Source organism: Euprymna scolopes, chromosome 21, assembly GCF_053919585.1.
Source record: "Euprymna scolopes isolate OS-2025 chromosome 21, ASM5391958v1, whole genome shotgun sequence".
Taxonomy (NCBI): domain Eukaryota; kingdom Metazoa; phylum Mollusca; class Cephalopoda; order Sepiida; family Sepiolidae; genus Euprymna; species Euprymna scolopes.
In genome coordinates, this window is record NC_136502.1 from 52,186,397 (window position 1) to 52,258,485 (window position 72,089).

At 34.3% G+C, this 72,089-nt stretch overlaps 2 protein-coding genes and 1 pseudogene across 2 annotated transcripts; all 3 read right to left on the reverse strand.

The window, feature by feature from the left end:
• Positions 1-12,384: 12,384 nt before the first annotated feature.
• Positions 12,385-24,491, reverse strand: LOC145242311 (uncharacterized). Its single transcript, XM_080105317.1, has 2 exons — positions 24,313-24,491; positions 12,385-14,008 (listed from the first exon to the last, which is right to left on the reverse strand). Exon 2 carries the CDS (start codon positions 13,868-13,870, stop codon positions 12,560-12,562), a length of 1,311 nt encoding a protein of 436 aa, XP_079961443.1. The 5' UTR covers positions 13,871-14,008; positions 24,313-24,491; the 3' UTR covers positions 12,385-12,559.
• A 20,754-nt stretch (positions 24,492-45,245) lies between these two features.
• Positions 45,246-49,750, reverse strand: LOC145242316 (uncharacterized). The gene has a single exon (XM_080105323.1). The coding sequence runs from the start codon at positions 49,407-49,409 to the stop codon at positions 48,276-48,278; it is 1,134 nt and encodes a 377-aa protein (XP_079961449.1). The 5' UTR covers positions 49,410-49,750; the 3' UTR covers positions 45,246-48,275.
• Positions 49,751-64,593: 14,843 nt separating this feature from the next.
• LOC145243215 (U2 spliceosomal RNA) lies at positions 64,594-64,739 on the reverse strand (annotated as a pseudogene).
• Positions 64,740-72,089: the final 7,350 nt, after the last annotated feature.

The window sequence follows — 72,089 nt, forward strand, 5'->3', positions numbered from 1 at the left end:
AAAAAAGAAACACTCAAGGAATTTTTTATTCCTTTTCATGAGTTTTTGATTTAATATATTTTATATCTTTTTTATGAAGTGATTTTTTTTAAATATCTAAAAAAAAAAACATTCAATGAAATAGAAAAAATTATCGTAATTCTACGAAATTTTCTGGACAATATAACAAGATTATAAGGTTTCACTTAAAAAAAACAAAAAAAAATCAATGTGTGTTATATATGTATCTCTCCCTCTCTCTCTCTCTATATATATATATATATATATCTTGTCTTTATATATATATATATATACGAAAGACATTTACTGCGGGTTGAGAGTTGAGGACACTTCGGGTAGCTGGGGCTTCCGGCAAGATGGCGTTCTGGAAATAAAAGGTGTTTTAAACTCGTCGGAGTCAATCTCTTTCCTCATATCTCTTCCACAGTATATCCTGATCTCTACTCACTCATAATGATAGTAAATAAGTATCTGCAGGTTAAGACAAACTTATTTTATTGTCACACTCATAAATAGATAAACTTTGCTTATATAAATCACATACGTAATGATGTATGTATGCAATATGGTGGCAGCAGTTTGAACCCATTTGCTTTGTGGACGAAAAAAAAAAAAATAAATAAAAATAAATAAATAAAATAGATTCTCATTTTATTCCACCTCCTCCACCTGATTTTTCCTTAGAAAATCTTTCTGAAGACTGGAAGGCTTTTAAACAAGACCTTAAAATATATATAATGGCAATGGAAAAACTCGAGAAAAGTGACGAAGTTAAAACAAGCATTCTTTTGCAATGTCTAGGCAAACAAGACCGCAGAATTTATAGAAACTTTGATTTTCAAACTATGGAAGACAGCCTTAAACTTGCAACAATTTTAGACAAATTTGAAGAATTTTGTAACCCTCGAAGAAATGCAACACTCTCTCGTTTTTAGTTTCTCACTGCTCGTCAGGAAGACGCGGAATCATTTGATGAGTTCACTACTAGGATAAAAACACTCAGCCAAGAATGTGAATTTGGTGAACTCTGTGAAACTTTAATAAGAGATGTAATAATAATAGATACTAATGACTCACGTTTACAAGAAAAACTATTGGCCGAATCTGATTTAACTTTGGAAAGAGCTATAAAAGCGGGTCAAACGGCTGAATGAACTAGAAAAGACTGGGGGTTAAACCAGAGGACTTTGCGGGATCTGTTATTCCTATTTGTATACTTGGACCCTAATAAACCCAACAATACAAATAGGAATAACAGATTCCGCAAAGTCCTCTGGTTTAACCCTCCCTATAATAATATGATAAAAACTAAATTAGGTAAAAAATTCTTCATGCTTCTTAATCATCACTTCCTCCCTAGTAATATTCTACATAAAATTTTTAATAAGAACACTATTAAGCTTAGCTACAGTTGCACAACTAATCTAGAAAATAAAATAAAAAAACACAACAATAAAATACTAAGTAACCACAACTATAATAACAATAGTCAAAATAACTGTAACTGCCTTAACTAACCCCAATGCCCGCTCCAACAAAATTGTCTCTCAACAAATGTGGTTTACAAAGCAACTATTGCCCCTGCTGAGGACCCACAAAACAAAAATTTTTACATTGGCCTCTCAAGCACCACGTTCAAAGACAGATTTAGAGTGCATAAATGCTCCCTAAATAACCTCAATCACCCCAATAGTACTTCACTAACTAACCACTATCTACTACTTACCCGAAACAACCTCATCCCAATTATTAGCTGGGAAATTCTGAATAGAGCTAGTACCTGTAAATCACTAAACTCCCCATGTTATTTATGCTTAACTGAAAAATTAATGATTACTAATTTTAGAGATAGAGATAAACTTCTAAAAACAAAAAACTGAAAGCTCACTTAATTGTAAACATTATAAATCCCACCTCTTAAGCAACTTCTCACCCTTCTAGTAATAACTATAACCTACCCCTAAAATATAACACTAACGTACAACTCACTTGATCCTTAATTACACACACCCTATTTACAACCGGAACTACATAGTCCCCCATTCATTCTAAAAGAACCCCTCCACAGAACCCCCACCTATTTATCCCCACCATTTTTTAGCTGTATCTCTCTTTGCCTAACTCATTCTTGTACCCCCCTTTGCCTTACTCACTCCTTATGTCATTATTTAAAACATAAATCCCAATCCTTATCATTCTTATCACAATAACTGCCAAACCCCTTCTAACTTTACCTCTAAGCCCCTTAAGTAACAGCCCCTTAGCATGAATACTATACACCCATATACGACGCCGCAGTCATATCTACCACCCATTTACAACCCATAACGTCTGGTAATATGTCTATCCTTATTATCTGCCAATTACTTAGAGTTCTCGCCTCATACTTTCTTATTGGCTATTTCCATGGTTAGGTCTTGATTTCTAATGTTTTAATTACGTATTTATCACAATTGGTATCCTCTGACTGGCTTCTCGGTCTATTATCTACTTGTTAACAACTAATCATTTATTTACCTTCTACTTTAATTAATTATTTAATTTACCATCTACATATAATATATATTATATATATATTTTTTAATATTTACCTCTCACTAATTCTCTCTATAATAATTATTATATTTTTTAACCTGAAGCTTATTTACATATATTTACGTATTTGTGTATGTACATATACTCAAGCACATGCTCCTCCCCCATTGATTTGTGTACATATTTTGTACATGTGTATGTATTTGTGTGTTTTTGTTATTAACTTATTATTAACATTTTCTTAATAATTATATTAATTTTTATTTATTATTTAATTAACTTACTGATATTCTTACTTATTTTTATTTTATCAAAATAAACCTATAACGTATAATTCACCTATTTGCCCTCCTATTTTCCCCTTCTTTCTTTCAACTTAACGCCCGACAATTCAAAAAATTATAAATAATAAATAAAAAACAAAAAATATTTTTTTTCAATCTCTCCCTGCCGGGCTAATATATATATATATATATATATATATATATATATATATATATATATATATATATATATATGTATGTATTTGTGTGCGTATCTTCTACATGTGTTTCTGTGTGTGTGTGTGTGTATTTTTGTGTGTATGTGTTTTATTCACTTATCATAAACATCTCCCTAATAATTTTATTGATTTATTATTTGATTAACTTACTGATATTCTTACCTATTTCTATATTATTAAAATAAACCTGTAACTTATAATCCATTAATTTATCCTCCTATTTTCCTTCTCTCTTTCTTTCAACTAAAACGCCCGAAAATTAAAAAATTACTAAATAATAAATAATTATAAAATACTAACTGTACCCTGCCACGCGTTGCAGTGGCTCAATTTGGTGTAATGTAAAAATTTAATAAAAAGAGAAAAATGCATGTTTCTTATATTTTAGTACAGCAATCCACTCCAAAAAGTGAAAAAGAAGGCGAAACTGAAAAAAAATGGTACTCTCGCAAAATTTGATCTGGGTCCTCGGGAGTTTCTGTCAATCATTCATGGTTTGGACTCGACCAACAATCACTGGATGAAGCCGAACTTAGCAAAAATTTTGACACGCTAAATGTTTTTTGGTGTTGTTGTTTTCTGTATACAAAAATGTGAGTTAGTAATTAATATTTGGTTGATGGGGGGGGGGGGTTACTATATACAGATTCGAAAAAGTTGTCCAAAAACAAATAAATGAAAGCAAAGCTAAGTTAAGTTACGTTTCTACCTAACTGGATAATTGTTTAGTGTTTTTATGTAATGAAAATGTTTAATCGTGTCGAAAAACAGAAATGGTCGAAGACTCTGTTGAATACGTTAAGTCTGGGAAAGTAAGTTGAAAACTAAAAACTATACAAAACAGTATCTGAAACCCCACAAATATATGTTACCATGACATAGGCTGGCATAATCGGTGGGTTTCGGACAGTATTTTGTATAGCTTTTTAGTTTTAACTCACTTTCTCTAACTTAAAGTAATCAACAGTGTCCATCACCATTTGTAGCTTTCAAATACACCGATAAACACTGTTTTTTAAGCCGACTAAACGTTACATTAAATGAAAAGGGTTCATATTACTAAACACAGATACAAAAAAGTTGTCAAAAAATAAATATATAACAAATAAATGATATCAAAGGCAAGAAAAGTAAATGTTCTACCTAACTGGATAAGATTTTAGTGTTTTTATGTAATGTATAATCGGTTCAAAAACATTCAATGTTTATCGGTATATCTGAAAAATACAAATGGCAGCAGACTGTATCGAACACGTTAAGTTTGGGGAAATTTTGGCAAAATGAGTTTAAACTAAAAAACTATACAAAATACTGTTAGGAACTCACTCAATATATGTTACCATGACGTAGGCTGGCATATAATCGGTGGTTTTAAACTTTTGCTCGATACAGGTGACGACTTTTAAAAGTCCCTTTTAGTGATTACCTGGTTTGAGGATATTTGTACAACTAAACGGCAAATCTGCTCCAAAAAATCCGGTATTATTTTACTTTAAAGCCCGTATCACGTTCGTATATAACGAAATATTTTATTGTAGATTTTGGTGTGCTAAAAACGAATCTGCAAACCATTTCTGTAGCAAAACGAAAGTTTTCATGATATTCATGAAATTACTTTTTCGAAAAGTGGTGATCACTTTTAAATGAAAATTTAACTTAGAATGAGCACCCACTTTCTGGCCACCTGAGAGGGGGGCATTTTTCTGTGTGTTTCTTGGCTAAAAAGTTTTTTGTTTGATTTCTTTTGTTTGTTAATAACCCCTGAACTATGGGAATATTTTCCATTTCACAGACGTAGCCTTTGTTTATGCTATGCGTGAGCATAAACAAAAACTGTTAAATATGCACTCGCGTACCAAACTGCCTTGTCAAAAAACCTTTAAGCCAATAAGCACGAAAAAAAATGCCCCTTCCCCGGGTGGCCAGAAAGCGGGTGCTCATTTTAAGTTAAATTTACATGGAAAAGTGATCACCCACATTTCGAAAAAAAATTTCTTCATATCATGAAAACTATTTTGGTACTCATTGGGCGTTGATTTCCATGGCGACCCGCAGAATTATTTAATGGTCATTCCCTTAGTCCCCCCCTAGTCAAGGCTAACGCATGTGCACGTAACATTTTTTATTTATTTACTTACGTGGTGGAGTTATACAACCATTACCCCCATGCGAATTTCTATACTGATAGGTTTTTTGAAATTTTTTCACTGGATTATTATTGATTGAACACTAACCAGATTATGAAAAAAAATTGAAAAAAAAAAAATTATTTCAACATTTGAAAGGGGTACTCACTTTTTAGTTACCACGTTCTGGTAAATCGGTCACCCATTTTTTTTTTTTTTTTTTGCTAAATACAGAAGTGTCTTCGGGAGATACAAAATGGTCGCATGTTGATGAAGCAATGTATCGGGAGGCGTACGGGATGGAAAATTATTGGTAAATTTTTAGATTAGGTCCATCTCCTCAATTTTCTTTTAAATGACGACTTGTAATGGTTTTCGACTATGCTGAATACGAAAATCGCATTGAGATTTTGCAGAAATAAGTAGTTATCAAGATATAAAAAGTTGTATTATGCATTGTAATCTTTGGCGGCCATCTTTTTTACGTGCGTGCATTTGTTTATGGCGCGTGCGCACATAAAAAGATGGCCGCCAAAGAATACAATGCATAACATAACTTTTTATATCTTGATAACTACTGATTTCCGCAAAATCTAAATGCGATTTCCGTATTCAGCATACTCGAAATCCTATGAATGTCGTCATTTAAAGGAAAATTTGGAGGTGGACCTAATCTAAAAAAATACCAAATTATTAAACATTTCGGTACTCATGGAGAGAGTGATCCGTGCTGAAATAATAATGATATTATTTTAAAAGCCATTCTTAACATGGGGAGGGGAGTGTGTTTTGTACCTATTCTGTACTTTACTCACTGTAATAAATTTCCTATATACTGCTCTGGCTACACATTGAGCACTCTAGTCCGGTTTTTTCACCACTGGTAATATATATATATATATATATATATATATATATATATATATATATATATATATATATATATATATATATATATATATATATATATATATAACAAAATAGTATTTTTAAAAGTATATGGAAATGGATAACCAACAATAAAGTAAAGGGAAGACGGTATTTTTCTGTCAAGAAATGACGATCACTATATATATATATATATATATATATATATATATATATATATATATATATATATATATATATATATATAATACTTGTTTATTGTTATATAAACATGCCCACATCCCGCTGCTACAAATAGCCACTTGTAGCAGCGGGATGTGAGCATGTTTATATAACAATAAACAAGTATTACTAGCTCTTTTTATTGAGCACTATCTAACAACCTCGTTGAATTCATTAGTCCATTACTTTTGAATATAAAAAACCCGAGTATTTATATATATATATATATATATATACATATATATATATATATATATACATATATACACTGGCGTAGCTAGGGGGGGGGCGGCCCGCCCCGGGCGGCACACCTGAGGGGACGGCATTTTGAGAGGGTAAAAATAGAAAGTAGAAAAAATAAATAAAAATAAACAAAAGTTAACAAAAAATATGAAATTTTATACCAAAAAGATTGTAAAAAATCGGAATTTTGGGGGGTATCGGAATCAGAAAAAATGTGTCCCTATTTTCTGAGCGTCAGGGGGGGGCATGGGGGCGGCATTTTGAGATGGTAAAAGGGGAAAATCGAAAAAAATGCTAACAAAAAATCTGAAATTTTATATCGAAAAGGTTGTAAAAAATGGGAACTTTTGTAGTTATTGGAATCGCAAAAAGGTGTCCCTATTTTGCGAGCGGCATATGTCAGGGGGCGGCATTTTGAGAGAGTAAAAATAGAAAGTAGGAAAAAGTAAATAAAAATAAACAAAATCTAACAAAAAATCTGACATTTTATACTGAAAAAGTTGTAAAAAATCGGAAATTTTTGAGGTATCAGAATCAGAAAAATGTGTCTCTTATGTACGAGCAGCAGCAGCACATGTCAGGGGCGGCATTTTGAGAGGATGAAAATAGAAAAAATATATAAAAGCTAACAAAAAATCTGAAATTTTATACCGAAAGTTTGTAAAAATCCGAAGTATTGGAGGTATCGGAATCGGAAAAATGTGTCCCTATTTTACGATTCCAAAACCGATTCTTTTAAATTTTTAATTTAATTATTGGTACTAATTATAAATATTTATTATTTTTAAATTATCACTAAAACTAAAATGAGAATAACCTCAAAATACGATGTAAATTTATTTTATTTCTGAAACAATTTTTTTAAATTGCATAAATTCTCTATGTGACCTTCTGAAAAATTATGTAACGTTCTGAAAAATGTTGAAAAATTAAACAGCAACAGTCTTTGCAGCCCGCGGCGATCGTAAGATTTGCCCCCCCCCCCCGCATTTGATAATCTGTTAACCTTCAAAATTCTAAAAGCCCTCAAAATATTTTTTTATATGTGCATATATACATATATGTGCATATACACATATATTTATACATACATATACATATATACATACATACATACGTGCATATATACATATATACACATATATAAATACACATATATACATACATATATATGTGTATATATATATACACATATATGTATCTATACATATATGTATATATATATACATATATAATATAAATATATACATACATATATACATACATACATACATACATACATGTAGATACATACATATACATATATAAACAAATATATATATAATATATCCTTCAAGATTGAGGCAATTTTTTTGTTTTAATCTAGGTTGAACTTTCTCTACATTAAAAACCGATCTTGAAATGAATTAAAGCAATTTATTCTCAATTAATTGAAATTTTGAAAACTCCAAACGCAATTGTAAATTATTACTTGATAAATAGTTTAACAGTTTGGAGTTTTCAAAATTTCCATTAATTGAGAATAAATTGCTTTAATTCATTTCAATCACTAAATTTAAAAAATGCAAGCATTAATTATTTTTGGAGATATACTCAGTGACCGGCTGACCTAACAGTATAGGGCCAAGCCCAGGCTTCGGCCAAGCACCAAAAAAACAAAATGACCTCAGAAAGATTTCATACTTAAAGGGGAACTTTCATATAAATTTTTATCGAATAGGTGCGAAAAGAAAGTTGGATATTTGGGTGTATATACACCGACATCAAAGAGGAAATAACATTAGATGCGAAAGTTTGAATTCATTAATTTTATTACTGTCCAATTCATGAGGCTAAGACTTTGAAAGTATCAAACGTTTGTTTTTGTAGCATACTTTTTATAACTCTTGTAAACTTTACAATTGCTAGCGGGGGGGTTTGGACAAAATCAACCCGAGCAACCCCTACCATCTACTTAAAACAAAAGGAAAACAGATAAAATCTCAAATGAATAAAAAATATTAAAAATCAGTTTTCATATTTTAATTTTAATTCAATTGAATTTAGAAAAAATTAGATGCCGTAGAACTAATTTTCGCAGGGTATGAAAATTAAGCAACTACAGAATAAATGTTAACTTAATAATAATGGACCAGTTTTCCTACCTAGCAAAAATGGATGAATTTTCCATGGACGCATTATCCATGGACGAATTTTCCGGACACTCAAATTCGGGGGGGAGGGCAAATTTTACTACCGCGCCGGGCGGCAAAAGGTCTAGCTACGCCACTGCATATAGATACATATATAGATGCATATATATGGTTATATATATATGCATATATGTGGTTATATATATATGCATATATGTGGTTATATATATATATACACACATATTTATATATATATATATATATACATATATATACACATATATGGTTATATATATATGCATATATGTGGTTATATATATATGCCTATATATGGTTATATATATATGCCTATATATGGTTATATATATGCATATATATGGTTATATATATGCATATATATGGTTATATATATATGCATATATATGGTTATATATATATGCATATATATAGTTATATATATGCATATATATAATTATATATATATGCATATATGGTTATATATATATGCATATATATGATTATATATATGTGCATATATATGATTATATATCCATATATATGGTTATATATATATGGTTATATATATGCATATATATGGTTATATATGCATATATATGGTTATATATATGCATGTATGTGATTATATATATATGGTTATATATATATATGCATATATATGGTTATATATATATATGCATATATATGGTTATATATATGCATATATATGGTTATATATATGCATATATATGGTTATATATATATGGTTATATATATATATGGTTGTATATATATATATATATATATATATATATATATATATATATATATATATATATGGTTGTATATATATCTATATGGTTATATACATATATCTATATGGTTATATATATATATATGGTTATGTATATCTATATGGTTATATATATATATCTATATGGTTATATATATATCTATATGGTTATATATATATATATCTATATGGTTATATATATATATCTATATGGTTATATATATATATATATATATATGATTATATATATATGGTTATATATATTTATATCTATATGGTTATATATATATGGTTATATATATATGGTTATATATATCTATATCTATATGGTTATATATATATGGTTATATATATATGGTTATATATATATCTATATCTATATGGTTATATATATATATGGTTATATATATCTATATGGTTATATATATATATGGTTATATATATATATATGGTTATATATATATGGTTATATATATGGTTATATATATATGGTTTTATATATATGTGGTTATATATATATGTGGTTATATATATATATATGGTTATATATATATATATGTGGTTATATATATATATATGTGGTTATATATATATATGATTATATATATATGGTTATATATATATATGGTTATATATATATGGTTATATATGTATATATATGGTTATATATATATATGGTTATATATATATATATATATATGGTTATATATATATGGTTATATATATGGTTATATATATATGGTTATATATATATATTGTTATATATATATGGTTATATATATATATTGTTATATATGTATATTGTTATATATATATATATTGTTATATATATTGTTATATATATATATTGTTATATACATATATTGTTATATATATATTGTTATATATATATATATTGTTATATATATATATATATATTTTTATATATATATATTGTTATATATATATATTGTTATATATATATTGTTATATATATATTGTTATATATATATATTGTTATATATATATTGTTATATATATATATATATATATATATATATATATATATGTGTGTGTATTGCGCTATTGCCAAACACAACCAAAATATTAAAATTAATCATTTCTAAATTCTGTTTTTGGACTTCAGACACAAAACTAAGGAAAGAATCGTAACATTGAAAAATGTATCAAATATACAATCAATTAAAATAGATCCTTATGAGCACAAGAAAAAAAAAATAAGAACAAACGTATTACTGAGGAAAACGATAACGTTAAAATAAATCAAATTTCTGGAAATGGAGCCAATACAATGATGTTACGATGTTTGCATTAAAAAGGATAACAGTTTTATCTTCTTAAAATCTCTCTGAATGAAAAGTCAGCCAAAATATATCTTTTAAGGGGAATGGGTGCAAATTATTGAGAAATTAATATTTTTAATCAGAGAAAAAGTGAAATATTCAATTACATAGTGGTTATACATGTTAAAGTTTAACCGTGTTTTAGGCATCTTTTTCATTATAAGAAGCACTATTAAAGATAACACATCTGTTCAATTTGTTTTTTCGATTTCCAGTATAATAATCAGAAATGTTCAGATATGGCCCTTATGTATTCTGAACGTTTTTGTCCTATTCCAACACCACTAAATGTAGTTTTTAGACATCATTTTTTTTTCATTTAAAGAAGTACTATTAAAGATAACAGATCTTCTGTTCAATTATACCTTTTTATTTTTTTTTTTTCGATTTGCAGTATGAAAATCAAAAATTTTAGTATGTATTATGAACGTTTTTTTTATCTATTCCAAGAGCACCTTCAGGTGAGAGTGAAATGATGTGCTGAGAAAGATTGGCAAAGAAAAAATTAGTATTAACGATTGTAAGTATTAATAGCCTGTTAGCGCCTAGGTGTTTTTGATAACACTGGCGAACCTAAATTCTAGGTTGTACAGAAGGAGATGGATTACGACAGGCATTTTAGAACTTGTTTAAAATCCAACATGGTTTATGGCAGGGTTTTTGTCTTTCATGTAGCTGGCTTCAAGTAATTTGAGCTTTTTAAAATTTGTTTCATGATACATTATTTTCATATCAGAGACTAAGATTTATTTATGTCGGAGGGGGTACAGTTATGATTTTTGCAGATGCTACAAAATTGCACTGGACATTATGCATCCTACCAGCTTACTATGCATAATTGAAAAGAATATATTTTCTCATATTTTTTCTATATTTGTGTTTTAACTATTTCTGTGTAAAGAAAAGATGCATATTTCATAAAAATATTTTTTCTCATATAAGTGATGCACTTAAGGTAAAACAACTAGACACTTCACAGTATTATGATTACTCTACAGTATAATTTTGCATATGTGGCTTCAATAATGTTACAAATTAGAGTCTGATACTGAGTTAACTAGGTAGGTAAGAATTTAAGCAAATAAACAATATATAAAATGCCAACATGGCATGATCCAGTGTAATGATTCAATGTCTGAGAAATAGAATAAATATTGGGTTCCCTGAGAATTACCTTGTAGTTTGTGGTTTAACCTGATATTATGTGTTGAATGCAGGAAATAAATATACAATTACTGTATCAAGAAATTGTTTTATGTGTTGATGTAAGAAAAATATTTATTACAGCATTTCCAAGTTCAGTGTTAACAGGATCAAATGAAGTGCCAAATAGTACAAATGGCACATACCAATAGCAACAGCACACTGCAAGTTATAACAAGGGATACACAGCCACAAAGAAGCAGTGTAGCAAAAAGGATTCCTGTCAATATATATGCCAATATATAAAAGTTTATATTACAAAGTCTCAAGTGCTCACACTTCAGACTTTGTAATATGAACTTTTATAAACACACACTAAACTAAGATAACCATACACTGCAAAATAATGAAACAATAATACAAAATAATATAGTTATATCTGTAAAACGTACGAATGATATAGTTTTAGAGAATATGATTTTATTAATAGTATATTCGCATAAAAATATTGCATTGCTTTGAAAATTATGAGACAAATACTTACACATGAGATGAATATGTTGAAACACACTATGTTACTCATAAAGACATCTCCAAGTTCAACATATGGTCCTTGTAAGAAAAGAATAACATACTCAATCAGATTGTAGATTGTCTCCAGTATGTTTATGCATATGTCGCAACATACTGTCCTTCCTTGTAAAAGAAGAGCCACATATTTCACAAGAATAGGGTTTCTCCCCAGTGTGTGTTTTAAGATGTCGCAGCATATGTGGTTTCTGTATAAAACAAAAACCACATACTTCACAAGAATATGGTTTTTCTCCACTATGCTTTCGCATATGCTGCAACTTACTTTCCTTCCTTGTAAAACAAGAGTCACATTCTTCACAAAAATATAGTTTCTCTCCAGTATGTGTCCGTATGTGTTTTAAAATATTTTGTTTCAGTGCAAAAGAAGAGCCACATAATTCACAAGAATATGATTTTTTTTCAGTGTGCTTTCGCCTATGTTGCAACATATTTTTTTTCTGTGTAAAAGAAGAACCACATATTTCACAAGAATATGGTTTCTCTCCAGTATGCGTTTTCATATGTTGCAACATGTTCTGTTTCTGTGTAAATGAAGAACCACATTCTTTACAAGAATATGGTTTCTCTCCAGTATGAGTTCGAATATGTTGCAGCATATCTTGTTTCCTTGTAAAGGACGAACCACATATCTCACAAATATGTAGTTTGTCTCCGGTATGAGTTCTCATATGTAGAACCAGATTATATTTTACGGTAAAAGAAGAGCCACATACTTCACAAGAATATGGTTTCTCGCCAGTATGGGTTCGAATATGTTTAATCATATTGTATTTCGTTCTAAAAGAAGAGCCACATACTTCACAAGAATATGGTTTCTCTCCATTATGTGTTCGCATATGTTGCAACATATGTTGATCTGTTGTAAAAGAAGAGCCACATACTTCACAAGAATATGGTTTCTCTCCAGTATGTGTTTGCAAATGTCGTAACATGTGTTGCTTTGTAGAAAAACATGAACCACATACTTCACAAGAATATGGTTTCTCTCCAGTATGTGTTTGCATATGTTGCAACATATTATGCTTCAGTGTAAAAGAAGATCCACATATTTCACAAGAATATGGCTTTTTTCCAGGATGCATTTGCATATGTCGTAACATACATTGCTTTGTTGAAAAACATGAACCACATTCTTCACAAGAATATGGTTTCTCTCCAGTATGCGTTCGCATATGTTGCAACATATTCTGTTTCTGTGTAAAAGAAGATCCGCATATTTCACAAGAATATGGTTTCTCTCCAGTATGTGTTCGCATATGTTGCAATACACTGTGCTTTTGGGTAAAACTAGAACCACATACTTCACAAGAATATGGTCTTTCACCCATATGCCTTTGCATAGATTGAGACATATCTTCTTTCCTTGTAAAAAAAAAACCACAATCTTCAGAATTTGTATTTATAAGACATTTCCATATCTGAAGTCACCAAGAAAATGTAAATCCGTTCGAATCAAATGATACTTTGTATTTTCATGAATGATAGATATTCTGCAAAATTAAAAATAAATATACCATCAATTTCAAGAAAACATTAATTTTACAAACATTGTGTTTAAAGAAAATAATATCATTTTTATTATGTTCCTAAAATAATAATCACAAAAGCAAATTAATCACAAGGTCGTTTTTAATATGGGGAAAACCCAGCCCCCCCAAATGGGGGCACTCTGGTAGTATTCAAATAAATAGTAATTGTCTCGGTATGAAAGGTTTTCCCCTACATTGTTTAGTTTATAAAGTAAAGTTTATGGTTTTATCCGTCTTTTGTTGAATTCTATTGTTATTCTTTCTTTATTTTTATTTTAATTACAGTATATTTTTATAATTTGTATTGTAATATTTGTGTTTCATTTTTTAGCGAAAAAAATAGATAAAAATTATATTTAAAATAATCATAGAATATACGATGTTAAATCTCATGTTTGGTTAGTAAAATATTTTTTATTCACAGAATTCTGTAATTAGATGTTGCAATGATGCATGAAGAATATGTATATCATTTCAAAATGAAAGACGTGCTATTTGAAGTACAAATATATTGGATCACAATTTTTATATAATTTAAAAAAGAATGTGGTTTAAACATGAATCACTGCATGAAAATCTCTAAACATTTTCTATCCCACTTTTAATTTTCGTATTTTGTTAATACTTATTTCGAAAACATGTGAACGAGATTTTCTTTTATTTTATTCATAAACAAATATAACAGAAAATTTAATAATTTGAAGTGTTGATCAATGCAGAACAAATAATTGAATTTCGTTTCATATCATTTACCAATATTACTTCAATTATCATAATCGTATTTATCATGCATATACTGGATACATCATTAAGCATCCAGATTACAATCAATTAACTTTTGGTCACTACAAGTCGCTCCATCACTGCAGTCACTGAATTCTCACATATGCATTTCTTCGACTATAAGATCTTAATTTTCATGTAAGCATGTATTTCTTTTAGTACTGGGTCGAATGATTTGGTATGGTATGATTTTTCAGTCCACTATTTAGTAGCAAAATCACAAAATGCACAAAGATGTAGTGTCAGTATCCCCATTTGAACATGTGTCTCAGTAAATTGTTCCTGATAGTAACGTTTTCCTTTATCTTTCTGCAGTGTTCATGAAAGGATAGGGTTTAGTCAAGTCTGATACACAGGTAGACAAAAAGCTGACATTTCATAGTTCATTGCCACGCCAAGTTATCTTGAGCCACCAGATTGCCTTATAGTTGTTGAGATGAAATGTGCAGACCAATGTCTTTTCTTGCTTAGCATTGAGTGCATTTTAAAATAGTATATATAGACAAATAGGAACGGCTTTCCAGAGGAAATCTCTGAGAACATGCAGAGAATCACGGGGATCCATTCTATGGAAGTGGACGATCTCTTGGTCCACGCCAGAGTCCTAGTGAAAAATGTTAAAAGCCCAATCGTGGCTGCAGCTGTGAGTGGAAATATGTGCATGAGGCCTAACTTGAATGAGAGGCAGCCGGCGAGGCGACAGGAGGGGAGACCTGCCATCAAGTGTTTCTGGTGCCACGGTCCTCATCTGATCAAGGACTGCAAAGAGCCGAGACCGGGGATCACGTGCTACCGATGTGGACAAGTGGGGCATATTAGTCGCTATTGTGTTGCTGCACGGGACCAGGGAACCGAGTGAAGGGGAGCTATTGCGCCAGTGGTTACTCCTTCTGTGTGGAAATGGCGCATGATGGAACATTGCCTCGGTTACCGGTGGTAGTCAATGGGAAGAGAGCCATAGCCCTTGTCGACACAGGCTGCACTACAACGTTGTTAGCAAGGAATGTCGCGAGGTCATGGAGTGGAACCAGGATTATTAGGACCGTGGATGGCAGGGATGTGAAATGCCTAGGAGAGACGACAGCGCAAGTAATGGTGCAAGGGGTTGGACTGCAAGCCCTAGTGTTGAATCATCTGGTCGGTGGTGTCGACGTGATTATAGGTATGAGTGCAATTAACCGACTGGGGGGTGCTACGTTAAGAGGGGGGCCAAGTGACGTTTGGACGTCTCGGCGCAGTGGGGATGGCAGGAGTGGAAGGTGATAGAACCGTCAGAACCCCAAAACCGGAGGTTTGCTGCATTGAGGACAAAGATTTCCTGGCGAAGTTTGATGGCGTGAGGTGGACGATGGAATGGAAATGGATCTCCGGGCCCCCAGAACTACAGAATAAGGTGGGCTGCTACGAAAACACCCTGCGAGGAGAAATAAGAAAAGGATTCAAGGAAGAAGTGGAGAGGTGGATAAAAGAAGGAATTCTGAAACCGTGGACAGGGGAAGAAAAAGGAGTGTTGCCACTACTGGCGGTTGTTCAGCCTACCAAAAACAAGATTAGGCCCATGCTGGATTTTAGGGAATTGAACAGACACGTAGCCTGCCACACTGGAACGGGGATCGACGTATGTGAGGAGGTCATGAGGAAGTGGAGAAGAATGGGGCGGGCCACTAAGATTGTCGATCTGAAATCGGCATATCTGCAGATCCATGTAGATGAAAAACTCTGGCAGTACCAACTGGTCCGGTACAAGGGGCGGGTGTATTGTCTGACGAGGTTAGGCTTTAGGCTGAGTTCAGCCCCCAAAATTATGACTGCCGTGCTGAAGACAGTGCTGAGCAAAGACTGTACAGTGGAGGAGGCCACTAGTTCGTACATTGACGACATCCTGGTGGAGGAGGCAGAGGTGACAGCAGAGAAAGTAAGAAGCCATGTCAAGAAGTATGGGTTAACTGCAAAACCGGCGGAGGCCCTAGATGGAGGAGCGGTGCTGGGGTTGAAACTAAGGCAAGATGGGAAAGAAAGCCTTGTCTTCGAACGAGGGAATGCAATACCCGAAGTCGGATCTGAGCTGACGAGGCGAGAACTCTTCTCAGTCTGCGGGAGGCTGGTCGGGTACTATCCTATCGCTGGCTGGCTCAGGATAGCATGCAGCTTTATTAAACGACAAACAGGCACTGATGGCTGGGAGGGCCGTGTGATGAAGGAGGTCATGAACATGCTGCAAGAAGTCATTGCGAGAGTGAGGAACGAGGACCCGATGAAAGGGAAATGGTATGTCAGCGGCAAAGACGCGGGTATGGTTTGGTGCGATGCCAGTAACCTGGCATTGGGCGTCGTACTAGAGATAGGAGGTGTAACTGTGGAGGATGCGGCGTGGCTAAGAAAAAACAACGACTTCTCCCATATCAACGTAGCAGAACTAGATGCTGCTATAAAAGGAATCAATCTGGCCCTGAAATGGGGATTGAAAATAATTGAAGTCAAAACCGATTCGGCAACGGTAGCATCGTGGATTCGGTCGGCAGTAACTGGCGATAAGAGAGTTAAGACCAGGGGTGCTGCGGAAATGCTGATCAAGCGCAGACTCGGAGTGCTCACCGACCTGATAGCGGAATTCCAGTTGAGAGTATCTGTTGTGTTGGTCCCGTCAGAAAAAAACAAGGCGGATTCGATGACACGCGTGAAGAAGGCCTGGCTGCAGGAGGGAAAGGAGGTCTCCTCGGTATGCTGTGCAGGGGAAGAAGTCAAAGAGTCACACAAAATGCCCCACTTTGGTCGAGAACGAACGTTATTCCTAGCCAGAGAGGTTTACCCGGAGACCACCGAGGAGGAGGTTAGGGAGGTGGTGGAGAACTGTCGAGCGTGCCAATCAATTGACCTTGGACCGTCCAGACACGAAGCAGGAGAGCTACACGTTGCGGAGGACTGGAAGCGATTGGCCATTGATGTGACACACTATCGCCACAAATTGTATCTGTCGATGGTCGACTGTGGACCGGGAAGGTTTGCCATCTGGAGAGAGATCAGGGCAAAAGCTGCATGGGCGATTGGAGGGGTCATCGAGGAGATATTTTTGGAGAGAGGGCCGGTTGAGGAACTCTTAATGGACAATGGCCCCGCTTTCCGATCAGAAGCCTTTAAAGGGGTGTGCGATAAGTGGGGAGTAAGGCAATTTTTCAGAGCAGCGTATTGGCCGAGTGGCAACGGAATAGTGGAGAGGAATCATCGCACCATTAAAGCCGCTGCGGAAAAAAGCAACGTATCACCCATAGAGGCGGTGTTTTGGTATAACATCTCGCCGAAGACCAAACAAGATGAGACAACTGTGCCTCATAGGGCCGTTTTCACATATAAGTGGCGGCATCCGTGCAACAAAACAGTAGGAATTGAGAGTGAAGAAGCCACTATCAAAGTAGGTGAAGAGGTGTGGGTGAAACTCCCCAATGCACAGTGTACCACTCGTTGGAAAAGAGGGGTCGTAACAGGATTGCAGTTGAAGAACAATGTGATGGTGAATGGCGTTCCCCGGCATATCTTAGACCTGCGTCGTGTGACATTGCCGGTATGCAGTGAGGGCAGTGAAGAAGAGGAAATCGAGGGCCACCGAGAAGCAAATGATGCTGCTTGACCTGACTTAGGCCCGCGTTGTAGTGAACCTGAAAACGTTAACCCCCGAGAAGTTGTCCCCCAGAGGCCTCGACGTGAGAGGAGGCGGCCTGCTTGGATGGAGGATTATGAAGTATCCTATTGATCTCGAAGATCAGGGGGGCGTGTGGTGTAAATGAAGAAAAAAGGAACAAGAACGACCGACCGCGTTTTTGTGTGGCTTACCTCGTGTTCATAATGAAGAAGAAAGAAACAAAAATAGCTGCCCTGTTTCTTTATATGCCTACAGGGTGACCACGAGGTATGCAAATGAGATGCTCCTGATTGGAGATAAAAGAGGAGTGATTTGGGGAAGGAAGCGTTTCTGAAGTTAGATTGCGAGCAGAGAAGTTGTATTTGTAGAAGAGAAAAGTCGGATTCTGGGGAGAGAAAAACTAAAGTTGCAGAAGTTCGTTTTGGAGTGGAGAGAAGACGCGTCAAGTGTTAACCAGAAAGTGAATTTTGGACAGCAGTGTCACGCAAACGACACTCTACTTGACAGCTAATTAATCAAACTTACAGATTAACATCCACGGGAATCATAAATTAGAAAAAAATTCATTAGTGATATTGGGCTGATGCATCTACCACTAATCTCTTACTTTTAGACAGGGTTCAAAATAGTCTCAAAAGTAATAGGTCTCATACTGCCAACCAAGCTCCAACCTATGCCTCATCACCGGCATTTCACATCAATGTCTGTTTTATAATCACTTTAATAGAATGTGCTCTGATTAACTCATAGCATTTGTGGCCCCTTGACATAAATACTCCCGACTAACTTGACTAGCAGTAAAATTCGACCCTTTCACTGTATGCTGGAGTGTCTTCTACTCTTAATAGTTCCTTCTTTTGGACTGTTAGACTTTGGAATTTTCTTTATTTACTGTTTCTCTGAGTCTACCAATATGTAGAAGTTTAAATGTAACATGAACATCCATCTTGCTGCTCAACTCCTCATAATCCACTATTAGACATGAAACCAAATAGTAGACCATTACGTTCCAAGTGATAATATGCCTTCTTTGGAGTGAAAATCAGTAAAAAAAAAAATAAAATACATTTTTAAAAAAGTGCACAATAAAAATTACTGTGTTCTGAGTCATTTGGACTATCTTATTGTCTTGTATTGACCACATCATATGTAGATGATTAAATGCTGATAAGATGATAACTGTTCCTCTGTAAGCACATCAAATGTTTTTTGCTACTAATATCAATTCCTCAAAACACTCAACATTCACTCATTTGTTCTACATCCTTGGTTTATGATGTTGAAATATTACATACATTTTTCATGTCTGCAGATGTCCAAGGCTTTAAAACGTAAATAATGTACCGAATTAGATGATTTAATTTTTTTGTAAAAATTGAAAGAATAAATAGAGAAAGTGCTAGGGTGTTTTCTTCCTGGAAAAAATTATTTGTATTTATTACTAATGCCTGTACACAAGGTACAAGTTAAATACAATGTTGGTTTTAAATGGGATAAAAATGGGTTTCTAAGTAATAATATTATTATTTCAGCATAGTCTATATTCTGCATTAGTGCCAAAATAAAATTCACGGCAAATTGAAAGGCAGAATAAAATTACAAAGAAAAAGTGCAGAAATATATAATATTAACCAGTTTTCATTCCTTTCTTTTCTTACAAAAAGTAAACAAAAAAAAAAGGTAAATTCTATCGTAGAATAAAAAGGAAAAAAATAGATTTAGGTTTAATAATGCAATTTTTATTCTTATTTTTTAGTGAAAATTTCCTAAAATTTGTGTAATATGTTTATTTTTATTGATATTTAAAGGGTAGGGTTGTCTGAATCACTCACATCTGAAAACTGTTTTGTATGTATTTGGAGTCATTAGATTTAAAATTAAAGAATATTATAACCAAACTATTTATTTGCATGTTTTTCAATGTCAAAATCGTCCACACAGCACTCATATTATATATATATATATATATATATATATATATATATATATGTTGTTGGTTCATCCAATGCCAGGAGGTGCAGGTGGAATGTGAACAAATTCCACAGAATCTTTCATGTTTTTTTCTAATGGCTAGAAATACTTGATGCTTCGCCAAGACTATCAAGGGTATTTTTTCATCCTGACGTCATCACTAGATGGGTTGCCTATCACAGCTTTAGAGAGGCCCATATACCCTCAAGAGAAGGATAGACTGGACCAGTTTCCCTACCTGGTATTTTTTACCTCGCAATACATACCACGCCTCGTCTTCATAAATGGTCACCCACAATGTATATATTTGTAGGTTATCGTCAAATTTGTTTACAAAGACTTTCTGTGATCCTGGCGTAAGACAAATTTTCATCTACGGTAGACCAACAGTGTACATGAATGTGATTATTATTTTTTTTTTTTACAATAGTAGCATGATACTGGGAGTTTTTCATTGTGTAAATAAAATAATTATTTATTCGAACTTTTACAGCATAAAAATATAAGCTTTATAATTAAATATATTTATTCAGGAACGGTTTTTTTTAAACATATGACGATCATGTGCAAAAGCGCACAAGAAGTATGAGTTGTGCGTGCCTGCGTCGGGGAGCGAACCTGTGACTGTTAGATTACAAAGAAAAACGTTTGTGAGCGATACTCGCATTACCGCAACAATTGGGTTCACCCGAAACAAAGATTGCAAGTCATTTCTTTTTTTTTTTTTTTTCATCGGTCGATGGATGAAAAGAACTTGTGAAGAGTGCAACGTTTGCGAGAAGACAGATGTCAAAAGAACTGAGTCGTTTATCTTTGAAAATAATTAACACAAATTACTCAGCTTTCTCCTCCCTCGTGCTGCGACATTTTACTACAAGTTTTTTCAAACTGTTAAATAAAGTGAGATTTTTTCATATTATTTGAAAAGTAAAAAAAAAACAAAGACGTTAATTGAAAAAAGAAATGTTTTGATTAAAAAACAGTTCATGAATATATTTCGTTACAAAAGTTGTATTTTACTATAAATTTTACTATTGAAAAAAAAAGAAGTATGATTTTATTTAAATTCATAATTATATTTTTATTAGAGAAGCTGTATTTTGGGGTGAATTATACACTATTGATTATCCATAGATTAAAATTTGCCTTGTGTCAGAACAGCAGAAAGTCTTTGTAAGAAAGAGAATGTGAATCTTGACAGTAACCTGTATATATGGTGATTTGGAACTATAGAGTAGCCAGACTAAAAATTGAAAATCGCTTACTCATGTACAATTGTTCTGCTTACAAAACCAGACTTCTGAATTTCCTGTTTTAGTTTAAATTAGTTGGCAGCCAGGTTTAAGTGCTTTTTTTCATTTACTCCGTTTGCTTAAAAAATATTTCAATAAATTTGGTGTTCACACACAAAAAATATTCCAATAAAAAATGTTTACACACACACACACACACACACAATAAAAAAATTATCGAATAACAGTTTTGCCGCCAATTCTCAATCTGAAAAAATATATAAATTCTACATTACTAAAGTGATTGTCGATATTTCCTACCGACGAGTGGGGAGGGGGGAAAGAAAAGACGTTTAGCTTGCAACGAAAAATTACCTCGTTACTTACAAGCAAACGTATTCTTGTAAATACAACGCGCTGTTAACAGTTGTCGTACCAGTCTGATAGATCTCCAACAACGACAAGAACAAACTACAACAACAACAAGCCTACAAAGGTGACTCTTTCTATAGTCTCAATCTCTCGTTCAGCGAGATTGAAACGAGACTGGAATGTCTATTTAAGCTATAAGGAATAGACACCCTATTTTCTTCATTAACAAACACCAGGCCGGGCCGTTCACAGCCATGAGTGTCTTTCCCTTCCCACCGAGCCACCCTCGGTAAGTCAATCAACCCAATCATCACATGATTGCATAGAAATAGCGCGACAGATTTGGTAGAATTTTAGAGTGGAGAATTTTTTCGAATTAAAATCTGATGTAAAATGATCCCCCATTTGCGAATCATTTTAGCATTTTAGGGCAGTTAACCTAAGTTTTCGGCACTAGTTCTTCGCATTGCTCAAGATCAACAAATATGTAATAATACTAAAACAGATTCAAACATTCAAAAGACATTGTAATCTATTTTTTGTAAGTATTTCTTATTTTTGTACAGTGTATGTAAAAAAAATGAAAATTGTGTACAAAAGTTTCACATATACTTTCATGCCAATTTGTTTATTTGTTTTACAATAAAAGCGCAAGTCCGGTTTGGAAACCAGGCCATTTTTCTTCAAATCAAGGTTTTCACCTAACACAGGTATGGCCGAATTTAGGGTCGCCCATGCTTGTTAATCGTCACACTTAAAAAATCAATTGGTGATGATTGTATAAAATTACAAACATTAGGCATCGCCAAAAATTGGCCGAAAAATCAAGTTGTTGTTGTTTTTTAAAACGAAATTACATTTATTAAAATCCATTATTTCTGAGCAACTTTTTTTTTTTGCAGAAACATAAAACCCTTAATTTTATCATATAAAAAGCAGAATAATGTAAAACTTGTTCTACTATTTTTAATTAAATTTTGAAGGTTAAATTTTCCCCAAAAGTTAACAATTGGCGTTTTTTGTTTTGCACAAAAAAACGTATATAAATAGTTTAAAAAACGTTTTTGAAAGAATTAATTTGTTTATTTCTTGTCTAACTAAGATTTAGGGTGATTTTCTATGAGAATATGCAAAAATATTATAATATAAGTACCTGGATTTCAAATAAATCCACTTATTCATATAGGCAACCAGTTACTTCGAGTCGATTTGATTACTGTTTACATTTGTACTTGATAAAAAGCAAATACGGAAGACCAAAAAGCCAAAAAAAACTTATTTTTCAGTGACGAAAATTTCAATGTATTATTAACGCTAAGGCTGGCCAGTACCAAATGGGTGACCATTTGTATGAGTTTGGTTTTTAATGTGTATGTGTGTGGGGGCCAGGCTCTCCAAAATGGGGGGGGGCAATTTAAAGCAGAATAAAAAAAATTATTTCAGCGCGTTTGGTCCACCATAGTCGAAAGGTGGCAAACGTTTCCAAACTTGATCGAAAAAATAATGATAGTTTAACACAAAGGGCACAATATTTATCGATTTTTTTTTGTATCGATTCTTCAAAGCATGCCCTGTTTAATAATGGTCATGCACATGCATTATTCGGCTCGCTAAAAAGAAATTGTTAATTTATCAAAGATTTTAAAATGGCTTTTTTCGTACAAATATTAAAAAAAATTTTGTTTTTGTTTTGCTTAACTTAAATTAATTATTTTACTGAACATATTCCCCGAATTTCACACTTCAAAACTCAAAAGCGGGATAATTAAACACAATCGAAGTTCTGATATTCAGACATCAAAATAAGGTATGCAAACAAATTTTTTTTTTTTTTTTTTTTTTACCTATAATCCCGTCCCTTACAACAACATAATATGTTTTGTTCAGTTTCAGATGATTATTTTAAGCATATTTGGAACCCCCTCAAAATAAGGGGGGGGAGTTGTAAGCAAAAAAATTATATATATATAAATATTGTTTATGAAAAATAAGTACAGTTATAAAGTTCATTCTCCTCTTAATAATCGCTGAAATTTTTGTATTGATTGGATAATTACCTGATTTTTGGTAAATTTTTAAAAAGACGGTCCGTCAAAAAGTACTTACCTGCCCCCCCCCCCCGCAGTTTTGGCTGTGCCTACTGCCTAACAAACATGCAAACGGTTTGATGTCGACTATATCAAAAACAAAGGAAATCATAATGGTGTGGACGCGTCCTTGAAGGAAAAAAGAATCCATAAAAACAATTAAATTCAAGTTCTAATATTTACCTATAGTTTGACAAATTGCTTTCAAGAAAGAAACGCTTAAAAGGTTTGTTAATTAAAACAAGCCAAGTTTGCAGGGTGGAAGTCTAAATTTAAGATGGCGACCGGAAAATGAGGTTCGCAGAAAATTAAAGCACAGCTAATCTAAATTCACCATTGCGAAACGGTCGATCCTTTCGGTGAATATTACAATAACACTATTAGTTAATTCGTTGCATTTTTTAAAAATAGTTTAATAGAGACAAAGCAAAATATCGCAGGGTCGAGGAAAGTTCATTCAACCGATTATTGACCGAGGCTGTAATGATATCGCCTTTCGTTTCAGCTATTTTTATATGGACCCTTTCATCTCGGTTTCCTGATCCAACTTTTGTATGCACTCACGCATGCGCATGGCAATCGATAAATAAAGCAGGCGGCATTATTCAGTTCCTTTCTTACAACCAAACACACGTGTTCCTGTCTTATTATTACACATACATGATTAACACGGCATGACATGGTGGCAAGCCAAGCGAGCGGTGGTATTATCAAACAACACACAATCTTATAACGTCACAGACAGTAAGAACCCCCCCTCCCCCCAAAAAAAACGATTATTTTTAATTTCGCGCACGCTGAACGAATTTTTTTTCTTTTTTTTTTTTAATTTCTAACCTCCCACGCTACACAAATTGTCTGTACCTTTTTTTCATCACACTGTCTTATCATCATGGCCACAATTTCATTACAAGTCCCTAGTTTTGATTGGGGCTCGACATGTATCGCCGAATCATTCAAACTATTCCGACAACGAATGGAACTGTACTTCACTGTCAAAGTGACAAAACACGAGGATAAAGTCCCTCTAATACTTCTCGCGACAGGCGAAGAAGGTTTACGCCGGTATAATAGTTGGTCGATGTCGGATGATGATCGCAAGGATCCACAAATAATATTTGTTGCATTTTTGGAGCAGCTAGAACCAGCAACAAATCGCCACGTTTGTAGACTGGAACTCGGAAAATACCAGCAGAGACCAAATGAAACAACAGACATCTTCATCAACAGATGTCGACTGTTGGCAAAGAAATGTGATTTCAGTGCCAACGAATTAAACGAACGCCTCGTCGAGTTACTAATTGCCAGCACACCTATACCCGAACTGCAAAAGGAACTGTTAAACAAACCGAAGGGTTACAGAATCGAGGAAGCCGTTAGATTAGCCCGTTCACACGAGGCTTCAGCAGTTTATGTCAACCAGCTCCACCAGTTACAGGAATCACCACAGATAGCCGCAATAAGCCATGGTACACACCAGTGGCAAGGGATTGACCGAAAACGCGGCCAAACCTGCAAAAATTGTCACCGTTTTGGCAAAGAACACTGCCCTGCCAAAAATGATATATGCCACACATGTGGCAAAACAGGTCACTGGGCTACAGTTTGCATCTCAGGGAAGCACAAACCAAGAGACAACAAGGAAGGCCCTGGCATAACAGTCATAACCAACAACGGGAGTTTGGCAAAAAAATAAACAGCATTGCCAAACACGACGACCAAGCCATGACTGACACAGGCATGGCGATGGAGAACCTCACGCTCCATCACAACCAACAGCGGAAAGTCAGCAAACATGGAAAATCCGCGAAATGAGGCATTTGTTGATCTAAGCATCAAGCTAAAGGACCACCCAGGCACTCATACCTTCAAGCTTAAAGTAGATACAGGGGCACAAGCAAATACATTGCCTATCCGCATATTCCACAACATGTACCCTAGCAGTATAGACGAAGCTGGAAACCCAATGCCCGGATCACTCACCTCAACACAATGTATGTTAACAGCCTACAACAATACTAGGATAAACTCTTATGGCACCACAACTTTTAGGTGCAAGTATAAAAACTCCCCATGGCTGGATACCCTATTCTATGTGGTTGATGTACCAGGAGCAGCCATATTGGGCATGCCAACATCTGTGGCTCTTAGGGTAGTGACAATGAACTGTGCCATCTCAGCCCAACACCAACCCATCAATAGTGTAGCTGACTTAATGCACATATACCCTAAGAGATTTGACCGTATTGGTGAATTTCAGAACACCCACAAGCTTATTGTCAACCCCAATGTACCATGCCACATAGATCCACCGAGAAGGACACCTATAGCCATGCGCGAAAAAATCAAATTGGAACTCGACAAGATGGAATCGCAAGGAGTCATTCGCCGCATCAACGAACCTACAAACTGGGTAAGCTCTCTCACGTGTCACCAAACGTGACAACACAATTAGGGTTTGCTTAGACCCACGAGCACTAAACCAAGCTCTCATATGGCCATACCACCAAATTCCAACAGTCGAGGAGCTCAACCACCGATTTGCAGGAGCAAAATTCTTCTCAAAGTTAGATGCTAAGTCTGGGTACTGGTCTATAAAGCTCGACCCTGAAAGTCAGCCACTAACAACTTTCCAAACACCATTTGGAAGATATTGTTTTGAACAACTGCCATTCGGTTTGTGTGTCAGTCAGGACATCTACCAACTCGAGATGGACAGAATACTCGAGAAGTGCACTGGTGCTTGTGGTATAGCTGACGATATCACCATATATGGCTCGACAGAGCAGGAACATGACGAAAACCTAAGACGTTTCATGGAGGTCGCTACCGAAGAAGGCCTTACCTTGAACTCGGAGAAGTGAAAGATCAAATGCCGTGAAATATCTTTTTTTGGAAAGCTGTACACACACACTGGACTAAAACCAGACCCGGCGAAGGTACGTGACCTACAGAAAATGCCTGAACCACATAACAAGACGGAACTACAACAATTCTTGGGTATGATGACATACCTGTCTCGTTTTGTCAAGGACTTCAGTTCCAAGACAGCAGTGTTGCGTGGCCTATTACGCAAGGACTCTGTTTTCCAGTGGGAACCACACCATCAGGAAGCTTTCAAAAAGATAAAAAGTGAAGTATCTGAAACGTCCCTGCTCCACTATTTTGACCCTAGAAAACCGATATACATCCACTGTGATGCGAGTTTACATGGAATTGGTACAGCTCTGCTACAACCAGATGAGGATGGCAATATATCGCCGGTCACCTATGCAAGCAAGAGCCTCACACAGACAGAACAGCGATACGCATGTATCGAACGTGAGCTACTGGTCATCGTATTTGGTACACAGCGGTTCCACACATACCTCTATGGCCACCATTTCCAAGTCGTCACTGACCACAAACCCCTCACTATGATTATCGACAAACCGCTCACCTCAGCCCCGGCACATCTGCAAAGAATGCTAATAAAACTCCAAGGATACAACTTCAGGCTCACATATAACAAGGGATCTGACAACCTCTTGGCTGATGGATTATCGCGCCTACCACCACCTTGTAATGCGGACCCTATCGAACTTGATGTCCGGGTTGATGCAGTTCGTTTTTCCACTAATTACATCGAACAGCTAAGACAGTGTACGACAGCGGATCCTCTGCTTAACCAGCTGAGAGAGACCATCATCACGGGATGGCCAGAGACAATCAAGCAGCTGCCCACTGACATTAGAGTGTTCTGGGGCCCCAAGAGATCAGCTCTCGATTGATGATAGTCTTATCCTCAAAGGACAACAAATCGTCATCTCCCAGACACTACAAAAAGACATATTAGAACAACTACATGTTGCTCATTTAGGACAAGAGAAAACAAAACTCCTTGCCAAGGACACTGTTCATTGGGTAAATATAAACAAAGACATTGAACAGTTCACAAAGTCATGCAGTATCTGGCAACAGCATCAGCCCTCCCAAATGCAAGAGCCGCTAATGCAACATGACATCCCAACAAAGTCATGGGACGTAGTTGGCACAGACCTGTTTGATCTCCATGGAATTCAATGGTTGATCATAACTGACTATTACTCAAAGTATCCTATAGTGAAACGCCTACCTGATCATTCACCAAGCAGTGTCATAGTGAACATCACACGCCAAATCTTCTCAGAGTTTGGCATACCATCAAAGATAGTCAGTGATAACGGACCACACTTTTCAAGTAATCTCTACCACGAATTCGCCAAAAAATGGGGCTTCCATCATGAGACCACGTCACCTCGGAGACCACAAGGGAATGGCTTCATAGAACATCAAATAAGGACTATCAAGAATATTCTCAAGAAAGCCAAACAGTTGGGAACAACTCCTGAGATCGCACTGCTGCACTGGTGCTGCACCCCAATTTCAAGTGTCATACCAAGCCCTGCACAACTACTCATGGGTAGACGAATCCAATCTCCACTGATCACCAAAATCAGAAACGACAACCATGATCAGGATCAGATATACAGCGGATTCCAACAATGCCAGCAGAAACAAAAGAGGTATTTTGACCGACATGCACTTAAGGAAGATTTACCACCCCTATACCATGGTCAACGGGTAAGGGTACAGAATCTTGTGTCTGGAAGCTGGGATCCAGCGACTGTAGTATCCCAGGTAGATGGTCACCGCTCCTATCTCCTGGAGAATGTCAATGGGCATGTGATGTGAAGAAACCGACAACACATAAGAAGTATTCCAGTGACGCCTACCCCACACATGTTGCAAGACCTCACCAACACAGCTCCACAAAAATGTGCGACATCTGTGGATCCACTTGTGTGTGCATCCCCAAACATACCAAATGACACTTAAAAATGTACCCGTAGTGGTAGGGTGGTAGGACCATCATCAAAAATGAACTTGTGATGAGCAAACACTCATAACCTTCCAGCAAGCATCTCATGGGGCAGAATAATCCCCTGCTTCGCTGTAACTGTTCAGGCAGTCTACCCTGAACCAGTCTCTCCATTTTCTTTGTTTTGTTTTACATGCGTAAGTCATCTTTGTTTTCAGAGAAAGGGAGATGTAATGATATCGCCTTTCGTTTCAGCTATTTTGATATGGACCCTTTCATCTCGGTTTCCTGATCCAACTTTTGTATGCACTCACGCATGCGCATGGCAATCGATCAATAAAGCAGGCGCCATTATTCAGTTCCTTTCTTACAACCAAACACACGTGTTCCTGTCTTATTATTACGCATACATGATTAACACGGCATGACAGAGGCAAGCCACTTCCTTCTAGGATAGTGGTTCGAACTGGCCTGTTTTGTGTTTTAAACATGCGAAAATATAAATCAACAAAAAAGAAAAGTATCATTTTTCATTGAAATATGTTTATTTAAAGAAATAACATCACAAAACGAAGGTCACATTATCCAAAAGTCACGGAAATTGATCAAGTAGTTTTATTTTTAACTAAGAAAATCAAATTTATTGTGTAAGCAAAAAGGAACAGCCTCGCGTCGCCACTTTAAAAAGCAAGGACAGATCAGTTAATAATTCAAATTTACGAGATTAACCTTGTAAGTCTACCGAGTTCACATTAATCGCTTTAAATCGTTTACACATTTTCTTTATAAAAATAAGACTGCTTGATGAATTTATGTGATTTTCGGCATACGAAATTTCAGTGCCATGACGGGTACTTACATCATAACGATTTTCCTGTAGTTTTGTTTTTAATTAAGTTGAATTCATAGGATCAATTAAATTAATGATTATTTTATTTAAAAAATATTATACAGATATATTGCTTATACACAGCTTAAGAGACAAAAGCTACGATGAACCTTCGCTCTCATTAAAAGAGCCCTGCAACCCAACACCATCCGTAATTGTTGAGCGATTCAATTTTTACATGTGCCACCAACAACCAGGTCAGCCCATTTCGGATTTTATTGCTCATTTTAAAAAAATTACGAAATTTTGTGAGTTTAGAAATACGAAAGAAGAGATCTTGAGAGATTTGCTTGTTGTTGGATTAGTAGATGACCGAATTTGTCAGTGACTGCTTTCTGAGAGGAAACTAACATTTCCTTACGCCGACAGATAGCTCTCTTGCCATAGAAAGTGCAGACAGGAATGTTAGTGACATGGCAGACTGTTCAATGTCCAGTTTTACACCACGACGAAAGTCAACCAGATTGAATAGCCTACTCCACTACGGAAACAAAAACAAATACCATGTTTCCGATGTAACAGAAAACATTACCCCGATTCATGTCGTTTCAAAGAGGCAAAATGTAATTTTTGACACAAAACCGGTCATATTTCACCAAGCCTGTTTGTCCCGGAAGTACAACGACAGAGCTGGAAATCGGAAAATCCACAAGGACACCAGTGAAGAACCATTAGATGAAGATACCGGCAGCGACTATGCCTCGGCGCATGGGCTGTTTAACCTGGTAGCAAGTAGCAAAACCGATCCCCTGATAGTGTTGGGCGGCAGAAATGGTCACAATGTCGAGATGGAGATTGACACCAGAGCTTCTGTTTCACTGATCAGCCGCAACACATTTGAAAACCTATGGTGCGAACCTGATAAGCTCGTACTTAAACCTATGTCACAGAAACTAGCAACCTACATGGGAAAAAGTATCATGCCGTGTGGTGCATGTCAAGTCTCGGTAGACAGTTTCGTCTGCCATTAATGATTGTTCCTGGTTCTGGCACTACACTTCTTGGTAGAAACTGGCTACGAGTAGTGCAACTCAGCTGGAAACGCATCCATCAGCTGAAAGCAGTAAACGCTACCTACACCTGCAATTGAAGACATTATTGCAAAATACCTCAATCTTTTCAAGGATGAGTTGGGCACACTGAAGGGTTTTTAGTGTTGACCTAAAAACAAAGCCAATATTCTGCAAGGCTCGACACGTGCCCTTTGCATTGCATGAAAAAGTTGACAAGGAGCTGGATCGACTGGAGTCTCTGGGTATTATCGAACCAGTACAATACTCAGAATGGGTTGTCAAAACTGACCAAACAATACGGTTGTGTGGAGATGATAAAACTACAATAAACAAATGTTCAAATCTCGACTAGTACCCCATCTCCAGGATTGATTTGTATGCAAAATTGGTGCAGGGAAAGAAATTCACCAAGTTTGACTTGAGATCAGCGTTCCTGCAGATTCCGTTAGAGGAAAACTCAACGCAGTACCTTATAATCAATACATCACAGGGTCTTTACATGTTCAACCACCTCAGTAAAGTCAGCTCCTGGTATCTATCAACGCTGCATGGACAATCTGTTGGCAAATGAATCACATGTTGTATGCTATCAGGATGACATACTAATTCCAGGATCATCAGACACAGAATACTTAATCACCCTGACCGAGTGTTAAGGAAACTCAGAATCTGGTCTCCGCATTCGTCTGGACAAGTGCAAGTTTATGGCATCTTCCGTAACCTACTTAGGTCATTGGATTGACTCTAAAGGCCTTCACCCTGCAGAAGAAAAGATATATGTGCTATCCGTGATGCACCAGCCCCTCGCAATGAGACCGAACTTAATTCTTTCTTGGGCTTATTCCAGTTCTATGCTAGGTATGATAAGTTGGGCCCCCTCTATTATCTACTAAGGAAAGGTGTCTCTTGGACGTGGGGCACCACACAATCAACAGCCTTTCAGCAAGCCAAAGATGCATTACAGACCACAAATGTTCTGGTTCACTATGACATGGAGAAGGAACTGGTCCTGACCTGTGACGCCTGTCAATATGGTGTTGGGGCTGTTTTGTCACACATCTTTGTTGACAGTTCAGAGAAACCTGTTGCTTTGACAACAATGTCATCAACTGCGAAAAGTTACAGTTAGTTGGACAAGGAAGGACTGAGTAGCAACTGTGGGGTTAAAAAGTTTCATCACTACTTATTTGGACGTGCATTCCATATCATTACAGATCATAAGCCACTCATCAGCCTCTTTAGCCCAACAAAGCCAACACTGGACACCCTGCCAGCTAGAATAATACATTGGCCACTGTTGATGAGTGCTTACAACTACACAATAGAATATAGGCCTGGTTCACACATCGTCACTGCTGATGCAATGAGTCGTCTCCCTTCACAGGAAGCGTCGATGTTCCAACACCAGGCTGTATTATCTATCTCATGATTCACCTGGACAATTCCACCATTGACTCAACTGACATTTGTGCTCATACACGCAAAGACCTCATCCTCTCTAAGGTTGTTCAAGCCACACAACATGAAGCATGCAATCTCCCACATGATGCTCCGTATTTACCATTTCACGCTCGTAAAAAACGAACTAAGTGTTGAAAGGGGGTGGCTGCTGTGGGGTTCAGGAGTGATAATTCCCCACCATCTCAGGCAGAGTGTTGGACGAGCTTCACCAATGTCACCCTGGCATAGTTAGATGAAGGCCCCCGTCCGGACCTATGTACAGTGACCTGGGATAAATGCAGACATCGAAGAACAGGTGAACAACTGTTACCCTTGTCAGTGCTCCAGAGGCTTACCTGCTAAGGCACCACCACCACACTCCTGCGAATGGCCAGCTGAACCTTGGCAGCGGGTCACGTTGATTATGCCAATTACAATGGCGAATACTTGCTTGTCATTACAGATGCATCACTCAAAATGGGTCGGTATCTACACAATGAGTGCAGCTACTTCAGCCACTACAATTGAAAGGTTGAGGCGCTGTTTTGCTACTTATGGTCTCCCGCACATTATTGTCAGTGATAATGGCTCATGCTTCACCAGTTCAGAATTCGCAGAGTTCATGAAACGGAATGGTATCAGATACAAATTCGTCAGTCCACATCATCAGGCATCAAATGGTCTAGCAGAACGCTCAGTTGGGCTGGTTAAAAACGGTATAAAAAAGATGTTGGGGGAACCCTAGAAACAAAAATATTCTGTTTTCTGCTGACATACCAAACTACGCCTCACACAACAACGGGATCTACCCCGGCTGAGTTGTTGATGAGGCGAAGATTGCACACCAATCTGGATCGTATGAAGCCCGCTACCTCAAGTGTTGTATATAACAACCAAGAGAGTCAAAAGTTTCACCATGCAAATCTGCCCAGATGCATTCATTTGGTGAAGACCAATCAGTATTTGCACAAAACTTTAGTTCCGGACACATGTGGTTGGTTGGCTGGTCACATTCTGGAAAGAGTCTCCCTTATCCTTTCTAATCAGATTGCAAGATGGCCGGTTGGTTCGTCGTTCACCAGGATCACATCAGTCCCGTCGTTGCACCATCAAGCCAGCACCGCAATCCCTAAGTGAAAACAATTCAGAATGGATTTTCACAGAACTAAACATGCCTCCAGATACGACAACTGAAAATAACACACACCCATAGACGCCATTGACTAATGGGAATTCGCATTGATTATGAGCAGCCAGATATAGAAGTAAGTGAACATACCTCACCAGCCCAGCCACGACGATCGGGCCGTACAATAAGACCACTGAATTGTTTTAGTCCGGATTGACTAAAGATTGAACAATTACGTTTTACTTTTTCTTAACCTTCAAAAAGAGCAGAAATGGTCACATACTGAAGCAGAATAATCCTCAACCACAAAAGTGTCACAAGCGCAGTTTACTGACCTTTTTTTCCATAATAAATGGACCTTTCTTTTTTGTGGGGGGATGTATCTATGTACACAACGGACTATAATAGCCAGACACCGGGGACTTCCAGCTCAGGCTAAAACAGAATGTAAATGTTTACGACAGAATCTCGGCTGAATAAAGTCTCAAACAAACCCAGCGTTTGCATTCTCGGGTAGAAACAATACATAGACTTCTACTGGATCTATACTCTAACAACATGGGAAAAAAAGGAAGACATACTGATGATGAAGTGTATCTTCGAAATATATTTATAAATTTCAGTATAAATTTCAAACAAAATAAATATCTGTTTATTTTGTAATAATGCATTGTTTTGCCTTCAAAGGTATCTAGTACATATTTTATTGTATTCAAACTCAACCAGCGCCTCTATCAAGGAACACAAGCTCTAACATAAATATAGGTACTCTCGCTCGCTCAACATCCAAAAAGAATAGTAAAGATATAGCCAACATGGCTGTGTTCTCATCGGATTCTGACTTGTGTCTTTAACTACCGCCAAACGATAACATTACAGTCAGTAGAAATAATACCATTTTTATATTAATTTTTTTAGTGACTCGGTTTCTCATTTTTTCCAATTTATTTTTATTTTCAAAATTATTTTAAAAATCTCACGTTGAGGTTTATATGTTCATCCATATAAGGTAAATATTAAAAAATTACAGTTAAAACTTTCATCGGAAATTGTTATCATTTTACCATGCAAATGAAATATTTTTTGCAATTGTATTATTTTTGGGTGAAAATCTTGAATAAACAATGTTTAATTCAATGATAATATCGTTAAGGTGAGGATTTTTTTTTTCGAATATTATTGATTGCATTAATACGGACTTCCAGGCTTTTTCATAATGTTCCTGAAATGTATATATTTTTTAATAGTTAACAATGCTTTGTTTTCATTTAAAAAATAAAGCAAAAATAAATTGATGCATTTTTTATTACTTAAAACTATAACTTTAGTAAAGGTATTTTTGTTTGTATAAAATTATACATTTTCGTTAAGATTTAACAACAAAATAATGCATTCATTATATTTCGTGATCGTTAATTAATAAATCTCGAAAATGTCATTAAAAATGGTTGATTTCCTGAATTTTAGTGAATTTTAAAGTAAAAAAGGGCTAAAATATTGATCCATTTTGCTGATCGGACATTCATTTTGCACGTGCCTAAAAAAAAAACTATGTGTGGCATACTCAGCTATGACATATAAGACCTAGGCTGAAAAATTATGCTGCAACTCCTTGAAGCAAAAAAGTTTGAATTATCTTTGAAAGATAGAAAAAGCGTTAACAAAATCTGGAAGAAAGTTAATGACAATGAGGCGTCAAAATCAAACTGCATATAATATTTTAACTGTGAGAAACCAACACACAAAGACAGAGCCAAAATCCACGTGAATATGACACATATATAGATGCTTATCGAACTAATATTCAGCCTCACTCGCATGTTGCGCATACACTGACACTATGCACAACACCCTAAAGTTTTCAGACACATACGGTTGTTGCCCCTTATTTCTCGAGTTGGATGTTTAAACCGATAGGTGGCGATATCAACTTCCTTTCACACTCTATCTCACTCTCTTCCATCTGGGATGTTATGCGGTATGGACATGTTGGGGATTCTCTCCTCCTGACTTTCTTATGAACATGTCTTGTACGAATCACCCGTAATAAAAAATAAATTCACTCAGTTTGTAAACTATACATTTTTGGTGAACGTTGTTCCTTTATTTGTTGTTCATCCATAATTTTGCCTCTTTCAACCTAGTAGACAATATTTGACGAAGTCCACTACACATACAACTGATCAACACCAGTATGTACAGTTAGTTCTTGGATACAATTAATTTTAAAGTCAATGCTGCGTTTAAAATAATTTAATAATTGATTAACACTCTAGCTTTTTTTTTTTACAAACAATATTCTTTATATAAGTCTAATATAATAGAATTTTTCACTGATTTCATTGATCTTATAATTTTGAACCGCAATTTACATAAGGTAATCCGTTTCATCAATCACTTTACTCAATTTCTGGCGCACATTTCAAAAAAAATAAAATAAAATAAAAAAAATAAAATAATAATAATAATAATAATAATAATAAATAAAAAAAATTGTGCGTTCATTTTGTCCCTTTCAGAATTTCTTACATTTTTTCAGGTAAACACTCACTCCCTATAGTCCTTTGTAGAAAAAGTCGTATGTGTTTGCACTTTCATGCCAATATATATTCTCCTATCGCCCTAGTAGCAGTGGCAGATGTCGCTATTAAAAATGAGTGATAAAAATTTGAATAATTAGACTCACTGTTTTTCGAAGCTTATAACTACTTGAAAAATATAATTTAAACCCAAATAATTTTTCAATAAAAGGAGCAAAGACCAAGTGTTAAAATAATAAAAGGTTTAATAGAAAAATATGTAATATTTTTTAATCAGTTTTCTTTAAAAAAAGATTTCAAGAAATTCAACGAATTTTAACTTACTTCGAATATAAAAATATAAATTCCAAAAAATCACTTACCTATAAAAAATAATAATCAATGGGTGCTTCCATTCTTCATTTTGAAGAATTTGTCCATCTTTATATTTTATATTCCATGTACTTTTTAAATAAAATAATTTTTTAAGCGAGGATTAAAAAAGACCACGATTTTAAATTGTCATATGAGAGGTTCATAACAGAGTTGCCCTTCTTTCTTTCAGTTGAGAAATACGAAAGCCGAAAACCGCCATAATTCATTATTTCCAGAACATAAAAACAACACATTAGACCAAATATATTTGAAAAGTAATCCCCGTAGTAACTATATAAAGAAACAAACATTTGAAGTGTTGATATGTGTCTTATCTCCCCTTTGAATTTCTGGAATGTGTTTGCTGTCAATAACCAAGTTAGTCAAGTATGGGTCACCGTATTTGAAAAATGATCATATTTCACTCATCAGTTGAATAATTAAGTTTACTTTTATACAGAAATTTTCCATTTCTTTATTCTCTTAAAGAATTACATGAGTTTTTGATTTAAAATATTTTATTTCTTCTTTATGCAATGATTTTTTTTTCAGAAATCTAAAAAAACAAAACATAAAAAACATTAATTGAAATAGAAAAAATTGATGTAGGTGTCCAAATTTTACAGGACTATATTTTCAAAATATGAGGTTTCACTTAAGGAAAAAAAATCAACGTGTTTTTTTTTTTTTTTAAGATTTTAAACTTTTGACTTTGCAGGCAAATTTGCACATAACAATTCTTTTGTTTTTGTTTTTAATTTGATTATTTTATTTATTCATCTTTTATCATCAATTTGTGATGTATAAACCTTAGGTGAGAAAATTAATTTTCCTTTTAATAGACATTTCAAAATTGGGGGGGGGGGTGAATAAAAAAAACGTTTGTCTTTTTTAGGGGGTGGGGGGAATTAAAAAAGCGTTTGTCTTCGGTTTATTGGAAAGAGCATAAAATTTCACATTAAACCTGAAAATATCTTAAACATTGAACCAATAGAAAAATTTTGATCGATTTTTAATTTTTAATTTTAAATTGAAAAAAATTGAAATAAATTTAACTCGTAAAATCCAATTCATTTCATTACGTAGAAAGCATGGCTGCATGACTTCTTTTTTTTAAATAAAAATAATATTTCTATTTTGTTTTAAAACAACTTTAATGGTTTATTTTGGAAGTATAATCCATAAAGAAATGGAACAACCCACTTTAAAAAAAAAAGAAATTACGAGTTTTGTATATTTTATTAACAGTTTGTGTTAAAGGTCTCGAAAATTCCCCAAAAGTTCTGACACACCTACTGCCCGAGGTGTCACCATTGACTGTTGTTAAAATCCCTTTTGCAAATCGTAGTTATTATTGCGTTTTTTTTCTATTTCTATACTAATTTTTAGATTGATATAATACAATATAACAGTTAACAAAAAATGCACATGATCATCTCCCATGTTCTATATGGAAATTAGTCATTGCATTTTTTTTTCACATGTAAAAGACCACATAACTCATATTAGAGTAGCAATGAAATATTCACGTCACATTTAATATTCAATTGTATTTTTAATTTTTATCTAAAAACAATCACTATCTCTGTATTACAAGCTATGAAATGATTAAAATTCTGACGAATATTTCAAATGTTCGTTATACATTTATATAATATGGTAAAATCCATTCCTCTTATTTAACTGACAATTATAGTTTCAAACCACAACGTTCATGTGTTAATTCGTTTCACTAGCCATTTAACCCAATTCCCGACGTATGTTTCCAGAAAATATGCGCTAGTTTTGATTCTTAAAAAATTTCTTACATTTTTCCAGTTTACCCGCTTCTCCCAACATAGTCATTTACAAAAACGGGCGCACGTATTTTTCTTTCTCATGCTAATATTTACTCACACGGCCCGAAGTGCCACCTGCTACTGTTGGTACCAGACCTTTTGCCAAATCGCTCTTATTATTTCGTTAGGCACTGCCAAACGAATGTAAAGAATTGTGATATCTAGTGACGTCAGACTTGTGTTAGCTATACGAACTATGAAAAAGCAGAAGCGACTTAATGATTTTTAAAAAACCTTTGTTTATCTTCTTCAAATTGCAACTAATAATTAATCTTTGTTATAATTTTGTTAGGTTTTAAGATTTACACAGTTTAATGATTAATAATATTATAAACATTTATATATTAAATATGAAATACGGTTTTACTAAATATGTACGGGTGTCTATTTTGGCTAATTACCGCCTTCCATACTTTTGTTTGGTAAAAAGAGACAAACAAGATATCGTGGTGGGTCTACAAAATGTTTATTTTTGTGCAATAATATTTTAATCGGTTCTTATATGGCGATAAAATAGCTGGCAAGAACCATCTTTATATTAAAATTTAATATTTGAAAATAAATTTAAACACCTTAAATCTTTAAAACTAATAATAATTAAAAACAAATTTTTCATCGTACGAAAATAATGAAATTGCGAGACGAAAATCGTGTTTACATAATTGGCGCTTTAAAATAACGTTTCCATGTTGTAATCATTGTAAAACATATGCGTGTTTAAGAAATCAACTAATAATCAGATTTTCGATACTTACAATTTTAGAATGAAATTACATATAAAATGAAGTTTCCGTAAAAATATATGAGAGGAAATACTTTTTTTAGTGCGTGCCCCCCCCCCATATTTACTTTTTCGAAATTTGAACTAAATATATTCAAGTCTATCGAAATTTCTATTTATTATGAAACATAAGAGTTCAAATAAGTAAACATATCACGTATTGAACAAAACCTTACCTTGAAGTTGCATTTAAATTTAATATTATTGTTTTTTTTTAATATCGTTTTTTTTTCTAATTAATATATATTATTATCAGTCGAATTGCCACGAAAAATAAACTTCGTAAAAATTTAATTTTTAAAAGATTAAAACGATTAAAATTTCATTATTTCAAAATGCTCCGTTACAACATAGATTTTTAATATTATTAGTTTATCTTGTCCTTCTTTCTTTTAAATGGTATAAAAGTTATATTGATAATATTAACTCATAATAAAGTTACATCGTGTTACATGTGTTACAGTGCAATGCAACACCTCCTATATGTAACACGATGTTGCATTTCAGTGAAAAGAGAAAAGGAACTGGAACGAAGAAAGAGGAACACGGACACATGCGTGAGACGAATATAAAGAGAAGTATATTTTATTGAGACAGGAAGAGGAAGCAAAAAAAGGCATTATGGGATTACAACGTAAAAGGGAGGTAATCATAAAAGGATCTGTGATAAGAGTTATCGTACTTACTTTCAACAGTGTGGGGGTGGGGAGGGGGTAATTCTATGGTGAATTTTGGAGGTGGCTATATTTCATATTTTCCTTCTTATTATTGCCGATATATTACAATAAAGTACAGATCATTCTCTTCAATCACTTTTCTTCTCCAAGCATATCTTAAAATAATAGACAATAAGAATAGCAGTTCAGGTCACCACGTCACCATTAAATAAAAAGCACGTCACTATCCCACATGTTTGACATTAAAAGTACTTACTTTATTTCTTTCATATTTTAACATGATTGACATCACGTTCAATTATGTATTTAGTTATATTATTTTATCTTTAATAGGAAACTTTCACATCCACACAACCAAAAGGAATATTCTCTGAATACAATTTACGAGCACAGCAAAATAAAACCCCTCCATGCAAGATGCCTGGTACTTTATATATATATATATATATATATATATATATATATATATATATATATATATATATATATATATATATATATGTACGAATTACCCCCTCCCCACCCCCACACTGTTGAAAGTAAGTACGATAATATATATATATATGTATATATATATATATATATATATATATATATATATATATATATATATATATATATATATATATAATGATTCTCGTTAGTTTAGCGAAATATGCTTAACGAGCCAGTATTTTGGTTTATTATGTAATCAAAATCTCCTTGCTTTATAAAACATTAATAAATGAATAAATTAACGGACTGCAATGGCATTTACAATATTTATCAGAAAAATAAATGTATGCATCTATAAAACTCACGATTTGATATTTCAACTTCATTATTTTAGTTGATTATGTGGTCAGAATATATCATTCAACCTTACGTGTGGTCATCATAATTTGTGGATGAATTGATTGACAAGAAACAAGTTTGTCTTAAGTGAAAATTTTAAGTGGAAAGAATTGATGCTTCTGTATTATAACAACGAAAAAATATTGAATATCAAATAAAACAAATTGTACCTACGTTGTCATGTCACAAATCGTAACATATAATTGTAAGTATAGACAGCTTCATACTCTCGAAAAAATTCCATCAAAAATCTAACAGCCAGCCGTAGTTCTCTCAAGAATGTGCTGCTACCATAGCGCACAGAAATCACTTTTTCCATTACTTCCAACGATGTACTGTGACTAAAACCGCCTTGAGGAATGCCAGCAACCACTGTAAAAGTTAATAAAAAAATGCAAGAGAGTTGTATGCTCAGTCTGTTAAATCCAAAGTAGCTGAGCAGCGGCTAGGTTCCCACCAGTTTTTGGCAAATAGCAAACAGGGTATTGAACAGAAGTGTGTGCTCTATCCCAAGCATCATCAATGGCCCTGAGGTAATCTCGTCAGCATTAGACAAAGCCAAACTCTTTGCAGGTAATTCTACCCTATGTGACCGAGGTCACCCCCTGTATTTACTCCTGTAACAGAAAAGACGCTATGCGACCTAGAAATACCTGTGAATGATGTTGCCAAGCTAATCAAGAACCTTGATTCCAGTAAAACAACTGCCCCTGGCAGCATTCCAATTATAGTGTTGAAAACGCTTCAACCAGAACTAGCCCCCATACTTACAAAACTGTTTAAGCGTTGTCTTAAGGAGAATTGCTTCCAAACACCCTGGAAAACCTCATCAGTATGCCCATTATTTAAGAATTCAGGTGATCGGTTATTTCCCTCTCAGTACAGACCAATAAGCCTCCTGTGCGTTATGAGTAAGTTGCTTGAATCTGTGTTCAATAGAGAAGTAGTCAACCAGCTCGGCAGAAATAACCTTCTTAGGGACATGCAATATGGTTTCCGTTCTGCTAAATCTACAGCAGATGTGCTAACGGTTATATCTCATAGGATTAGCAACTCTCTCGACAAAGGCTTCCTTTCTAGGGCAATTGCTCTTGGCATATCAAAGGCCTTTGATAGGGTATGGCATAAAGGCCTACTTTACAAGATTTCCAGCTACGGTATAGTTGGAAATGTTTTCTCAATTATTAAATCATTTCTCTCTGATAGGTTCATAAGAGTAGTGGTTGATGGGCAGAAATCGGAAGCTCACAGAATTAATACTGGAGTTCCTCAGAGGTCCATTCTGGGCCCAACGCTCTTCTTGATCTACATCAATGATCTCCCAAAACACATACTTAGATCATTCATAGACATTTATGCTAATGGCACTACCATCTATGGCAACACATCAAATGACTAAGTTCTCTCTGATTCTCTCTCCTCTGATCTTGAGCATGTAGTACAATGAAGAAAGAGGTGGCTGATTACTTTTAATGCATCTAAAACAAAGCTTCTATCTTTACATCATCAACCCTCTGATCCCTATCTGGCATCAGTTGAAATGAATGGCTCTCGTCTTGAGGAGGCTCCATGTTTCGACAGGCTTCTGAGCTTGACCTTTACTCCTGATCTGAAATGGAACACATGCATCAAATTTGTTGCCAAGGTCGTTGGGAAAATGGTGGGATCCTTCTACCGCTCCAGTAGATATTTCACTCCTGATGCAATTCTCAGATCAAGTAAAGATTAGATACCCTGTAGCAGAAGACGAATACTAGCACACATTTCAAGCGACACCAGTTGTTCGCCCTTGAAATTGCCGTTGTTTGTAAACACGTTAAATTGTTGAATGTTCACGAGCAAGATGTTTTAAAAATATATTTACAAAACTAAAAAATATATATTTACAAAACATGTTTTTTAATATTAAATATTTACAAAACTTTTAAGGATTAAAAAAACAAACTTTTTTCTATTTACACAAAACTTTTTAATGTAAGTAACAAAGCGAATGTAATTTAACAAAATATATTTAAATAAATGCGTATCTTTCTGAGTGCGTTTTTTTTTTTTAAATATATTTACAGAACTTTTTAATAAAACTACTGATAATAATATTAATTATATAAATAAATAAATGGTAAATTTTTACGACGTGCCCCAGCGTAAACACCCCTAACCTCTCTATGTTAAGAACAGCTTTCAGAATAAAACCCCCAACGTCAAAAGCTGTTCTTTACATGGGTAGGTTGGGGGACGGTATTTATTCCGAAAGCCATTCTTAACATGGGGTGGTTGGGGGTGTTTATACTATGCTGGGGCAGGTCGTAAAATAATACCAAATAAATAAACCAACGTTATAACTGAGAATTTCGGATGATGTCAATTAAAAAATACATAATTTTAAAAATATTTAAATAAAATTATTATAACCAAACAATGGCAGAAGCAAATATAAACTGACTTGTTCGGATTTTTGCAACCAAGATTAATGTTTATTTTTACCAACAGCAATGTCAAGGTCGAACAACCGGTGTCACTTGAAATGTGCCCTAGTATTCTTCTTCTGCTACAGGGTATCTATACATTTATTTATTATTTCAGAAACTCCAACTGAGATATTTTTTGTACTTAGTTGACCGAGTATATTCACCAGGTAGTTTTTGAAATTCTTTTTCAGGAATCATGTTTCTTTTATAATGACTTGAATGATGGAGATCTTCTTACAATTCCAGTTTCTTTTCCTGTCATGCATAATAACTTGTTATTTTATTATCCGATATTCAACTTTTACAGATGGTTCAGGGGAGATATATACAATTCTATTTACACATTCCATTATACTACTCTGTATAGTAGGCATCCCCTAGCAGAACCTTACAACTGTATGTTGGGTGGCTCACATTTTCTACTTTACTTCTCTTAGAAGAACTTGCACATGGCCGTTGTGGAGACAACTCCTCTTCTTAGAAAGCATTGGCCACCACAAAAATTGAAAACATAACCATACGTCTCAATAAGAATCTACAAATTCATTTCCGAAAAAAAAAAAAAATACAATAAAGCCATGATTTTTCTTGACATATAAAAGTTAATTTATCTACTGCAACCAATTGTATGAGAATAGGTTTATTTTATTCTCACTACAGTAATAAAATAGAGACACAATTGGAAATTGGATTGTCTTCGAGCAGTCAAGAATATCTAAAAGATCAATTCAAATACATTTATCACACTCTAAACATTAAAATAGTATTTTGCACTAAACATAAGCAGGAAATCTATCTATATTTATTCTTTCCTATTAATCAATAATAATCCTATTTACTGAACAAAATAATTATTAATACAAGCCATAGAAAAATACATACACTATAAGAGGAAGGACGACTGAGATAAACAGTGAATGATGAGAAAGAGTATAAGAGAAACGGGGTGATGTATAGAACAATAATAGTGAGAGAGAGGTAAATAAATGAAGGAAACGAGAGAAAATAAATAAAAAAGCACAAAAAAGGGGAAGGGGAAAGAGTGAGAAAAGAAAGTATTCTGATTTTAATTGACTTTGTGAGTATTAGAAAAGCAATTGTTTGATGTATTTATGTTACAGTTGCTAATATGAAATAAAGCGTGAAAATTCCTTCTACTTCCGTTTTTATGAAATAAAATATTGATCAGGATTAAATATGAAAATGTAAGAAATCGATTGATATTAAATGATGTTGGAACATAATTTATATAAAACCTCTAAATGCATTGGAGAGGAATTATCCCACAATAATCAAAATGTTTAATCTTTTGATTTATGTTAACGCAATATTTACATGAATTGAGTTAATAAGCATGCCATAGCATTCATTCATTATTTAGATATCTTTCTAACAGTGTTTCCTTGTACAATGAAGTAAATGGTTTCTCTCTAGCATATGTTACTATAAATTTTGACTTTATTGAAGAAAACTTTCACAAATTTACAGGAACATAGCTTGTTTCTAATATGTCAACATCTATAATATACTTCTGGGTTTGACCTTTACTTCTGACCTTAAATAGATAACCTGCATCAAATCTATTGCAAAGGTTGTCGAAAAAATGATTGCACCATTTTAGCACTCCAGAAGGTATATGACTGGATAAAATTCGTCACATACATAAGAGCCAGATATATCCTAAAATGGAGTACTGTTGCCATATATGGGTGGGAGCTGCTCAAAGCATCTGATCCTGCATTGACAAAGTTCTAAACCAGCTTCCAAACCTTGTAGGTGATGCTCTTTTTTCTTCCCTGCAACCTCTTTCCAGCAGAAGAGATATTGTGAGCCTGTCTCTGCGCTATCATTATTTTCATGGCAAGTGCTTGTCTGAGCTAATTTATAGTCTCCCTTGTCAACCTTTCACAAAAAACACTTATCTAGCTACAAAGACCATCAACATTTTTTCCTACTCTCTATCTGTGCCTTAATCTAAAAGCAAATTTCATGAATAAAGCTTCTTTCATAGAACTGCCCGCCTGATTACAATATGGCCGTCTTCAAGTCCAATGTAAATAAGTTCTTGTTGAGCCGCTTTCTAAATAATTCATTTCTACTCCCATTTCTATCACTAACTACTAATATGCTATCGCCTTAGTGACTATCGTACACTCATTATCCCTTACCCTCGTGTGGCTTTCGAGCCTTGATAAATGATGACCGCCATGAAAACAAAATGTGCTAACATGTATGATATTTCAATTTTTGGTTTAATTGATAAAGAAATTCTGCATGGTATAGAGTATACAAACACAAACTTCAAAATTAAAAGGCAAAACATCAAATTTAATAACAATATGATTTTTCTTGTTGTTGGTTTAATACATAAGTAAATTATCTGGAAAATGTTATATTTTACTGACTTTTACAATATTGTCATTTTTCTTATTTGTGGCCACTTTTACCTAATTTAGTAAAAAATAAAAACAAAAATGAAACTTAAATAAATTTACTTAGTAAGCGTTAAACAAATGCAACTAATTTACAAAGTCCTAGAAATGTTACAAAATTAAATTAAATATTTTTCTGAAAAAAAAAATGCTGATAACATCATTGATAATTCAAAGTAAAATGTTTTTCATTCTTTTATATTACGGTCTTTTGTCCAGTTGGAGTTTACCATTATCATTTTTACAGTGGTATTTTTCTAATACCACTGTAAAAATGATAATAGTGCAAGTGAAGTGGTATTTTTCTAATACCACTTTACCTGTACTATTTGTACCTTTGAATGCCTACTATACACTATCCTCGAGTGTCTAAGGTCTCTCTGTACAGGAGTTTGTCAGAACAATCTGGCATGAGGATACTTTTTCCATAGAAATAAACCCTGACCAAATATTCAAAATCACATAGTATTCGCAGCCCAAATAAGATCTCCTCACTACGGCTACTCCACAGCTTTTCCGAGGAATGGTGCACCTTCTCCAAGTGATATTACCTCAAGTAATAGCACGAAGCTGGATACTCCACCAGACTAGATAAATTCTTGTCCTGGAATCCAGTAAGACCAAGAGACCAACATGAAAGATATACTACAACGTATAAAAATGGTTAATTGGGAAGAGGAAAATTGTTCTCAATTCTTTACTAACTCAATGCTTGAGAGATAAAGAACTTAAATGGAACATTCGAATATCTATGTCTCTCATATAGAATTCAAGTGTTAGCCCCAGGTTGTGGGCCCCTTGATTTCTGAGAACTTCGACTGAAGTAAAATAAAACAAAAAAGTAAAAATAAACGTTTGCATAAATTGGCTTAGTAACTTTAAAATGAATATAGTTGATTTCCAAAATCTGAATTTTTTCAAAAAGATACGAGATAGTTTTATAAAGAAAAATAATAAAAACATGGTTGATAATTAAAACCAATAAAATGCTTTTCATTTTTTATATGGTGGTCATTTTTCCTGTGGGCTTTTATCCAGTTCCTCTGTATTGGCAAATGTCCCTGCAAAAGGTGGCTAAAAGTTGTTTATTTGTATTTAGAATTATTTACCACATATTTTGTAAGTACACGACTTTGCTGCAATGGTTTAACACGTGAATTGCTACAAAGTTCTAAGTATGGCTTCTATCACATGTGACTTATGAAATGTCTGCTTTATTTTTCTGCTAAAATAATCTTCCAATTTTTTACAAACATATGACATGAGTGAATTCTGTGTGAATAAAAATCTGCAAACCTCAAAAGCATGTGACTTCCTTCAAGTATGAGTTCGGACATGCTGATTTAAAATTCTTTTTCCTCGAAAAAATCTTATGCATATTTCACTAACACACAGTCTTTCTCAAGTGTGTACTTCTTTTTGATTTTTCAAGACAATTTTTTTATAAAGTCTCATACAGCTCACAAGAACTTATTTTGATTTTTTTTATTATCAATTTTGGTTGTTTTAGCTGGGGATGAGGCATCCTAATAGATGCAAGACATTCACCCACAATCTCATACATTCCAATTGAGAGATCATAAAAAAAACTCTAACCATACCGCTAAGTGAAACTGTTTTAATCACATGTACACTTGCCAGGTAGTTCCTGAAACTCTTTCTTGTTAGTTCATCTGCTCTCACAATTACTGGAATGGAGATAGTCCTAAGATTTCAGTTTCTTTTCCATATGGTTTTGGATGTAATCATGAGTTAATTACACTTTCTCAAAAATGATTAATCACTTATTTTGCATCTCTAATGTGTATTCAAATAGGGGTTAATCTCCATTTTTTAATTTTCTTCAAATGGAGATGAAGCATCATACTAGATGCCAAACATTTATCTGCCATCTAATACATTCCAACCGAGGGATCTTTGTAAGATTTTAATCATTACTGCAAATGCAGTTGATTGAATTTTTCTGGCACTTGGTTCACCAGGTATATTTGCCAAATAGTTTTCATGAAAGCTCTTGCATCTATAATTACTGAAATGATGGAGATTTTCCTATGACTTCAGTTTCTTTCATCTCTTATATAAAACCCTTGGACTTCATTATGTTTTCCCTCTCAGCTCTGTATAACCAAGTAATATTCGGAACACTAAATTGTACTAAAATTGTGTCTTATTGCTTCTTGTATTCTTCACTATATCTGGTTTAATCTAGGTACATAGAATTGTATAGTCTTGGACATGGTGTATGACTTGCTTCAATGTATGTTCTCAAGACTTGCTGCTGCATTCAGTAGTCAAGTATTTACAGACAGTCCAGTGGAGATTAATCAAAGTATGTATTCTTATATGTCAAGTTAAATTCTTTTTCTGATAAAATGACTTATTACAGACTAGTGGAGGGGGAGGGGAGGGTACCCAGCCTTTCCCGGTTGTAAAATGAACTTAAATCTATTTAAATTTATGCAAATTTCGTAATTATTACTACAGAGCCAATTCTTGATTAAATATTTAAGTATAGTGCTGATTTTAAAAGTAAAAAGAAAACAAATAACCTGGGTGTCATAAGCTAGAATAAAAACCAAAACATTAAATGCTCTAGTTATGTTTGGAGCTATTAACAAATAGGTAAGAAAGATTTAATGCTTAAGCTATTGATAGATAGATAATAAAGATTTAAAATAAAACTACATCAAACTATGAATGAATTTGCACATTTGCAAAAGTAATAGAAATATGTTGGCAAGCTAAAATGAACATTTTGTCTTTCAACTTGCCAACATTTTTCTGTACACATTCATCCAAAGATTCTTAGTGTTTGATTACTATTTCTTATAATTTCAGTGTTATGTAACAAGTAGTTTAAGAGTTTATCGATTAAATATTTTCACACAGACACACACATACACTATTTTATTTATGCATATTTCACAATAGTTTTTCCAGGATGTGTCTGCTTTATATGTCTTGTATGGGATGTTTTATACACAAAGGAAATCCCACAAAATTCACAAGAATATGGTTTCTCTCCAGTGTGAGACCGAATATGGATATTTACTTTTCCTTTTACAGTAAAAGATTTATTGCATATTTCACAAGAAAATGGTTTTTCACCGGTGTGCCGTCGAATGTGCATTTGTAATGTAGATAACTGTGAAAAGGATTTACTGCATACTTCACAAGAATATGGTTTTTCTCCTGTGTGTGTTCTCATATGTGTTGCTAAATATGACTTCCGTGCAAAGCAATTCCCACATATTTCACAAGAATATGGTTTCTCTCCAGTGTGTGTTCTCATATGACTTGTCATGTCTCCCTTCTCTGTAAATGAATTCCCACAAATTTCACAAGAATATGGCTTCTCTCCAGTATGTCTCTTCATGTGTCTTGTCATGGCTGACTTCTCTGTAAAGGAATTCCCACATATATCACAACAATATGGGTTCTCTCCAGTATGTTCTCGGATGTGCTTTTGCAAATGAGCTATCCGTGAGAATGATTGGCTGCATATTTCACAGGTAAATGGCTTTTCTCCACTGTGTATTATCGCATGTGTTATTAAGTGTGTCTTCTGTATAAAGGAAGTCCCACATATTTCACAAGAATATGGTTTCTCTCCAGTGTGAGTTTTCATGTGTCTTGCCAAGGCTGATTTACGTGTAAAAGTATTCTGACAAACCTCACAAGAATAAGGTCTTTCTCCAGTATGTGTTCGAATATGTTGCTTTAAATGTCCTTTTGCTGAAAATGCTTTACTACATATTTGACAAACATGTGATCCCTCTCCAGTATGTACTGTCATATGGCTTGCTAATGTGCCCCTCTGTGCAAAAGAAGTTCCACAAATCTCACAAGTATATGGCTTCTCCCCAGTATGAACTCGGATATGTTGTGTTAAATATTCTTTACGCGAAAATGATTTATTACATATTTCACAAGAATATGGTTTCTCTCTTGTATCCACTTGGATATGTTGATTTAAACTATTTTTCTGTAAAACTGTACTTCCATATATCTCATCAATCCCGGTATCATGTTTCATCTTTGACATTTTTTTGGGCAGAAATTGAACTATATGTGTTAAAAATAAAACTGCTTATATTAAAAGATATTTTGTGTATCAACCAACAATATTTCTTTTTCGTGTTAATTTATATGTTTTTGACAGTTTGCATTACATTATGATCAAAAGATTTTATATATATGCTGCAAGGATGTTAAGCAAGATGTAAATGTGGGAGTAAATCAGTATTTATTTTAATGTCTTCAAATATATTTTAACATGAAAGTATTATCTTTGTATTTCAAAATATTTCACTCATCAATTTTCCAGTTTTTATGAGAAATCATCATAAATATTCATGTTTGTAAAATTGAATTTTTCCAACTTGAAAATCTGTAAAAGAAAAAGAAATTAACATAAAAAGATAATTTACAAATGTTGATATGTTTATTTAAATTTCGAAATAAGGACGTTGGTTAATGCAGTAATTCATCTTATTTTTGACGTGTTTTCTAGCAACATAAAATTTAAGCTAAGGTGTTTATCTGATTATTTTATATAGATTATTTGTTTAATTAAAACAAAGAATATATAATGTGTTTGTTTTAATTCCAGTAAACTTGCTATATCGAAAAACAGAGAAACCTTATATTAAAAGAACAAATTAACATAATTGTCCCACAATGGTTTCAAGACATCAATCTATTGGTTAAGAGAAAAACACCTCAACTCTTGAGCCATGTATGAGACATAAAAAGGAAGAAAATCATACGTATAAAGTTTAGAGGAAAGATTTGATAAATGCAAAGAAAATGAAAAATAGAAAGAGAAATAAGCTGTAAAACTTCTGATATGCATTTCTCAGACAAATGTGACCCATAATACTTGGTCCATTAGAAAAATAAGTAATATTTTTCTAATGGACCAGTAGAACCAGATGCTTTTGAAGTGAGAAATTCTCATTGTAGATTAACATTTTAGAGTAATCGAAATCTGTGTGGTAAATAACTGCCTTCTAGCAATGACTATCTTTTAAGTCAGCCATTGTTTTTATTCTCGGTATATTACACATTTTTTTTCTAAAAGTAGCTGTAACACATCTTCTACTGGTCAATTTTAAGGGCATTCATCATCAACATTAAGCTTAAGAAGGAAAATGTAGTCATGGCTGTTTCTGTTTGCTATTCAAATCTTCCTCTTTTTTTGGAGTTAAGGGATTCTCAGAATCCACCATGCAATTATTTACTGTGTGATGATATTGAAATATGTCAATATCGTATTAATAAAAATAAATAAATTTATCCACTGATATATTTAAAATTCAGAAAAATGTGATCAGCGTTTCATTTGAAGAAATTTAACCATTAAGAATTTGAACCGCAAGTTAGTTGCAGGAAAGATTTCAAGAAGGATAGACGATTATGCAACTCAGCTGATAAATAAAAGCCAACACCATGGGAAATATGAAAAGGAAAAACATATTTGGTGTCAACCAGTGTAAACTAAAGGTTGTTTTATCTTTTACTTTTCCCATTTCTCAGTCATAGAGATATAGATATCAAACCAAGGTGAGAGAAACTATTAAATGTTAAAAAAACTCAGAAGTCTCGCTAGAGTTTGATAAAAAATATCGCCCCCAAAAAAGAAAAAAACAAACAAAATAAACAAAAGAGAAAACCAACAGGAGTAGTCTCCCTTATTCTATTATAAAAAAATATAAAAGGAGAATATTGGTGTAAGGGGCATAACCCTGTAAATTATTTCTGTTATAAATTTGTCTTCCAAATGACATAAAGGGGAGCAACTCTGTATGCTATTCTTGTTGTGAATTCGTCTTATTCTTTTTGTTGTTGGGAGCTCAAAAAAAAAAAAAAGAAAGAAAAAGGAAAAAGAGAAGAAAGACTTATGAACTTATATATATATTATCAGCTTTTGAAACTTGTATATATTACCTATTCGTTCTTTGATTCTGTTCATTAAATAAGAAAGGAATATATATACATGTTGAATTGATTATCTTTTCATGTAAAAAATATATGCTGAAACTTCTCTGACCTATCATTTCTTACTGCGACAGAAAGCCGATTGCTAAATAAATCTATCTATTCATCTGATATCTATTTATATAACACACAAGCCTATAGTCCATGTTTAAGTTGAGAAGGGCAGATAATTGTTACTCCATTTAAAATGCTCTCTTTGATAAGGGAAGTCAATTAAATACAGACTGGCATGTAGCATCCTCGCGTCCTTCCACATAATCTGAGGAAATTATTTATCTTTTTAAATTAATTTACCATGATCAAATAATAAAGCTAACCTTAGAAGGGACATGTCACAACTGCAGTAATTTTTTTTAAGTATATTCTAGTTAAAATTAAGCTTTACAGCATCTGTTAATAATTTGTTAGGTGAAAGTATGCAGTAGTTGCAAAACACTATCCTATGATGTGTTGTTTGTAACGAGGCCATAATGTAATGTTCTGAAGTGTTCCTTTAGAATGATCTAATTTTGGAATAAGAGAATTAGCAGGTAACCAATTAGCAGCAAACTCTCCCAAGGCAGACTTTATTATTTTTTGATTCTACTATGAGCAAGCTTATGGTATATCTGCGTATGTATGAGTCAGTTATGGCCAGTATAAGCATCAAATCTGTGGAATGTGTAGACTTCCTCATGATGTCAACTGGTTGCGGTGGTAGGTAAAAATATTTAGAGGGAAAAATAGGTACCCCTTCTTCTAACAATGTAGTATTTTGTTATCATGATTGAATGTGTCCGCAAAAGTAGTTTGAAAGCTACATAAGATAGTGGCTATCAGCCTTGCTGAATTGAATTTGTATGTGACATCTGTTGTTGCAAACCTACAATACTTTCTCCCAGGAGAGAATTTCTTCAGCTACTTTATTAATAAAGCGATTTTGTGCAAAAACTTATCAAGTATTACTTATTTAAATAAAAATGAAATTGTGTACAAAACGATTACATATTTTCTTTTAAGCTAACTTAGCTAAAAAAATTTAATCTGACTACATTTGCTGAGGACTTCAAGTCGCCTGTTCTTTTGATTCACCAATATTTTTTCATATTTTCTTTTTAATCCTAAATGGACTTTACTTGAACAGAAAAATGGGGAATATGATGATTTAATAACTGACTATTTATAGTTAGAAAACAAAGAAAAACAAAAATAAATGACTACAAAGACAAGCACAAATTAAAAGATAAGTGTTATTCTGTGTATATCATGAAAAATTAAAGTACGTAAACTTGAAAACTGTGCACTAGTGCACTTTAACTGGCCAGGAAATTGAGCATGGAACAAGTAGGGGTGGGTATCACAAAGGGGAGAGGTGAGATTTACATATATGTATGTGTATGTGATAATATTTATGTATGTGTATGTGATAATATTTATGTGTATGTGATAATATTTATGTGTATGTGATAATATTTATGTACGTGTATGTGATAATATTTATGTATGTGTATGTGATAATATTTAAGTATGTGTATGTGATAATATTTATGTATGTGTATGTGATAATATTTAAGCGATAAAAAACCACTGGTAACATAACCCTGAAATTAACAGGAAATAGTAATCATATACTAAGGATAGTTTCGAATGAGTAAAATCTGTTTTTTGAATGGATGAATAACATACTGAAATATATTGGCAAGTTGAACTACAAAATGTTCATTTCCATTCGTCATTCGTCAATATATTTCTATTATTTTTGTGTACATTCATACATAATTTGAAGTGGTTTAATTTTAAGTCTTTCTTATCTATCTGTCGATAGCTCAAACAGTAGGGAACATGTCTGGAGCACTAAATATTTTGGTATCAATTCTATCTGTGACAGCCAAGTTACTTTTTAAAATTTTGAAATCAGTACTATATTGGTTGTGTATTAATAAATACAAAAACTGCACAAATTAAAATATATTCTTCTGCTAGTATTTAATTGTTGATGAATTTTTATGCGAGTACATTCAGCTAAATCCCATTTCCCAAAAATAAGATTCTTCTTTATTAAGCAATTTTGTGTCAAAAAACAAAACAAAAAAAAACAAAAAAACAATTATTTCAAAATTTAGAGAGGGGGATTAATTTTTGTATATAAATAAATTTATCACCCATTTTAGGTCGATCGTCTATATGAATAGCATTTTAAGAGTATATAACCAAATCATTAGCAAACATTATATGTGTGTTTTTTGAAGAGGATTAAAATAATCATTAACCCTACCACATTCTAAGTCCTGCTGGGAAAAGTCCCACCCAAAAATTCCTCCCTTGATCCTATCATAAACCTTAAGTTTAGGTGATTTGATCCCCCAAAATACTTTACATTTAAATTTTAACTAAAATGATTGGATACACGCAAAACTGATTTAGTAAAATTTATCATTTGCCAAATTTATTTGTATCAGTTGTCTTCAGATTCAGAACTGCTTTAACTTTGTTCATAGATGGAAATGATAACAATTGCCAGTCTATGGATGTCTACTTGGAATTAGCATCAACATCGAATATTCTTTCAATATTAAATATTTTTTCAACACGTTATTTTATTGTGTGCCTCCCACATTTTTTTTTACAAAAAGTGTGTTTGCTAAAATATTGTTTCTGCACTTTATTTCATTGTACAAAAAAACAACATGCTTCCTCTCCAAGTTTCTGTCAGTGACCCTCAACCCCAAAACTTAGTTTATTAAACTTACACCTCCTGCATATCGCTCAAATTTTAATTATCTGCAAAAATATTTGATAATAAATCTGGTTATATGTGTTCTTTTATAACTCATCTGTCTGATCTAAAATGCACCAAACATTAATGTTGATGTTTTTCATTTCCTTCTGCTAAACTCAATCATGATCTGCAAGTTCAAAAACAAAATATTTTCTCTACAAAAGTCTAGTATTGAAATTAAAGTTTTCCTTTTAACTGCTGACTATTGTTAAATGTTCATGCAAAAAAAAATGTTTTCTTCTTCAGCTTGTAACGTTCTGAGCACACGGCAGTCCTGGTTCTCTTTCTGTTTTGACCTTTGTAGAAAATCTGTCCCTCTGTCTTTCCGCTGATATGCAAATTAACCATACATTGGAATGACTTAAACTATCGAATGCGCATTTAACATTCAACTGAACTGCATTTTAATATATTCATTTTATGACAACATTTTTTTTTAATCCTATCGGTAATGCTAATTAATAAAAACAAAAAAAGGGTCAACTCACTTCAGTTGCATCAACCTTTGCTTATCTTAAGTAAAAGCCAATGCATTCTCCTCCATATATAATGCTAGCATTCAAACGACTTTGTAAATTCTGACCCGTTCAGTTTGCTAGACTCTGCTAGCCTCTCAAGAACACCACTAGGTACTGCTAATCCCTCAAAAACACTGCTAGACAATGCCAAGCTCTCAAAAAAAAAACCCCGCTTGACAATGTCAGCCTTTCAAAAACACTAGACAATGCCAGCCTCTAAAAAACACCCTTAGACAATGCTAGCTTCTCAAATACACTGCTAGACAATGCTAGCTTCTCAAAAACACCACTAGATTTTACTAACTTCTCAAACACAGAAATGTCAGTCAAATTCTAATTCTCCATTATACGATGATTTAGAAAAAAGTCTGATTTGAATCACATTTAAATCATCATATCTCGACACTTTAAATTTTCTACATTCGACTCAAATTGTTTGATATTTCCATCTTTTGACGCTTTCAATGTTCAAATGTTCCACGCAAATCATTCTAATCTTTCCCCAATGCTTTTAATTTTTAAAGTTTAATGTGAATCATTTAATATTTTCTTTTCTTGATGCTTCCAATTTCCAAACTCCCACTTTTGCCTTGGCCGTATCGACTTTACATTTAATGCCGAAATAGCTTCTAGTATTAAAATTACAGTTTTTCTTTTAGCTGACAAATATTGTTAAATGTCCATGCAAAAAAGTGTTTTACTTCTTCAGCTTACAACGCTCTCAGCACACCCCCCAAAAAAACAATCCTTTTTTCTTTCTGTTTCGACATTCATAGAAACTCCGTCCCTTTCTTCAACTGACATGCAAATTAACCATATAGTTGTATCACTCTGCATCAACAAACAATCTTCCCCCAAATGAAAGAAATACTGTTTTTTTTTATATGCTCAAATTCGACTGTGTCTTAATAGATTTTATTTAGGAAGGTGTTCCTATTCTAAAACATTTATTTCCATTTTAAATTCCTATTTTGCAGATATTTTTAGGATGGTTGCATGTAACCCCCCCCCCAAGGTTTTAATCTAATTTTTTTATGGGATGGGGATCCGATGGTTACGAAAGTAAAAAAGATAACTTTTTATTTGACGTCATTAGTGATGAAAATAAAATTTTTAAATAGAATGTTGATTTTCAAGTAGACACAACGGTAGGTGTATCAGAATTTTTGTAGGAATTTTTGACACCCCTAACACGAAACTGTGAATAAAATATAAAAAAACTCGTAATTTCTCTTTTTAAAGTGGGTTGTTTATTTTCTTTATGGAATATACTTCCAAAACAAACTATTAAAGTTGTTTAAAAAATAATAGAAATATAATTTTTTATTTAAAAAAAACAGTGTTTACAAAGTGCCGGTGCACATTCACCCAGACATTTTTTTTACGTATGAAATCAATTGAATTTTACGAGTGAAATCTTTTCAATTTTTAAACTTTAAAAATCTATGGAAGTTTTTCTAGTGGTTCTATTTTTACGATATTTTCAGGATCAATGTGAAATTTTATGCTCTTTCCAATAAACCGAATATAATATTTTAGACAAACGTTTTTTTAAATCCCCCCACTTTGAAATGTCTATTAAAAATCAAATAATTAATTTATGTACCAAAGTTTTATATATCACAAATTGAAGATAAAAGATCAATAAATAAAATATTCTAATTTAAAACGGAAAAGAGAAGTGTTTTTTTAAATTTACCTGTAAAGTCCAAAGTGTAAAACTTTTTTTTTAAACCACGTTGATTTTTTTAATGAAACCTCATGTTATACTTATATCGTCAAGTAAATACCAGATGCTGACAGCAATTTTTTCTATTTCATTCAATGTTTTATTTTTTGAGATATTTAAAAAAAAATCCAGTTGATAAAGTAGAAATAAGATATAATAATCAAAAACTCGTGTGTTTCATTAAGAGAATGAAAAAAAAAAAATCGGTCGACTGGATTTTTTGTTTAACAGGAAAAACTTATAAGTTAATGTGTGTGTTTTTTTTTTTTTTTTTACCTACGGAGGACCAAAAATACTAATTTTGGTTAACAGCTCGCAATAAAAAAGAGACATTAATTATGTTCCTTTGAAGAATCCATATTTGATAAATTGAAAATTAGCAGCAGCAGCAGTAGCAGCAGCACTTTAAGCTTATGGTGCAAAACGCATTACGATTTTCTATGATCCTTGCTTTAAAAAATCCTTTTATTTAAAAAATACATGGAATATGAAATATAAATATGAACAATTCTTATAAATGAAGAATTGAAACAGCCATTGCTTAGTTGTTTTTTGTTTTTTTTACAATTAAGTGAACTTTTGGCATTTATATATACTTAATAGATTTTGGTACCATCTAAAATTAGTTAAATTTCGTGAAATCTTTTTTTAAGAAAACCGATGAAAAAAAAAATTGTATTTTTTCGATTAAAGCTTTCATTATTTTAAAATTTGGTCTTTCCTCAATTTATTGAAAAAAAAAATTACGGTTTGAAATTACATTTTCATATTGATTATAAGCTTCGAAACAGAGACAGTCAAATATAATCAGATGTTTATTCAAGTTTCAATGGCGGCTTCTGATACTCCTAGTGCAATGGTTGAGGAGTAAATTGACTTTGTTTTGCGTTGGCATCCCTGTTGTTCTGCGAGACTGTGAACATGGCGGTGTATGCAAAAATTTGTCTCCAGCAATGTTTTAAGTCAAACGGCAATGAATCAATAAAAGCATTAGCACCAAATTCTATATTATAAAAGATCTATAAATTCTGTTTTTATGTATCTAAACATAAGAAATGTAAAAAACAATTAAAAAAAGACAAAAAAACTTATGGTTAAAGAAATTTAAAAAATATATATTAGAAAAGATCTATAAATGTCGGAATTAGCATACTGACGAGTAGGGGGGAGGGGAAGAAAAGACGGTTTAAGTCTTACAACGAAATGTCGACGTTGCTTACAAGCAGTCTTTCCTTGTAAAAGTAACACATGGGTAACGATGGTCGAAGTGTAATTTGTCTAAAAGACTACAACAACTACTACAACAACAGTAGAGTGGTAGGTGTGTCAGAAATTTCGTGAAAATAGTGAATAATTCCACCCCGTCTTTCCAAGCTTATAACTCCTCGAAAAATGTAATTTAAGCCCTAATTTTTTTTCAATTAAAGGAGCAAGGACCAAGGTTTCATTAAAAAAAAAACCAAAAAAAAAAAACGTGCTTTTTTTAAAATAAGGTTTTAAACTTGGGACTTTACAGGTAAATTTCTAAAAAACACTACTTTTTTTTGTTTTAAATTTGAATATATTATTTATTGACCTTTTCTCTTCAATTTGTGATATATAAGACTTTGGTACATAAATTAATTATTTACTTTTTTATTAAAAAGTAAATAATTAATTTATGTACCAAAGTCTTATATATCACAAATTGAAGAGAAAAGGTCAATAAATAATATATTCAAATTTAAAACAAAAAAAGTAGTGTTTTTTTAGAAATTTACCTTTTCAAAATGGGAAGCGTGAATTATTCGACCCCTGTCTTTCCAAGCTTATAACTCCTCGAAAAATGTAATTCAAGCCCTAATTTTTTTTTCAATTAAAGGAGCAAGGACCAAGGTTCCATTAAAAATAAAGAAAAAACAAATAACGTGGTTAAAAAAAAAAAGGTTTTAAACTTCAAACTTTACAGGTAAAATTCTAAAAAACACTACGTTTTTTTTTTTGTTTTAAATTTGAATATATTATTTATTGACTTTTTCTCTTCAATTTGTGAGTAAATTAATTATTTACTTTTCGGTGAGTAAATTAATTATTTACTTTTTAATAGACACTTGAAAATGGGGGTGGCGTGAATTTAAAAAAAAAACGTTTGTCTAAAATATTATATTCGGTTTATTGGAAAGAACATAAAATTTCACATTGACCCTGAAAATATCGTAAAAATAGAATCGATAGAAAAATTTTGATAGATTTTTAAAGTTTAAAAATTGAAAAATATTGAGTTCGAAAAATTCATTACTGTTTAAAAAAAAAAATTCTATTACTTTTAAAACAACTTTAATAGTTTATTTTGGAAGTATAATCCGTAAAGAAAATAAACAACCCACTTTTAACAGAGAAATTACGAGGTTTTTATATTTTATTCGCAGTTTCGTGTTAGGGGTGTCAAAAATTCCTACAAAAATTCTGATACACCTAGTAGAGCGGCCACCCCTTTTTATCTACTTCAACACTTAGTCAACGAGATTCACGCGTGACTGAAATGTCTATTTAACTTGTAAGGAATATGCACTCAGATTCGGCCGTGCTGTTGGTCACAGTTACCAGAACCTACCCTCGGCAAGTCAACCAATTCAAAATTCTCCCATAAAGTCTATTTTTTCTGTATCTAAACGTTTGTGTAAAAGTAAAAAAAAATAATAATAAAGTTTGTAATTTAATTGGTGGTGAGGGACACCTCGTTTTTTTTTCGTTTTAATACAACTAATACTGATTACAACATTGCCGGGGACGGTTTTTCGGATACACCTCCATGTTCACAGTCTCGCAGAAACAACGGAGATGCCAAAGTAAAACAAAGCCAGTGAATTAACCTTGGTAAATCTATTACTAATTTTTAAAAGAATAGTTTATATGTTTTTAAAACAATAATTTAAAGGTTTAAATCTGCAGCCAGTCTTAGCGTAACAAAATAACAAACGTGGAAGGAGAGAGGGGGGGTAATTTCTTTGTTTAGCCCTTATAATTCTTATTCTTCTCTCTTATTCACGTTTCTTCTTCAAAAATAACAAATTTTCTTAAAATAAAATAAAATAATTATTTTTTGACATTTAAACAATGCAACATTAACTGATGCATATTTTTCATGCAATATTTACCCTTTTTTGCAATGGCCATACACGTTGTTCAACAGCAAATTGACTTCCGGAGAAATTGCACACACATTTTTGCCAAAAAAGAGCTAGGATCCAGGGAGATAATTTGGTCTTTCAAATCATTTGGTTTTGTTTTTATTTTTTGGTTTTATTTTTAATTAATTTTCTTTAGAGAGAAACTAAAAGGTATTTGTAATTTAATCGATTGGGTTTGTATTACTGTACACATAGATTCGAAAAAGTTGTCAAAAAACAAATATATAACAAATAAATGTTATCAAAGGCAAGATAAGTTACTTTTCTACCTAACTGGATATGTTTTCAGTGTTTTTATTTAATGTAACATGGTTATTTAGCTCGAAAAACATACTGTGTTTACCGATGTATTGGAAAATTCAAAATGGCGTCCGACTCTCCCTTTAACACGGTAAGTTTTTTTTTTTTTTTTTTTTTTTTTTTTTTACACAGTGATCACCACTTATCAAGGCCCGGAAGCCACTCAGGGATAAGGGTTATTGTAAGTACATCACGTTAGTGAGGAGATTTTATGAAGTGTTTAATTAGGGGGGCGGTTCATTAGGAATTTGTTAACATTAGACTTGAAGACATCCAAGTTGTAGTCCGGAGGGAAGCAGGCAGACGGAACAGAGTTCCACAGGCGTGCAGTTCTAAGTTTGGGAAAAGGTGTTATAAATATAAAACTAGACAAAATACTGTTAGAAACTCGCTCAATATATGTTACCGTGACATATATTCGGTGAGGTTTTAATAGTATTTTGTCTAGTTTATTATTTATAACACCTTTTCCCAAACTTAGTGTGTTAAAGAGAAAGTCGGGCGCCATTTTGAATTTTCCAATACATCGGTAAACACTATGTTTTTCGAGCTGAATAAACATGTTACACTGAATAAAAACACAAAAAATATATCCAGTTTGGTAGAAAAGTAACTTATCTTACCTTTGATAACATTTATTTGTTATATATTTGTTTTTTGACAACTTTTTCGAATCTATGTGTACAGTAAAACAAACCCAATCGATTCGTGATTTATGTGTACTACTAGACTTAGTTAATAGGATTTTTATTTTATAAATCGGAAAGATTTTTTCATTAATTAATTCATTGTCTCGGCCGACATAGTCTTTCTCCAAAATACTTTTATCGATTATTAATTTATCGAATAAACGAATCGATTCATTGATCAGTGCCGAAACAATAAACATTAGCCACGATTTTTTTGAAAGAGAATGAAGTGTATTTAAATTTAAAATTTTCTGCATTTTAGTATTTTTTATTATTATTGTTATCATTATTATTTGGGGTGGGGGGGTAATTTTTGAAGAGTTTAATTCAGGAGAAGTGGAGACAATTACAAATATTTCCACATCCCAAAAGTAGATGTAATCTCTTGTAAATAAACTGTTGGGTGTTTTAATTTATTTCGAAATTATAATTTATTACAAAAATTCATTCTTCCACTAGTGAATGTATAAAATTATTTGTAAATCTTTATGGCGATGAAAGATATTTATTTAGGCACCGCTAAAACTGGGGGGGGGGCAGGTAAGTACTTTTTGACGGACCGTCTTTTTAAAAATCTACCAAAAATCAGATAATTATCCGATCAATACGAAATTTTCAGCGATTATTAAGAGAGGAATGAACTCGCTCCTAACAGTGTACTTATTTTTCATAAACGATATTTATATATATATATATATATATATATATATATATATATATATATATATATATATATATATATATATATATATTTACTTACAAACCCCCCTTGTTTTGAGGTGGTACAAATATGCTTAAAATAATCATCTGAAACTGAACACAACATATTGTGTTGTTGTAAGGGACAGAAATATAGATTAAAAAAAAATAAATAAATAAAATTGTTTGCATACCTTATTTTGACGTCTGAATATCAGAACTTCGATTGTGTTTAATTATCCCGCTTTTGAGTTTTGAAGTGTGAAATTCGGTGAATATGTTAAGTAAAATAATTAATCTCCAAAACTAGTAAAATAATTAAGATCCAAAACTGCCATGTTGCGTGACCCTGTTATGCAAAGACTCTGATTTCCAGTGAGAATCACACCACCAGAACATTTTCAAAGAACTAAAAAGTGAAGTATCTGAAACGTCCCTCTTTGCTATTTTGACACTAATCTTCCAATCTACATGCACTGTGACGCGAGTATATGGGGAATAGGTGCAGCTCTGCTACAATCGGATGGAGATGGCGATCTATTGCTTGTCATGAATGCTAGTAAGAGCCTTATACAAATAGAACAAAGATACACATATATCGAGCGTGAGCTACTGGCCATTGTATTTGGCACACAGCAATTTCACACATATCTCTATGGCCACAATTTCTAAGTCATCACCGACCACAAACCCCTCACTATGATAAACTGCTCACCTCAACCCCAACACGTCTGGAACAAATGCTATTACAACTCAAGGGATACAACTTCAAATTCACCTATAACAAGGGATCTGACAACATCTTGGCTGATGGACTATCACGCCTACAATCACCTGGTAATATGGACCCTATTGAGCTCGATGTCTGGATTGATACAGTTCGTTTCTCCACTGATCGAATTGAACAACTAAGAAATTGTACAACAGCGGATCCTCAGCTTAACCAGCTGAGAGGGATCATCATCATAGGATGGCCAGAGACAATCAAACAACTTCCTGCTGTCATCAGATTATTTTGAGGTTTGACAGACCAGCTCTCAATTGATGATGGTCTTATCCTCAAAGAACAACAAATCGTCATCTCTCAGACACTTCAAAAAGTCATCCTACAACAACTTCATGCAGCTCATTTAGGGCAGGAGAAAACAAAACTCCTTGCAAAGGACACTGTCTGCTGGGTAAATATAAACAAAAACATTGAACAGTTCACAAAGTCATGCAGCACCTGCCAACAGCATCAGCCATCCCAAACATAATATCCCAACAAAGCCATGGGACGTAGTTAGCACAAACCTGTTTGATCTCAATAATAATCAATGATTGATTGTAGCTTATTATTACTCAAAGTATTCTATAGTCAAACGCCTACCTGCTCATTCACCTGATAAAGTGAACATTAAATGCCAAGTCTTTGCAGAGTTTGGCATACCACCAAAGGTAGTCACCGATAATTTTTAAGTCACCTCTGCCATGAATTGATCAAAGAATGGGGTTTCCATCATGAGACCACTTCACCTCAGAGACCACAAGGAAATGGCTTCATAGAACGTCAGATAAGGACTATCAAGACGATCCTCAAGAAAGCCAAACAGTTGGGAAGAATGCCTGAAATTGTACTGCTGCACTGGCACTGCACTCCAATTTCAAGTGTCATACTAAGTCCTGCACAACTACTCATAGATAGACAAATTCAATCTTCACTGATAATCCAAATCAAAAACGACCGCCATGATCAAGATCAGATATATAGCACAATCCAACAACGTCAGCAAAACCAAAAGAGGTACTTCGACCAACATGTACCCAAGGAGGATCTACCACTCCTATATCATGGCCAACGGGTAAGAGTACAAAACCCTGTGTCTGGAATATGGGACCCAGCGAATGTAGTATCCAAGGCAGATGGTAACTGCTTCTATCTCCTGGAGAATGTCAACAGATATGTGCCACAAAGAAACCAACAACACATAAGGAGTATTCCAGTGGCGCCTACCCCCTCAAATGTCGCAAGATGTCCCAAAAACAGCTTGACAAAAACGTGCAACCTCGGTGGATCCACCTATGCATGCGGCTCCAAACATACTAAATGACCCTCAAAATCATACCCATAGTGGTAGGATGGTGGGACCGCAATCAAAGATGAACTTATGATGAACACAATCATAATCTCTCGGCAGGTATCTCATGGGGCAGAATAATCTGTTTCACTGTAGCTGTTCAGGCAACCTACCCTAAACTTGCCTTTCCGTTTATTTGTTATTTTTGTTTTGTTTACAGACCTGGTATTATGATCTTCATTTCATAGAAATGGGGTGTAATAGTATTGCCTACTCTTTTGTTCTCGTCAATCTGTTTTATATATGTACAAACAGGCACGTGCATTTATCAATAAAGCATATACAATGACAGCTCCTCAATTGTAATTAACACACGTGTTTATGTTATCATTAACTGTCAATACACATCTATGCAGCAATGGCATGAAAATACTTATCTTTCTTTTCACGATTTTAATGGCTGACGTATTGTTTTAGACGACAGTGATAGAGTTTTTCTTTTACTAAAAACGCAATAGTAGTTGTTTTGTTTGATGAATTTTTGTAATTTTTGGTTATTACTATTATGGGAGTTACACCAAAGATTTTACAGTGGACAGTCCAGCGTAAAAGACTATGGCTAACTAATAAACATGCAAAGTATTGACAGCAAGTATTCAAAAGGTTAGTTGCAATAGTGCAGTCTCTTGCTGAGAGAAATCTTGCATTTAGAGGTACAAAGAAACAATGAGAGTGCACACGATGCAAACTTCTTAGTCCTTTTGGTATTGCTTGGAAAATTTGACCCTGCTCTTGTTATATCAATCTGCAGATGACCTAAATGCAAGAAAAGACAGCTGTGTTCAACCAAAGCAAAGTCAACAAGGCCGATAGTTATTAGTCATGTGCTCTCGTGTAATGAATGGAATGTGTGAATGTAGGATTGACATGAAATTCTTAAAGATAAACTAAAATGACCGAAAAATAGGCTGAAATGACTTAAATAAATAAAAAGTAAATGACTTAGAATGACTTTAATGAACTTTAGGATGAATTGAATGACCTTAAGAATGACTTGAATGCTTAAAAAATAACTGGAATCCTTAAAAATAAACTTGAATGATCTGGAGAATGACTTGAATGGCTTTGAGACTGACTGGTTGTAAAGTGGGTGATCATTTTACATTAAATTAATACAGAAAAGTGATCCCCCAATTTATATCACAATAAGTACAGCATGTAGTAAAAACAGATGGTATTTATTTGCTCCCCCACTGAGCAAATTAGGCACAAGGCCGTTTTTAATGTGAGGTAAAAACCAGCTCCCCTAAAAGGGGTCACTCTGGTTACCAAAAATAATAATTGTCCCAGTATAGAGGGTTTCCCCTCCATTGACTGGTACAAATTATCTTAAGTGCAGTATCTGCCGGAACAGATACTACACTTTGATCTTGGCCAAAAGGCCAAGAAAAGGGTATTTATTTGCTCCCCCACCGAGCAAATTAGTCACAAGGCCGATTTTCAATGTGAGGAGTGAAGGGGAAATGGGGACCAGCTCCCCGGGGTGTAGGGGAGCTGGATAGTAACAATTGGTATGAAGAGTTTACATTGAACAAAGTCTTATATGTGGGGTTTCCCCCACAATATGGTCTTTGCTTGCAGTATCTGCCCGAACAGATACTACACTTTGATCTTGGCCAAAAGACCAAGAAAAACTCTATTATTTGCTCCCCCACCGAACAAATTAGGCACAAGGCCGATTTTTAATGTGAGGAATGAAGGAGAAATGGGGACCAACTCCCCCGGGAGTAGGGGAGCTTGATAGTGACAATTGGTATAAAGGGGTGCCTCTATATTGACCAAGGTCTTATATGTGGGGTTGGTATTTATTTGCTCCCCCACCGAGCAAATTAGGCAAAAGGCCGATTTTTAATGTGAGGAGTGAAGGGGAAATGGGGACCAGCTCCCCGGGGAGTAGGGGAGCTTGATAGTGACAACTGGTATGACGGGTTTCCCCTACATTGACCAAGGTCTTATATGTGGGGTTGCCCCCACATATGATCTTTGCTTGCAGTATCTGCCGGAATAGATACTACACTTTGATCTTGGCCAAAAGGCCAAGAAAAGGGTATTTGTTTGCTCCACCACCGAGCAAATTAGGCACAAGGCCGACTTTTAATTTGAGGAGTGAAGGGGAAATGGGGACCAACTCCCCGGGGAGTAGGGGTGGGGCGGCTTGATAGTGACAATTGGTATGAAGGGTTTCCCCTACATTGACCAAGGTCTTATATGTGGGGGAAACTCCACATATGGTCTTTGCTTGCAGTATCTGCTCGACAGATACTACACTTTGATCTTGACCAAAAGTCTAAGAAAAAGGGTATTTATTTGCTCCCCCACCAAGCAAATTAGGTACAAGACCGATTTTTAATGTGAGGAGTGAAGGGGAAATGGGGACCAACTCCGTGGGGGGTAGGGGAGCTGGATATTGACAATTGGTATGAAAGCTTTCCCCTACATTGACCAAGGTCTAATATGTGGGGTTGGTATTTATTTGCTCCCCCACCAAGAAAATTAGGTACAAGTCCGACTTTTAATGTGAGGAGTGAAGGGGGAATGGGGACCAACTCCCCGGGGAATAGGAGAGCTGGATAGTGACAATTGCTATGAAGGGTTGCCACTACATTGACCAAGGTCTTATATATGGCGGAAACCCCACATATGGTCTTTGCTTGCAGTATTTGCCGGAACAGATACTACCCTTTGTTTTTGGCCAAAAGGCCAAGCACAAAAGTGTTACGGACAGACTGACCGACTGACTGACCAACCGACCGACCGACAGAGTGACTTATAGAGTCGCTTGCATGCGACTAAAAAGCTAAGCCCAAACATTGCACTGCGGTGGATCATTCACATGTACAGCTGTAATTTATATTAATAATGACCCAGTGAGTTGGCCACTAAATATAAATAAAAATGTAAAAACTTATTTAATGATGAAGAGTCTTCCTGATATTCCAGTGAACAACTTTTCTCAAAATGAAAAAAATATTGCTTTTTCCAAGTTTCACTGCCAAAGGAAACTTCCAAAGCAGGGTGAACAAACCTATACAGTAGCTCAACCTGTGACATAGAACAAATGAACTATTACACCTCTTCCCCTCAAACCGTTTCCAACCCATTACAGCCCAATGTACTTTTCCTTCAATAGAGAAGGGGATGTTGTAGTATCAGTAATAACAGCCACATCCAGTCCTCCTCCCACTCCTCTTTTATGTCCCTTCTTCCGGTTTTGGGCTCACCATCAAGCCATTCCAGTTTGTCAACTCTGTGAATAAAATGCGTTTCACATTAGTTTCCTCGCATACTTGTCTTAACCATCCGCATTTATTAATATCACAACAGTTATCATTATATATAAGTAATAAATAAAGAAAATGAAACGTACATATACAAAAATATAAATAATTTGGAAAAGACATTACTTGACAAGAAACATGTGACAAGATAGAGAGCTCTTTAGTTCATAAGAGTTACTTTCAATGGACTGAGGTTTGGGTGTGTCATGATCTGGATTATCTTACCCCGTTTTCTTGTTTAGCTATACGAGTTACATACCGTTGGGAATAATAAAATAAAGCTTCTGTAGCTCAGTGACGTCTCGCTATTTCTTCACCTTATTATAACTTATTCATACTAACTAATATTTCAAAAAGCTACAACATGATGGCAGCGGTCAAACTTAATTATGAAAAATTACCGTAAAAAAGAGAGTATCTTTATGGAGTCTGATAACATTTCAGTCTTATGACTGGCCAAAGAGAATTTCGCTCACGTGTGTCCATAAAGACTTCATATTTAATTTACACCCGTGAACTGTGAGTTGACTAATATTTTCTTTTCTTTTTTTTTTTTTTGTTACACGGTGGTCACCACTTATCAAGGCCCGGAAGCCACTCAGGGATAAAGGTTAGTGTGGAGATTTGATGAAGTGTTTACTTAAGGGGGCGGTTCATTAGGAATTTGTTAACGTTGGACTTGAAGACATCCAAGTTGTAGTCAGGTGGGAAGCAGGCAGACGGAACAGAGTTCCACAGGCGTGCAGTTCTAAGAAAGAAGCTTTGTTCATGGTATCCACGTTTTGATTTAGGCACAGATATAGAGTGGGGGAAATTTTTCACAGTGGATTCAGCTAGACGGGTGTTTTTCGTGATATTTTCTCTTCCACATATGTGAACCACATATGTGCTGTGAAGTAAGAATTTGATGGCATACTTCAAATTTTACAGGCAACAATGTAAGTTGTATTTTTCCCTAAGAGGGGTAGCGACTGCTATGTATGGCTGGAACAAATCTCTTTCATAGCAATCACCATTTTCAACACCCATGAATATGAAGAATGCGCAAAGACACAACATGATAATGCAACCACCCACACATATAAAACAAAGGAACTATGTTACATTTCCTTGCGTACGGATACAGCAAACTAGCTGAAACATCTGAGAACATCTCTATATATAGATTTTCCACGAAAAATCAAATTAGTTTTTCTCTCCAACTGGGCAAGCATGGCTTGAGCTGAAGAACTCCAATTTGTGGGACATCAAATCACCCAACATGATTCTGAACACGTCAGGCAAACTAATCTTAATTCTCACCATGGAAAGTTATCACATTGAATTAGAATGTAATTCTTCTTTTCGAACAATTTTATTTCGAATTACTGTTCTCATGTAATGAACACAACCGCACACTTTCACTCTCATGATTATGGACTGTTTCTCTCAGAAAATAATCACATTAGTTTCAAGCCACGTGCGGCATTCTGTTCATAAAAATCAGTAATCTTAAACTCCATGCTATTCTCACGAAATCCTCATTTAGCTAATCCTGCATAATGAACACTCCACACAAGAAAACACGTTGGAACGGTTTGAACTAATATTCTTAACATGTAAATAAATGTTTATTTCATATTAATACAGTGATTTCGAGTCCTTTGTCGGGTGTCATTATTTTCCGGAGTTATTTTTATTTTTATTTTTATTTATATGAGGATGTGTCTTGGTGAAAATCTTCTATTAATTGGCGATCTCGTTAAATTTACCTGTAATGGTCCCAATGGATACCCTTTGACTTTCGACTTCAGGAGATTTCTGCACCTTAAACCTCGTTCCCCGACTGCAACTAAAAGCAGACTACACCCAACTAGCTATACGTTTTGCTTGAAGAAGTATATATCAGGATCCTTGTGTAGAGAAATATAGGCAAAGAACACCGATTAAGATATACACTGGAGAGTTACTTCCCTTGGGACACACACAGACACAGTGAGTCCTGGCCTTGACAAGGGAAGGTGCGTTTTACCCCTCATAGGAACTATGCCCACTTGAGGGATTGAGTAGAACTCTAACCACTTCTAAAGTGAGTACCAAATTATTGTTGTTCTATATTGTTATATTACTTTTACGTTCATCAATTCATAATAAATGTGTATTCATGTACTTGTGAACTATTTATGTTTGTTAAGTACTTTTAGTTTCAGTAATTCAATCAACTATGAGACCCCTAATATTTACAACATTAGCGACTCACAACGTAGAACAAACGTAGCAGTAATATACACATTTTTCATTAATAATATAGGGAAAACGTATAGATTTAAAATTTATTTCTCCCTTTAAAAATAGTCTGGACAGTTGTTAGAGCAGGACACGTTGAGGGATAGCATGCCGTCACAGTTTTTTAAAATGCCTACTGAAGTTGGCTGAAGGGGCAATGGATAAAAACATCATCAAACATATCTTCCTTCAACGCATACTCACAGAGTATAGGGTGGTAATTGCTGCACTGGATGAGCCCACACCAACCGAATGGTTGGCAGATATAGCTGACATAGTGCCTACACAGTCGTCAACAGTGGCTGGTGTTTAGACATCAAAGAAGGACGAGCTCCTATTAAAACTAATGGAGGGCAGAAGAGATTGGAAACTCACATGAATAAAATGGTGGAAGACATTGCAAGGCTTACCATAAAAGAGAAAGTAAATTTCTGTATTTCACCTGATAGCTATAAGAGTCTGGGAAATGCCTAAACCGACAGAAGACTGTGGCATCAACTGTCGGTGCCTCTCGCTCTGGCCGCCTATTGTATGTGGTACACGAAAACTTGGGAACATCCTTTTTAGTGGACAGCAGGGCATAGATGTAGCTCATTCCTGCGACTGCCGCCAACAAGAAATCTCCTCCCATAAATGGTTTGTTAATACTCCCATATGGGGGAAGTATATGGACCTCAATTCATGCTTGCATAGAACATTTACCCACATTTTTATAGTGGCTGATGTAAACTGTGCTATCTATGGTACTGATTTCTTGCAAGCGTTTGATATAACAGGCCAGTGTTTAAGAGATACAGAAACACATCTTACAGTATGTGGTGTAGTCAAGGCTGGTACTCCATTATGTCAAGCAGTGGCACATGCAAACCAGGACAATGATGCCCTAAGTCTCTTGAAGGAGTACCCTTCAATTTCTCTACCCTCCTTTCATAAGAAAGTTTTGTCACACTCCATCACTCACTATATCAAAACGAAAGGCCCGCCTGTTCATAACAAAGCTACCAGACTGTAAAATTGTCTCACATCAAACCCAACCATGAACTGCGCCTTGCAATGCATGCATCTGCAGTGGTCCTTCTACAAAAACGTGATATAAACTGGAAACCTATTTCCTTCTTCTCCAGGAAATTAACAGAGATAGAAAAACGCTACAACTGTTTTCAAGAGAATTATTAGCTCTATTCTCCACAATGCGCCATTTCCCTTACTCCTAGAAAGTCAGTAGTTCCATATCCTCATGGACCACAAACCTGTTAGGCGCCTTGCAACCTTCTTCAAACAAATATTCTCCCAGAGAGATTTACCGGATGGACTATATCTTCCAATTTACATCTGACATCCGGCATGTCAAGGGAGCAGACAACATCCATACGGACACCTAACTGTGAGGAATTAATTCCTTCCTCTTGGAATCTTCTATTGATATCGACACCTTGTCTGATGAACAACAGAAAGATGAGCACTTGCAAAATCTCCTGCAGAATAATGCAATGGAAAGCACCACTTTGCAAAAAGATGCAAATAAAGAAAAAAGAATATTCGATTTGTTGGAAAACAAGATGATAGCAATAGCAGTAGTGATGGTTCAGACTATGGACACGTGGACAGTGTGATCACGAAAGAAGGAATCAATTCCATCAGACCTGAAGTGATAAAGGCAGAAATGATGATCAAAGGAAAGCCGGTTGTTTTTCAGCTAGACAGTGGAGCCTCAGTGAACATCCTGAATGAGAAACATGTGGCGGGAAAACACTTGAGCAGTCCAATAAGATCCTTGTCATGTAGAACGGGTCACAAATGAAACCGTTAGGAGAACGTCGGATAAAAATGATAAACCAAAAAAACCGGACTCAAGTATGCAGTGAAGTTTGTCATTGTAAAGGAAGACTTCCATCCACTACTTGGAGCGGATGCCATCCAGCAAATGGCACTCATTAGTGTGAACAATGACAAATTTAAGAGGGTTGCAAACATATCTCAAAAAGACAGCAGCCAACACCCGGAGAGCATCATATCCGAATTTCAGGAAGAATTGGGTACGTTACCTGGGGAGGTTAATCTGGAGGTGAACTCCAACGTAACACCACATGTTGCAGCGGCTCGAAGAATACCAGTGAATATCAAGGTAAAAGTGAAAGCCGAATTAGAAAGACTGGTCAAAAAGAAGGTAATTGAACCAGTGAACGAGCCAACACCATGGGTTAGTGCCTTATCACTGGTAATTAAAAAAATGAAAAGTTACGGATATGTATTGACCCCAGACCATTAAATAAGGCTCTTAAACGGGGGCATTTCCAGTTACCGGTACTGAACGGTCTCCTCCCAGAACTTGCTGATAGCAAAGTTTTCTCAACTCTTGATCTAAGGGATGGATTTTGGTACCTGAAGTTAGATGAAGTCAGCAGTCGCTTGACCACTTTTGCCACTCCATATGGTCGGTTTCGATGGACGGTTTTACCACTTGGAATTGCTCCAGCCTTGGAAATATTTCAAAGAGAACTATATAATGATGTGGCGGATTTGAAAGGAATCATCAACAAAGCAGACGATCTTCTGGTGGTCGGGATTGGTAAAACGATGGAAGAAGCAACAGAGGGCCATGATAGAAAACTCAGAAGGCTGTTGGAAAGATGTCGTGATCGTGGGATGTGATTGAATGCTGAGAAAATGAATTTATGGCAAACATTTGTATCATTCCTGGGTCACAGGATGACCAGTGAGGGGTTACTTCCTGATCCTGAGAAAATAAAAGCCATAAAAGATATGCCACGGTCAACAGACATTAAGGGAGTGCAACGATTGGGAGGATTCGTGAATTATTTGGCAAAGTTTCTGCCCCACATCTCTGACGTGATGGCTCCAATTTGCAACTTAACAAAGGCAGATGTGCCATGGACATGGTCTCAGATCCGTGAAGAAGCTTTCGAGAAAATTAAAAAGTTGGTGAGTGAAGCACCAGTATTGAGATACTATGACCCCAACAAACCATTGGTCGTTCAATGTGATGCAAGTGAGAAAGGAATGGGCGCTGCATTGCTACAAGAAGGTCAACCCTTAGAATATATTAGCCGAGCACTTACAGACACAGAAACCCGATATGTATAGATTGAGAAAGAACTATTGGCAGTGGTTTATGCTGTGAACGGTTTCACCAATACAAATTTGGTCAACAGGTTACAGTACTGACTGATCATAAACCATT

What these genes read in the sequence shown, in the direction of transcription:
- LOC145242316 (XM_080105323.1), bottom strand. Translation starts at nt 49,409, where the DNA reads ATGTCAAAGATGAAACATGATACCGGGATTGATGAGATATATGGAAGT.
- LOC145242311 (XM_080105317.1), bottom strand. Translation starts at nt 13,870, where the DNA reads ATGTCTCAATCTATGCAAAGGCATATGGGTGAAAGACCATATTCTTGT.